This window comes from Diceros bicornis, chromosome 30 (assembly GCF_020826845.1).
Source record: "Diceros bicornis minor isolate mBicDic1 chromosome 30, mDicBic1.mat.cur, whole genome shotgun sequence".
Classification (NCBI taxonomy): domain Eukaryota; kingdom Metazoa; phylum Chordata; class Mammalia; order Perissodactyla; family Rhinocerotidae; genus Diceros; species Diceros bicornis.
Genome location: NC_080769.1, coordinates 14,988,104 through 15,059,609, shown reverse-complemented (window position 1 = coordinate 15,059,609; position 71,506 = coordinate 14,988,104). Strand labels below are relative to the sequence as shown.

General features: G+C 47.3%; 1 pseudogene; it reads right to left on the bottom strand.

Moving 5' to 3' along the window:
- Positions 1–13,087: 13,087 nt before the first annotated feature.
- LOC131394241 (tubby-related protein 4-like) lies at positions 13,088–36,675 on the bottom strand (annotated as a pseudogene).
- Positions 36,676–71,506: the final 34,831 nt, after the last annotated feature.

Below are 71,506 nucleotides of genomic sequence, written 5' to 3'. Positions count from 1 at the left end.
CTTTGCTGCAAAAATTCTTCTTATAAAGAGGTTAGCATGAAGGGGACAATGTCAAACAACAGAGAACACGCACGGGCAGAGGTGGAGAGGATCATGTTTATCCAGCAGCGGGACACGGGCAGGCTGAATTACTGAAATGAGAGTACCAAGAAGTCAGAGCTCTGATAAAGTAGACATTTACATTTCCTACTTACCACGCCTTCTACTGAGAGACTTGCAGGTACGGCGACTGGATCGGTAGGGAATTAGATGCTCTGTGAATTTCTGAGAACATGCTGGCTTCAATATTCATTTGCTGCTAAGCTCTCTCAAAGTTGCTACACCACCTTCCCACCCTCCCCACGGTGGGACTCAGAATCCATTTTCCTCTTCAGGATGGTATTACTATTTAGAGGTGGGAGAATTCTTATTTAAACATTTCCAAAGCAAGCAACCTGGTAACTAACGGCACAGCCCTGTGACAGGGTGAGCAAGATTTCCCTGAATTAATCACTATTAGTGAAGAGAAGCATCGTTCCAACTCTGCCCTGGAAAATTTGAAGCTTTTGAGAACTCACCATGAGCACTGCAGGGACTGTTTCCGTGTTCCTTGGGGGCAAACTAAGGCGATAAAATGAAAATGAGGTTTGTGATAAAATGTTATTGTACCTAGAATATGATCTACAGAGTATTTCGTAACTATCTTTCTCACGTTACTTCTAGCGGCTCCTACAATGTTTTTCCCTTACAATTGTTTCTGCATGGGCCCACGGTTCAGCACACCTTCCTATTTTTGCAAGGTCTAATTAGACACTGGGGCAAGATGCATGTTGTCTGGAGGGCATTTATAACTTCTTGTGTATTTAAGAGTATAATTATGCAATTGTAAGATATTCTTATTAATGTCAATTAATCTATTGTTCATTGGGGTTCATTCTTATGATGATAAAATTCAGGAAAACTGGAAATTTGCTTATTTAAACTGAGCGATTGCATATACAAATGGACAGTGGCCAGACCATATATGAAAACTCTGACCTACAATCTACAGTAACCATCCCAGGAAGCCAGACTGCCATCTCTGGCAACAATCCAGGAAGCCAAATAATGACCTCTGTAACAGTTGCCCCCAAATGGCGAGGACATGGTCAATGACTGACAGCTTCCCTCGTTTTTGTCCCTGCTTCCAACTTAGGACCAACCAGAGAAAGCAAAACATGCACCCCTAAGCGATCACACGGATGCCCTGCTTCTAGTTAGCTGCCTCCTGCATCTCCGTGCCCACAGCCTCCATCAGCACACGCCTGAAGCCGTCCCTCTTCTCCACTATGAAGCCTTCCCACTCTTCTCTCTGCCTTGAGTCTCTGCCGAACACAAGTGACGGTGGCTGACTCCCTTAGCAAGCTCTGAATAAACAGCCTTTGCTTATCCTCATTTGGCTGGTCTTTATTTTTCCACAAAAGTAAAAGAAAAAATCCCTCCAGATCATCTTGAGGCAACCCTGAACCCTAGGCTGTCTCCCCAGAACCAATGGGCACAATTCAGCATCTTTCTAGTGGCGCCTTCAGGGCCCTCAGCACCCGGCCTCTCCCAGGGACGTCGTCACCAGGGGCTTGGGGACCTCCCGGGAACACACCGTGAGGCCCCGTCCCCCTTGCCTTTAGGCAGTCCCCAGGTGGACACCAGCTGTTCCCCTTCCCTTTAGGCAGTCCCGAGGTGGCTGCCAGCCTGTAGGGGCTCCCAGGGGACATTATTTGCTGACTTTCAGGTCCGATGAATATTCTCAGTCCTTGGCTCTTTACTTTTGGCAAGTGAAATAACAGAAAGACTTTTGCAAGAGTTCAGAAGAGACACTCACTTTTGTAAATCACCTACCCAGCCAGCTGGAGTTCTATTTATGACCCCATTTCTGGATATGAACTCCCAGCCCCTGGAGAGCACGGACCTCAGCATGACACCCGGTTTAATCCACTGGCTTCGACCCAGATGAATGCTTGGTTGACCCTAAGTGGTTCTCTTCTCTAAACTGAGTGAAAGATGATATCCAGGGCCCTCAATTAAGTGGGAGGCAGAAGTCTCAAAGTATTAATTAGGAACAGAAGATGACCTAGGTCAGAATGAGTCTGGTGTCCTCGATCTCAGTTGTCTTAGGAAAGACAGTATTTGCATGAGTTAGAATTGCAAATGGAACAAGCTAAATATTTGCATCTTGGTAGGTTGTAACGGACAAGAGCTCATTTCTGCTTCAATCAGCTCGGCTTTGTGAGAAAGTACACTGTAGGAGCAAAACAACTTCACAGCTCGGCAAACTAATTCACACTCCAGCAAAGGTCTCTTGCCTGTTTGAGCGGAAGCAAAGTAGATCTTTTATTCTAGCAGAAGAGGGAGGAAAGAAACCTGCTTTAGGTTTTCAATAAAATGCAGAGAAGCACAGAATTAGAGCATCCAGTCCTATTTCCCAAAGCCTATTTATGCCTTGGGTCACTGGTCCTACAAGACGCTCCTTTAAAGTAGGATTCTGAGGGCAAAAAAGTTTGGGTAACACTCTACCGAGTTTCTTCCCCTTGGTGGTCACCATGCACAACAAATTAGCATATTGAAGTTTCTGGAAAATTCTACGTAAAAGAAGCCTGTTTTACTCTAATCAGTGTGCACAATTACTGAGGAAGCATGGAATATGCCTTGGGAAATACTGATTTAGGCCAATCTCATCATTTTTTAGTTGAGCAAAATGAAGCCCAGGGTTGAGTGGCCTACCAGTTACAGTTTTGGTGAGAGATCCAGGATACGCTCCCTGCCCTTCTGGCTTTCAGAGTAGCACCCTTCATACTGCACCAGGCTGCCTCTCCATGATCCCCTGGCCAGTGACTTGCCCAACCAGGTATTCTCACTGATCTAGAGTCCTCTCCACACAGTTACTGGTTTTGTCATTACTCGTGGAAAGAGAATGCCTGTGACCCACCCAGCCTCCCAATGGTTTTCCATTCAGTCTGGTCTCAATTATAACTCTGTCTTCCAATGGTGCACATAGGTAGATTAAGTGTGTATAGCATTATGCTTCTCAAGGAGACACATACTTCAGAGGTTTTTTATAAAATCTACACTGCTTCCAAGAAAAACGCCTGGTATGAATGCCCAAATCCTGCTGATTTGCCCCCATCCCTTACCTGTGACCTTGGAGCTCCAAAGATGCACAGCACAAGCGCCTCCCGTGGGGACGGCCAGGCACACGGCAGATGGAGGCCGAAGCATTTAGGAGCCCAGGCCCCTGGCAGAGCACTTGAGTGCTTCTGTGAGAAGAGGGGAGGGAGTCTGGAACATTTCACAGCATAACGCAGCCTAAAGGAGAGCTCTGTGCAGGCAAGTTTGGGTCAGGCCTCAGTCTCTTCTGTCTCATGCAGCTCTTTGCGCATGTGGGAGGCTTGAAGACCCACTCTTTCCTTCCCTGAGGAGGGTGGCTGGTGTGGAAAATTCTGGGGATACTGTCCTCTCCAGTTCTTCTCTTTGACCAGAGCCCTTTTCAACCACTCTGTCTGATCTCCCTGCGCCATCTCCTCGGCCCCCTTGTCCAGGCAGGTCTTTCTTGTGGGCAGCTCAGGCTCTCAGATAAAAAGTCAGCTGCCCTGGAGAGTGGCCTCTCTTCTCTTAATTCTTGACTCACTGAGTTTCTTTTCACTTCTGAGATGTCCAGGTCAGGGGTCTGGATGAGATGAACTCGTGTCTTTGCAGCCGCATGTCCCTCACAGGAGGCTGAAAGCCAACGTCCAGGACAGCTTGTGGCCTTACCCTGGGCTCTGGTCTGGGCAGGGCAGGTTTCCACTCACCAGGGACTCGCTGCTTGTTCTGTCATTTAGGAAGCTTCCAGGAGCCCTTGTCAAAGAGGAGCTGTGGTTGGGCTGCTCCGAGATTTGTTCCAGCACTTCCTGGCTTTGAGCAAACCCCTGAAAATTTTCTACATTAGATTTTCCCTTCTCTAAACTGGGACCAATCCTGCCCACAGAGGGTTTGTGAAGAGGGATTTATGACAGCACGAGGGCATACCTTCCCACTGGGGTTTGCAGAACTTGCTGTTATTATGGGGCTGGGTTGTTGGTGTCGTTTCCACCTTTGCTTTATTTTGAACACTGCACACAAGCCATACATTCTTGTGTCGTGCCATTTAGAGGGGACAAGACCTTAGCGAATTAAATTATTTTTAGCTATGTCTCTGTGGTGTACTGAGGGGGAAAAAGGCACCAGTCTCCATATAAGAGTCTCTGGTACAGATGCACTCATATCTGGCTGGTTTTTGAAAATGTTATGTTTTCGAATACAAGTGTACCAGTTCTTTATTGCAGAAAGAGAAATCAGGTTTTTCAAGCACAATCTCGAGAGACGCACATCATGAAAACACAACATTAAGAAGCGAGACAGGCTGGGTTAGCAGAGCCAGCGCCCTGTGCCGCTGTCAGAATCTGCGTGGAGGGCAGAGCTGCCACAGGGATCTCACCGGGAACAGAGGAGGAGGTCCACCTTCACTGCATCTGGCTCCCAGTGGGCGGAACCCACCCAGTGAGTTACACGCCAGGAACCGAGTAGGTCTTTGGAACGTGACATTCTCCAGAGGCTGGTATGGTCTAGTCTGAGGGTTTCCTGGGGACATCGCTCTTTCTGGGAGCTGTTTGTGGAGAAACTGGCTGATCCCCTCAAAAGTTTGTCACACCCACTCTCAGCCTCCCAGGAGTTCAGCACCTGCCAGGAAGTGTGGGTGCTGGAAAAGAGAATGTTGATCAGCTGACCCCATGGGAGGGAGGCCCTGGAAGTGAAGGTGAGACCCACTGGTGTGTAGCCAATGGGAACAGAAAGGCTGGAGAGGGAGGCTAACTCCACCTGGCCAAGAAGGGACAGAGATCCTGAGAGTTCAGTAGATGGAATGCTCTGCGCCTTTTAGAGCAACTTCCCATCCCAACTGGCCTGGGATCCAGGGTCATCAGATGAACTGACTGGTGCTGAAGAGACTTCCTTCCACTGCTGGACACGAAGCCTCGGCTGGGGCAGGTATTCCAACGGAATGAATCGAGACAGCCTCTTCCTGTCAGAGGAATGTCTCTTCTCAGGATTTAAAACAAAGGAGTCAGACTGGAGCCCTGGTGAGAAACCGTAACCCCAGGACATAAGGGCCTCCTGCAGTCAGCACAGGTACTGAGGACAGCAGGAAGCGGGCCGCAGAGGATCCGTGGGGCTCAAGCACAGAAAGAAGGGAATTACTGGAGGACGATCCTTCTCCTTACAGCAGGAGTCCACTACATGTTTGCTTCTCAAGTACTGTGGGGTCTGGGCTGCTCGCCTTTTTCCAGGGAGAGAAAGAAAATGTAACACTGGCAAAGCCCAGGTTTCCATGACACCAGACATCAGAAGAACAGGGATTTAAGGATTCAAGGATTCCTCCCTTTAGTAACAGGGATTGCACCCAGCACTGCGTGAAAGTGCAGCATTTTGATAGGTAGATCAGAGAAGGCCCACAAGGCCACACCTGGGGAGTTCGTTCATGAGAAATGAGAAACCACAGACTATTTGCATGAGCTGCAGGCCAAACGGAAAAGAGACTTCTCCTGTACACCCGGGGAACGGTGTCAGGGCTGGCCATTTTTTCCACTTTGAAGAGTGGGAAGAGTAAGCTCGGGTTCTCCAGACCCTGCAGCTGACGATGGGAGACCGGCTGTTGTGACTGAGAAGGCAACCGGATCAGCAGTTTGAGACACTGCCACGTGGCCAGCCTCTATCCGCCAAGCTCGCCATCTTTGGGGAGGGCGTGAGGGAGCCATGACTGTGGATGCAGTGCAAATGCTGCCTCATCACTGGGCTCAGAAAGTGTCTGGAAGAGGGCAAGCGCTCCACGGCAAACTGGAGCTCTGGATTTCTGATGACACCAACTTGGGAAAAGGACAGACGTTTCAACCGGCAGAGAGGAAAATGCTTTGCAAGGTATTTGGACAGTGCTGAGAGGTGGCCGAAGTGTCATAAATCCCTCAGACCAATTTCTCCTTAAGATAAACTCATAATTTCACTCCTATAGTTTTATAGTTTCCCAAAGAACGTTTACTTTGCCTCAATACAAGGTCTCAAGGATCAAGTCTTGAAACTGCATTGAAGGCTTCCATCCCCATTCGAGAGAAGCGTCAAGAGAGGTGGCTTTAACGTCATCTGAAGCACAGGGACCCATTCCCTGTAGAGAGAGGTGACATGTAGAGCAAAAGGAGAGCAGAAGGGATGAGGTATGACAATTTTGCACACCTGACACCCAGCTTCCCACTGGGGGCCATGCTGGTGCACCTTCTGTTATCTGGAGCTATCATTCTAACAAGAACTTGAAGCAGATTGAAGAAATGAGCCTGTGCTTCAGATGGATGGCTTCACATCCTTTGGCGCACGGAGCAACTGTTTCTAAGATGCGCAGAGACACGAGTCCACACCACACCTGCTCCTTGTGGCGCCCGGTGAGCAGTGTAGCCTGTGAGCCACACGTGCCGTCTTCCGACAAGTCGAGAAGGAGCACTCCCCCTCAGCTGCCTCGGGTGAGCTCACCTGCTGCCCGCCCGGGGGGCCCTCCTGTAACGCCTCTTTTTTCGAGAGATGACTAAGTGTAAGTAGCTCAGAGCTCACTGCAGGCAAACCATTACAAAGCAGCAGAGTGAGAGGCTGGGGATAAACGAGGTCTATTCATTAATGGGACCCAGAAATCTTGGGTTCTATTTCAGCATCGGTGTCTGCTGTGGAATCCAGAAATCACTTCAACCTCTCAGTGCTTCAATTTTCTTCTGAAAGGAAAGGCAAAAGGTATCCACTTGATAATGAGGTTTGCAGGTTCAGCTGTGCATTCCTGGAGCATGGTAACGCAATCTCCATGGGGCAGTCATTTCTCTTCTACAATGAGTTTTGGGGCTAACGTATGAGAGCTAAACGGATTCCAGATTCTCTTACCACCACCAGGAAAAGAATACTCAACGCTAGAATAAAAATAGAAAGCTTCCTTTTCAAAATAAGTTTGTAGAAGGAAAGGGATTTGCTAAGTTTTCTTAGCAGGGCTTTAAAAATAAATCACTTCTGGGCCGGCCCCGTGGCTTAGCGTTTGGGTGTGCGCTCCGCTACTGACGGCCCAGGTTCGGATCTCAGGCGCGCACCGACGCACCGCTTCTCCAGCCATGCTGAGGCCGCGTCCCACATACAGCAACTAGAAGGATGTGCAACTATGACATACAACTATCTATTGGGGCTTTGGGGAAGGAAAAAAGGAGGAGGCTTGGCAATAGATGTTAGCTCACAGCTGGTCTTCCCCAGCAAAAAGAGGAGGATTAGCACAGATGTTAGCTCAGGGCTGATCTTCCTCACAAAATAATAAATAAATAAATAAATAAATAAATAAATAAATGAATAAATAACTCACTTCTGGAGACGCCAGCTCACACCGAAAGGCCCCGAATCTGACTGTGGGGCTGGTGGGGACGGCAATCCTACACACTCTTCCGCGGCACAGACCCAGGTACGGCCTGGCTGCTCCGGTTGGGGTCTCTTGTATTTTTGAGGGGGGGGAGAGAAGGCATTTTTGTTCGACCACGTCTCCTTGCTACCTGGTTTAAGTGATGAAGATACAATGAATGTTAACTTGAAGTTCACAAACTTTCATAACAAAATAAGACATATTTTGATTCTTATACAAAATTCAGGTCAGTTAGCTTTGTATGGCTACTACTACTTAAAGCACAGATTTATAGTCCTATGATTATTTTAAAACAATGCATAATTAGAATTTGTTAGAGCCAACAGTGGTTTTTGGTTCTTCTGTCTCTAAAGCCTGAGTGATCACATGTTTATTTTTATCTCGGAAAAAACCAAAAGGGCAGTTCTGCACATGTGCATGTGAACTACCGTGTTTACAGATGAGCCTCCTATGACCCCTGTCCCTGCCCCCTCCCATGGTCAGAGGGAACTCTAGGGCAGGGAAAGGAGGTGCCCTAAGACTCGTTAGTAATAACAACAGTGAACAGTTCTATTAGCACTTATAGTGGAATTGCTCAAAACCTGGTTTTATTAACTTTCCTACAAAGTAACAAAGAAGGTGTCAATGTATTTAGCACCTCTGGTCTTGTAGGTACTGTGATAGATGCATCCCGAATGGGCCCCCTTTAATAAAACATGAAAAAACAAACACAAACTCAAACCAACTTGTCAAGACAACAGCACAGCCTCTGACCTCTCGAAAAGAGCAATGATGATAAGGATCTCAGGGTGTCCAGTAACCGTCAGCAGTAACTCACGGAGCTGGCAGTAACCCAGGGATTGGAGGGGCAAGTGGAGGATGGGCCATGCCAAAAGAGCGAGGTCATTTCTTCTCACAGGACTCAAGATCCACATCTGAATTTTGCACACCAGTAATTGATTTTTTTTGATTTGCAAAATTTTATTAAGCAATAGCTGGACAACTCTTACAACTTCAAATCATCAAGAAAAAAAAACATAAGGAGATTAATCCATCTCAATAATAAAGACAAAATAATTTGGACAAACCACACCATTTTGAATGCAAACCATTGATGCCTTCTAGAATACCTCCTGCACAATCTGATACACCAAATACATAAGAGAGGCAAACGAGGGTGAGCTCGTTAGAATGCAACGGGGAATCTCAACAGATCTTGCTTGGAAAGCAAAACAAAGCAGGATGGTGGAATTGAAAACAAACAAACCAACGGTGGAGGAACTGAGGCGCCCACAGCAGCGTGCGCCATCCCCGAAGTTTGGACGAGAACATGCTGGTGGTCTGGTTTGGTCTGGGACCTGTGCACCTGCATCGCGCACTTACAGTTTAAAAAAAAAAAAAGGGAAAAGAAAATGCCAGTAGTAATAAACTCAGAAATTATGTCCAAATTTACAGTACCAAAATAATGCATTTATAAACAAATGCGAAAACAATACCCCTTTGGTAAATAATACAGTGCCTTTTTCATCAAACGCATAACCCATGCTTTTCTACAACATGAAAAGAAATTTTTTGATCTACAGTAAACGAGATCTTAGAACCCTATCCCTCCCCTTTAAAAGAACTTGTAAACAGAAAATATAGGTACAAGTAAAGTTACAAGAAAATTGCACTAAGCCAAAGAAACGAAAACAAAGTAAGCCACAACCCTTCAGAGTTTTATCAGCTGGGGAGAAGGAAATAAAAGAATGGTGAAGAGTTTTGAGTTCTGTGCTATTACAAAATCCCAGGATCTTAAACAACATTTTTGACACATTTTGTCTCAACTAACTTGGTTCACAACCATTGACTTGGCCAAGTGATGGACGGCCCACACAGGGACACAATGGGCTCCTTTTTAAGAAACTTTTGAACCTGAAGATAGCGCAACACTGCAGAGGACACTCGAATTCAAGCCAGCCGGGGCATACACTCCTTTGCTCTTTTTTCAACCCACTCTCTGGTCTTTGGGGCAAGCGATGACTTCTTTTAGGGCTGTTCTCAAGGGCGTCCACCAAGCAGGGCACACTCATGGGGAGGCTCCTCTGTCTCAGCTCGAATTGGTGTTTTTGTGTAATTTTTGAAAACAATTGCAATTCCAAATGCATTTGTTTCTAGAGGTGAGCCCGCTCGAGACAGTATTTTAAATGCACTGGTTTACATCAGTAGATAGCTCACTAATACAGGAGAAATCTCTACAAAAAGGCAATGTTTGGGAACACAGCTTCCGAGTTTGTACAGCGGAAGGATGAGGCGCCATGTTTTGCGCCTTTGGGCTGTTAGAGTGGAGGGGAGTTCAGAACACGGTCCCGGTCGTCCTTTCATTTTACAGATGGACAAATGGAGGCCCACGGTCACCCTCCAACTTTCGGCACAGAGACCCTGGGGTCTCCTGACGTTCTGCTATGCTAACAAGAGGAACGTGCACGTTCCTGCGTGTCCTTGTGGGACACTCGACAAGGGAGCAGTGGCCATGGATGAAAAACACTAACCTACAAAATCCTGACTTATGCTGCCATGAGAGCTTTGACATTTTCCTGCTCCTTGGTGCCAATTTTTCTTGGGATATACATTCAATGGGTACACCGTACACACATCTGTGCCTTTGGTTTGATGAGGTTAGAGTTAAAACTAATTTAAAATTGGTTTTTATGTTTGTTAATTTATCGCTTCCCTCAAAAAGGCATGGATTCTTTATGTAGTTGACTATTGACTGGGCTAATGTTTTTAAATTTAGGGATCCAATGAGGTATTTTAACAGTCATAAACTGCTATTAACAAACATGAAGGATGTACAATTCTGCTGTTTAAAGTACTGACTTTAGTAGTATTTAATAAATTGGGACTGACGGAATGAAAACAATTTTTAAAACAAGGAAAAGAATCACCATGAACTTAAAAGACACCACACAGCAGCTGCTGCAGACACCTGGGCCATCTGCCCTGGCCTTCCAGAGTCTCTGCTCCTTTGGCCGGAGCAAGGGGAGCTGGGCAGTTGCTCATCCACAGGCGGACGCGCATGTACGCAAAACATCCCAGCCCGAGGTCTCTGTCTGTACCGGGGGAAAAGGCCTTTTGGGGAGCGATCTAAGAATTTAGTAAGTTTAGTTAATTATTTGCTACACATACTCACTTGCTCTTCAAACATGTATTTGTAGTTTTTATTCCAAGGATTTCCCCCATATTTGCTCTGATGAAGAAAAGTTCTAAAATGTACCCTTTCGTGGTCTTTACATCTTAAAGACCAGGCAGAACTTTAAAAACGGAAACTTATTCCTAATAATTCCTTCCTCTGCTACTCTCTTCCTAATGTCTCCTCTCATTTCATATCACCTTTTATTTTTAATTAAAAATAAAATTTCCAAGAGAAGGGGAAATATTATTTTAGGCTATGTTATCTCAAAGAAGTCTTCTCCTTTGTATATGATCAATACCACAAAATGCAAAAAAAGAGTTACTTTTAAAGGATTAATAGGATTTTTTTCCCAATTAGAAAAAGTTATAAATTGTCCAGCAAAAAAACCTTCTACCATATCCTCTTTATTTCTTGCAGCAAAATATACTGCTACCAAATAAGTCATTACAAACATACTATTTTTCTAAATAAATAATAAAATGGGCATAACTCACCAGTACATAGTAACAAAATAATTCCTAAGAACACTATTAAAGCAAGATAAATAATTATTTTTTGGACAATAAAACAGGGGAATTGCATTTAAATTATTTTAGAAATAGGCTATAACCATTATTGCACAACTAATAATAAGCAATGAAACATCGTAACAAGCTACAGAAACTCATAAAATAATTATATAATTCTGAATACACTGCTAAATTCTTTCTGGCAGAATTTACCCACCAAAGAATCAGGTTCAATATTTTAAAATATAAAATGGGAAACTCTGGTATTAGCTGGAAGATGGTCTTCACCGTATTTAAAACCTCATCTGTTTCTTCGCAGTCTGGAGAGAACGGTGAGCGATACCATCTTGCTCTGGGAAAGGAACGGGCCAGTGTCTTTTAATCCCAAACAGGGAATTAAAAAAAATATATTTTGAAAATACTTTTCTGCAGTATCTTCCACTTGTCTGTTTCCAAACAAAATCCAAATTTAGGACCCTAAGCTAGTAGACTGTTCTTGTGCTCCTGCCCTACCTAAACAACATTACAGATGTGAATAACTGAAAAAGAGGAACTGGGGCTTGTTCTCAGAGCTGAATGCCGCCCAAGGCGTCCCCCGAGGAGGGGGAGGTGGCAGAAGATCATCTCAGTGGACTTTTTTTTTTGGCGCAATTAACAAAGAGTAGTCAATCAACTACCTAAAGTCCCATAATTTAACCACGTTCTCCCAGTAGTTTATTTCCTCAGTAAACAGTCTGTACAGTTACTAAACAACTTTTTTTTTTCCCTAGAGAAGATTGTGAGACTTTTGTCAAAGAGCTGACTATAACTCTCCCTTAATACCCTGGCAAATGCTTAAAATTTTTTTGTTACATTTCTAATCTAGTGGAAACCATTTCTAGTCAATTGCATTTCAATGTAGCCAAGAAGAGGAAAGGAGGGCTTTCAATTGGTATCGTCAGCCTTTTTAGAAAGGGTAGAACGGTGTCATCTCACGGGAGAGAAAATGTCCACTGCTGCATTTTCCAGATTAAACAATAAAAGGGGTGGGGGAATAAAGGCTGCTTCTCAGCTGGTGGGCATCCAGTGACTAGCCACCGCGGTAGCTGAGAAAATCGTTACCCCACCGCACGCCGGAATCTCTCCACTTCTGTCTCCTACCTTCTCCCGAAGTCAATCATACTGAGTCACTGAGCCTACGGAATTGTGACATATTATAAAACTAGTGGAGTCTTCAATGTAAACATCCTCCGAAGAGGAGCGCAGCCCTTGTACGATTTCAAGTCACGCTGCGTGAACCGCCCGTGCGTACATGTGCAGGAGTTTCCTCCTCACCTGCCGTCCCTTCCCCTACATCCTCATGAGCGACGCCTATTTATACCGGGTAATAGCACCCCCATACAAAGCCTACTTTTATTAGTCAAACACAGTGCATTTGCCAAAACACCCTTCATTAATCAAGTCACCTCTGGGGGAGTAACAGAATATGTGTGAACTAAATGTTGTTCCCCCAAGAGAACCTGTACCTTCAGGATTTTCGCTTGTGTCTTTTAAAAAAGTTTTTCGTTTTTACACTAGTGGTGATGTTGGAGGAGTAATAAAAGCTAGACATTGTGGAGAATGAAAAGCACGCATACTCCTTAGTCTAAAAGAATAGCAGGCCAGAAGGCAGTCCATGTTTCTGCTGAAGGGCCCCTCGTCCCGCAGCTCACACAGGCACACCAGGAGGACATTCCCACAGCAACCACGTTTCCTGAAAGAACACCAGGTGCCTCGCACCCTTTGCTTCCAAATACCACTCTCCTGTGTTTTGTTTTTGTTTAAAAAGCAAGAAGAAAGAAAGACAATAAAGGAGAATAAAAGCCCAAACAAACGACAGCAACTGAAGGTCAGCGCCTGCCCCGGGCCCGACAGACGTTTCCAGTTCTGCTCCTGTCTTCTGGTCCCCAGCCCCTGGGGCCCGGGCGGGCTCCTCGAGCATCTCCATCAGGCCCCTCTGGAAAGGCTCCTCTCCCTCTCCTCCTCCGCACAGCAGTCTCTTCATTTCAGGCGCTGAGTCACGTTGGCCAGGGTGACGGCGAAGGCCTGCACAGCGGAGAAGGGGTACTGGAAGTCCAGGATGTACGCATTGCCGTCGATCCTTCCAAACTGCGTCACCTGGGGGGCGAGGGAGGGAAGCAAAGACATTAAAGCACAAACAAGGTGGGACACAGGGCAGCCGGGTCTGGGCAGCACCTGTTGGACGCAGATAGCACGGCCTGCGAGATGCCAACAAAAGTGACTCTGATCAAGCTTCTCGATCTAACTACGAGTTTGGTGGAAATAAAGGAGCGGAGGAACATGTTAAACAACGCAGTGGGGAGACAATGAGCAGACTTCAGGGCATGGAAAGCTCCACAGGTCAAATGAAGGGGCTTCCTCATCCAGGAAACAGAAAAAGGAAGAACAAGTAGGAAAAAGAATCTACAGGCTAAAAGGGGCTGACGAGAAATATCAACTGCAACTGTCAATGTCACTACTCAGAGAGGGACAGAATGCCACCGCCTCTTTCCCAAGCCTGCTTGCCCTTGTCATTTCAGTACTCATGGGGACCACGTGACACTGTATTATTATACAACATGTACACTTATTTATTGTCTTTCTTCCATTTTTGTAAACTCCATCAGGATAGGGATTTTCTGTTTTCCTCATCGATCTAATTTCAGCACTTAGAGTAAGGGCTGGCAAACTCTCTGTAAAGGGCCAATAATATTTTAGCCTTTGTAGGTCATACGGTCTTTGTCACAACTGCTTAACTCTGCTGCTGCAGGGCGAAAGCAGCTGTAAACTATACTTAAGTGGACGGGCGTGGCTGTGTCCCAATAAAACTTTATTTATAAAAAGCAGCAGCAGCCGGACTGGCCTGTGGGCCATACTCCTGGCTCAGAGGATTGCCAGGCACACAGCAGGTGCTCAATCAACATTTGTTGAGTGAATTAATGAAAATGAGATTTAAATAGGAGAAGTGAAGGGAATTCCAGGATGGTGGAGGAGGGTAGTTCCAGAACAGTAGCTACACAGCAGGGCTGGGGCAACCGTTCCAGGTTGGAGCAGGAAGAACCGACAAATTACCCAATGTGTTTGCACCAAGAGGGGACTTGCATTCTGCCAGGGAATCCGCGAATGACTTAATAATAAATACACAGAGAAATTAGCAAATAAGCAAGCAAACAAAAACTGGGTAATTATGATGTCTGGGGGACAAAAACCACTCTCCAATAAAAAAAGAAATGTGATTAAACCATATCACATGGCTCAGCTCTGAACGGTACTTACTGGCATAAGGAGGTGACCAGTGACTACTGATTCAACTGGGAAGGGGGGTAGGGAGAGTTCACGTGTGTGTAGTCAGAGGGTGGGGGGTGAAGAAAACAAACCCTCACGTTCCTCAGGAAGAAGTCAATACACGATGCTGAAAACTGAAAAATCACCAAATAGTAGACACCCTGCTCTTTACAAATATGGTGGCAAATACCAGAAAAAAGCCAACAGAGGTGGAAGCACGTCCTCTGGGGGAGGCTGAGGTTTGGGAGCGCGCAGGGGCCTGTTAGTGGTCCTCTCGGGTCTTGTAGAAGGCTTTGACTTTAAAAAATCAGTGCATGTGTTACTCTGATGAGAAATAAAGACAAGACAGCAAGGGGTACACTGAAAATCACAACTCCACTTGGCCCTGAGAGACACCAGCTGTTTTCCACATTTCCCCTGTGGCCTTTTGAGAAACGCCCCCCGAAGGCCAAGGCACTGATACCCGCCCCCCCTTGGAAGGCCCCCAGAGGCCCCTCAGGATGAGACAGCCGCGCCGTGGCCCCGGGCCAGGCTCTCACCTGCCGCCCCTCCAACTCCATCTGGAAGTTCTTGGCTGACTCCTGGGTCACCCGCCCCCCGAAGTCCAGCTGGCGCCCCTGCGTGGCCTCGTCCACAGCGGCTGCTTGTTGGCCATGACGTGCACGAAGCCCTGGCTGCGCGGCCGGCCGTCCTCCCGCTCGCTGGCCCTACGGCCCTTGGCCTCCTCCGGCTCGCCGGCCGCGCGCAGGCTGCGCTTGCCCTTCCAGCCCGTCTGGCCGCCCTGGCTCCGGGTCACCAGCTCGTCCCCGCTGACGCACAGCCCGGGCTCGCTCTCCCAGCTGTCCTGGAACCCGTTCGTCTTATTCAACTTCTTCCACTTCAGCTGGTGTTTCTGACTCTTCTCTTTCTTCTTCTCCCTCCCCAGGCGGGGGCTGGAGATCAGGGAATTCAAGTCGCTCCGCGTCCCAGCCTCCTTCTTCATCTCGCCCTCTGTGGTGGCCTGAATGTTTCCCTCCTCGCTCAGCTGTCCAGGCGCTTCAGGCTCTTCTTCCCGAATGTCTCCGTCCGCTGGGGGACTGGACTTTCCGTCAGGGAGAGGACTTCCTGGAAGTTGTCAGCGGTCTCTACCATCACCTCTGTGCCCAGGTGGCTCTGGAGGTCGGCGGGCGGTGGGGACACGAGGGGCTTCTCCACCACCAAGCGTGCCTTGGGGGGGAGCGTGCCCTGGGGGTTCTGCACCGGCGGGCACGCGCTGTAGGAACTCCAGGGGTGCAAGGCGATAGGTGGCGGCTGTAAACTCGAGCACGTGAGCTTCCTGGATACATGGGGGGCAGGGGGCAGTAGGAGAGGGGGGGCGGGTAGGCGGGCTGCAGGATCAGAGCGGGCTCCTGTTGTGCAAACTGTGTCTGGGACAGGGTGTCTTTCGGGGAGCAGGGAGCCTGCACTCCCGGCAAATGGGGGGGTGTTATAGCTTCCTGGGTAGGGCACTCCCATCCCATAGCCCGTCTGGAAAGTGGCAGTCGGGCTGGCGGGCGACTTGGGGGAGACGAAGGGCACTGGGGACACGTCCAGGTGCTGGCTCTGACCTGCCATCAGAGGGGACAGTTTCAGGGGGTTGGGCACTGCAGTCGGTGCTGTCCTGTCCTGGGGAACCCAGATGTCCTCCCCCAGCACAGGGTCCCACTGGTAAGGGGGCGGCCGCTTCCCGGCCACCGCAGCCTCGGGCAGCGCGGGGTGCCGCAGGGGCTTCTCGACCGGGCAGTGCTGGCCCAGCGCCTCGTCCTCGGGGAAGGCCGAGTGGACATAGTGGGCGCGCTCGCGGGTGCCGTCGGGCGGGCTCAGGGGGCTGTAGGAGGACTGCGAGGACAGCGGGGACGTGCCGGCCGCATGCGCCCCCGCCCCCGCGCCCTGCTCGGCGCGCCCGGCCGCGCCCCCGCTGCACTGGCTGCAGGTGTAGAGGGCGGGTGGCGGCCGCGCGGGGAAAGGCGCCGCGCCCTTGGGCTTGGCCGGCGGCTGCGGCGGGGCGCGCGGGGGCTCGGCCAGCTGCGCCGCCCGCAGCGCCGCCTCGCGGTTGTTCCTGCGCAGCGCGGCGTGGATGAGGCTGCTGTCCGGCCTCTGCGCCGCGGCCGGGCCGGGCCCAGCGTCCCGGCGAGGGCGGGATACGGGGGCGGGTCCCCCGGTGGAATGGAGGTGGAATGGAGTAGCGCGGCACCGTCAGGCGGTTCAGGGTCGCGCTGGTGCAGGGCTGGGGGACCTTCTTCTCGGTGGCCGTGAGCCTCAGGGTGGCCGAGCTGCCTGGGCCGGGGAGGGTGTAGGTGTTCCGGGCGCAGAGCATCCGCGTCCGGGCTGGCACACCTCCTCCACGCTGCCGCTGCTGTCGAAGGCGGTGATCCTCTCGTAGCCCAGGGGCGGCTGATGGTGCGCGCCGTGGGGTACAGCGAGAAGTCGCCCTTCTTCAAGCACACGTTCACCGGGGGCTGTGGGGGCGGCAGCGGGGGCGGCGGCGCTGCCGTGGTGGGGGCGGCAGGGATGGTTCCTGGGTAGGGCGGTGGGGGGTTCATCTTCGTCACCTGGACCTCCTGGAGGGCACTGAACACCACGGCGTCCCCCTCGGCGGCCAGCTGCGGCACTGGCCGCAGGGCCTTGGCTGGCTTCTGCAGTTGCTCGTGGTCTTGGTCTCCGTGGTCCACCACCGACAGCTGGATGGCCCCCTGTGCTGGCGGCGGCAGGGACAGCTGAGGGGGCTTTGGAATGATGCGGCCCATCTCCACACCTCCGAAGATCACCTGTCCGGGGTTGGAGTAGCGGTTGGAGATTGCGTATGGGTTGGCACTGTCACTTGCGTGCTCAGCTGCCCCCACGGCCGTGGTCTGATTGGTCAGGATGTCCAGCTGCACGTTCTGATTGGCCAGCAGGGACTGCACCAGTCCTATGCTCTGCGTGGGGGACATAGCTTGAGCTGAGCTGTGGATGGGCGCGATGGGGATGTTCACGGTACACGGTGGGTTGTTCTCAGGCACGCCAGATGCTCCCGTGACTGGAAGATTAGAAAAACCAACTGCTTACAAAACAGTGCCATGAAACTGGGTCAGAATAAGCAACTCATCTAGGCCTTTTACGTATAAACTGTAATTCCTACAGACAGATGCCTTTGCATGGGGAAAGCTGGACCCTTCCTTCAAGTTACACAAAGCTTCTCTGATGTTTCTGGAAGGACACTGGCAATCGGTGGGCTCTGGAGCTAAGGGCATTGTCAGAGCATTTCAATGAATACTTCTGAACCTTCTGAGTGTGGTGCCACGTGTCTGAATGGTACTATGGCAAATAAATGTTTAAGGACACTTTTTACTCATGATGGTCATAAAACGGCCCATTCTTATGCAAGAGGAGGGCAGTGGTACAGTATGAAACTCCACTGAGGACTCAATGCCTAGGCTTCTGAGTAGGTTTATCCAGGGTTTTGGATTGGTTAGTGTGGGAAGTGTCGTGGGGCAGATGTGTAGCTGAAATTTGTACGTAAATTAATTTTCTGTAAATAGAACCATGTCAAATGCAGTAGAGAAACCAATGATAAGAATCCTTCGGCAGATCTGCATATGAGGGGAAGGATCATTTCCTAACTTTACTGCTTTTTAGCATTTCAAACAGTATATAAGTTAGAGCCACACTGATTAAAACCCTGTAAATCCACCCTATTTGCACACAGGAGGAGTTTAATGGAGTGTGCGTTTGAGCAATCATCTGCAGACCACACGCAGGGCCTCAGCGCCACTGTTCAGTACTGCCCTTTCTAAAGAGCCCACAGAGCACTGGAGGTCTGCTCATCTGGACCTAAGTGCCACGTGACTATGAGCACGTGCGCAGGAAACAGGCATTAACAGGAAATTGCACAGGCTGGCTGACCTTTCACCAGAACTACAGAGGGAAGCCAGTAGTCCATCAAAAGCTAAGCCCACCCTTCGTGCCTGTGACAGACTCATCCCCCTTCCCTGGGGTCCTCCACTGAGACGTGACTGTCCCCTGGCTGCAAGAATCTAGGTCCTGTCTCAAGTTTTCTATGATTCCTGTTCAGATCCCTCTTCCAGATGCTCTCTCCTCCGTATGGAGTACTGAGGGCAGGCATCTTCCCCGCCGAAGGAGAGTCTCTCTGTTGCGTCACCAGCAGTATGTGTAAGCCCTGAGACAAATCATTCCTCCTTTCTCTGGGAAGCACAGACAGTGACGACAACAGCAGCAACAGCTGAGCACGAGAGAGCTAGATTAGCCACATTCCGGGAGAACGGAGGGCGCTAAGGGGAAAGTGTGAAAGCCACTTCTAAATCCAAGGTTCTGAAATAGCAGGAGAGCTGCTATAAAGCTCATGTGTGAGATTTCACCAAACTGCAGGTTTATGGGGTTGCAAAACCTCGCCCATTAGTCCAGAACATCTGCTCCACCCATAAGGAGAAAGTATACCTATCAGAGAATCAAAGACGGCTACTGTCAGAAAGTACAGTAGAATAATTTTACACTCAGAAATCTGGCTGAAGGAAGGTCAACAACGCCCCCAAGTTCAGAGCCCGAGTTGGGACGCGTGTCCCTCCCCATCCCACGGTGAGGTCCAGAGCCCCTCGTTTGAGAATGACAAGATACAGGAGGAGTCAGTGGCCGTGTACGGTTCCTCTGGCTCAGAAGCTAGAGGCTTTCAGAACCTTGCTTGGTTCTAAGTAGAGGAGCCTCTATATTTATAAAATTGCAGGTGGACTTTTTTGAGAATAGTTATATATAAATAATTGGTGGACTACTTAGAAATCATTCTAATAATCAAAATAGGATTCCCCCGGTAGAAAAGACTTAAATTAAGATGCTATGGATCTGAACGTTTGTAAGTTGAGATTTTAAAAACTTATACCAGCTTTGACCTTGAACTCAGACCTGGCCTCTATGCACTGAGACACGCTCTGCACATTAGGAGAGAGACGTTCCGCCCCGGAGGTGGGGCAGGTTTGAGAAACTGGGCTCTGTGGCACCACAGGGAGATGCCATTCTCTAAGCAGGGATTGAGAGGATGAGGGCTAGCCTGGGGTCAGTGAGACTGGGTTTCAGTCCTGACTTGACTGAGTCCTGATGAGTCCTGTTAACTTCCCTATCTGGGCATATGACTAAGAGGACTACCGAGAGGATAAAGTGAGATGGTAGAAGTGCTCTATGACCATGAGCCATCATGGCCACCTCATCGTCCTTGCTCTGGTAGCTCCCCTCCTCCCCAAACCAGTGACAGTAGGTGACCTTTCTCCAGTGACACGCCACCACACCCACCAACCTTACTGAGGAAGTTGTACCTTTTCCAAACCGAGGCAGCAGGCACGGACTGACATGTTGGCATTCTTGACTACTTACCACTCTGTCCCCGTCGCGACCCACTAACAGAGGGCTCGTGACAAACCAGTTGATGTGTGAACACACCTGGTAAATCATCCTCATCTTCACTGACAACATTCGGGTTGAAGACAGGTAAATTAACATACTCCATGGAAATCTTCCGGACCTCTGGGAGATAGATGGTCATCTGCCGCGGCTGGAGATGCAGGAGGCTGGTTTTATAGATTACTGGTGGGAGGAGGAAAGCACGGTTAATAGAGACAAGCCAGAGGAGAGCCAAGGCATCAACAGTCACGGGAAGAGACGTGGGGTGACCTGTGTGGGCAAGGCCGGAGACTCTGAGAGCAGCTCTCCACCTCCCCTGGCGCACGACTGGCCACCCCGGCCACGGACTGGATTCGGGAACAACAAATTCTCAGTCTAGCCCAGAATTAAAAACCTATCTTAGACAAATTCTTTTTTAGAATGAGCTGGGTTATGACAAATGTATTTTTTAAAAATCCCATTTGCAATCACCAGGATAACTTGGTGGAAACAGTTGTGATAACCAGAGAGCCAAGCTCAGGGGGCAGTCAAGCAGCTACTGGAGGGCAGCTACGCGGGGAGCAGCAATGACACTCGGGCTGTATTCGGGACTGGATTCTGGGCTTCCTGACTTCCAGTTTCATGCTCAGGATAGAGAATCACGGAGAACTTCCACACAGTTTCTTTAAATGCTAAGATTTAATTTCATTAACAGGGACATTTAAGAGAAGGCCTAGACTGCAACTAAAATATTTAGAGAAGACAAAACAAGTTAAAAAATAATGAATCTGAATTTAAGTTTCACAATAGGCTAAAATCAGGATGAAACTGTCCCGTCAACTTTCTCTTATGTTTAATACTCTTTGCTGTGAGATATGTAGAGGTTCTTTAATTATTCCTATTCTTATTTTTTATTAAGATGAGCCAAGTTCTACCTGCGAGGCTGTCACCTCACAGCCTGGTGGCTGACTGGCCAGCACTCCCACAGCTCCAGGCCTTCTGCTCTGAAGCACCGTCGTAAGGCTGCTCCTTGGGCTTGAGTGGGCTGAGACGCCTTTTCCACGCCAGGGGTCGTTACAGGTCTTATTCATGTTTTCCTCTCTCTTGCCCACAAAAGAGAGTTTGAATTTTGTCTCAAAAATTCTGGATGGTTCCATATAGCTTAAGAATTAATGCATTAAAGTGCTATTCTTTGTCGTTCAGATTGACAAAAGGATGTAAAATTAAAAATCTCAGGAGGGATTTAAAAAATAATATCAGTTGCCTCCAGGGAAAAAAACTAGGTGGTTGGGGGTGAGGATAAGAAAGATTTTTACTGTATATTCTTTTAAATCTTTTGAATTTTGAATTTATTCCACATTTTTAAAATTAAGAAATGCAAAAAATTAAAAACACAAAAATTTCATGAGCCTGATCATTCTAATTGAAGGAAACAAATTATTCAATGTAATTATCCAATTGTTCAATATAAAATATCCAACAGCACTCACTTTTTGAATCTAACAGAGTGTCAAAGATTATTTAATAGGGCGCCATATGTAACAAACCCTCTAGAATCCAAGAGTTAATTTCTTCTCTCTAGTAGAATCACCTGGAAAATTCTTTTAGTTGACAAATGAAAACGCTCTTTTTAAAAAGGTCAGCGATTAGGACAATGATTTCACCGCGGTCACACACCAAGCTTTTGTCTTGGGCACTGAGATTCCTAATACAGGCCCTCCCATCTTAAGGTCCTCCTTGACTTCTTTATGGATCTACTCAACATCCAAGAACTAAGGGCAGAATGAGAAGACCCGTTGAGCATAGGTGCACGTCCATTCCTTTTTTCAACATTTGCTGTAGGCAGATGGCTAAATTCTCAGATTACAGGTGTGGGGTAACCATGCCTCTCACACAGTGGTTATTAGAATCACCATACATATCATGAGGGTGCTGCTGAATTACTGAAGGGCAGGCTTTTGTGGTCATGAGAGGGTTTCCCGGCTGTTGAAAACATGAGAGATTTCTTTCCATTACGTGAATGGATTGTCTATTGTTATTTCCTAAGTCAGTTTTATATTTTACTTTTATTCTTTTTTTCCTTTGAGCTGAGAAACCTCAAAATGAAAAATCCAAATGCAGCACCATTTAATGTCTCTGAAGATGCATACACAGCAACAGGTCTTTTTAACATCTGCTTTACAAGAAGTATTTGTTTTAAAGGATCTAACTGTGTCTGAAACAACTCTAATGGGCAGATCCAGAATTTTTCAAAAACTATTTTTAGTAGGTTACATAGACCACATTCAAGATGGGGCCACCAGCCATCGGTGAACCCCACTGGCTAAGCTGGCCTTCTAGAGAGACGTGTGCGTGTTAGATGATCAGGCAACGTAGCAAGGTGGGGGACAACACAGGCCCTTAGCCCACACAGGGATGTGGCCATTAGGATGAAGCTGCTTTGAAAAGGACCTTCTGTCATTTTACTCCTTCACGGTCCCCTAGTAAATATGACACGTCAGTCATTCAAGCAGATACAGAAGAGAAGGCAAATTCTGGGTTCTGCCCAGCCTGGTTCTCCCTGGGTTCCATTTTCCTCGATGTCTCAAACTTCTCATGGAGAGGATATTTATCTGGTACTTAGAAATGAAATCCAAAAAGATTTACCACTAAGAACTGTACAGTCAGCCAACTTCTTCTTAAGGTCTTGAACACTTTCTTCTTGACTCAAACTTCTCATGGAGGGGATATTTATCTGGTACTTAGAAATGAAATCAAAAAAGATTTACCACTAAGGCTGTACAGTCAGCCAACTTCTTCTTAAGGTCTTGAACACTTTCTTCTTGACTTTCTTCAGGAGTTTCTTCTGACTCAAGAACCTAAAGACACTGGTACCAAAATCTGTCCACAGTAAAAGGCCACAAATCAAAGTAACCAGAAGCCTATAAGAGCTTTGATAGAGATTTCGGCTATTTTGTCATTTTTGTAAGTCAGGGCTTGTATTAAAAAACGAAAACACCACTGGCAAAAAAACAATTTGAGTGATAATTCTAATTTTTGTGAAATCAGAGTGGCTAGAGTCAAACTTTGGAGGTCAAATACATGCTCATCTTTTGGTGTCATAAGAGCTCATTTTCTACATTAGGCCACCAAAGGTTGAAATTGCTTATTCAGCCTGAGTTCCAACCGGGACAGTGGGCAGAGAACAGGACGCAGTTTTTACCTGCACCGAGGTTGGTTGGCAGGAAAGCAGCCAAGCCCACAATCTTAAATTTGGTTCCCCAGATATTAGACGTGACCTGAGCAAGATAGTTGTGCTGTGAGAAAAAAAAGGAAAAAATCACAATCTATTTCCATATTTTCTATTGATCACTCAAGAAGTAAGGATGTTAACACTTTTTGCTTAAAAAGCCACACGTGGGCACTGCCAGAAATATTCGCTCTCTGTCATTCCACTGTTTTTAAGACCAGTAGCTGCCTACAGCATGTCAGGCGCCCATTTGCAAGTGGTGGCTCAGCGAGCTGTCATTCTCAGGTTGGGAGTGGGGGCGGGTGTGTCCCGGTGTGTCCACATGTGTGTAGGTTAAAAAGGCACAAAAGTGATTTGGGCGCTTTTTTCTTTACCTCTCCTTCCTCCCAGTCACTGAACCAGAGAGAGCACCTGGCTCTGAACCCATTTTCATCCTTGATATTTCTCCTGGAAACATCAGCTGCACTGATACCAGTATATCCCAAAACTACCCAATTATCTGTTTCTTATTCAATCAAATTTTTAAAAATTTAAGAAGTTATCACTATGCCCAAACCATGCATGAGTGTGTGTGTGTGTGCAAGGGCAATAATAAAGATGAATAAAATACAGCTCCTCAAGGAGCTTAGAACCTAATGGAGGAGAGAAGGCCTGTAATTATTTATATACAAGGAAGTGACTGAGAAATGTCCTGAGGGAGTTACAAACAAGATGCTCTGGGATTACTGTAGCTGAGCCAGGGGAGGAAGGCTTCACGACAGAGGGGAAGTTCTATCTGGAAGCACGTGGGCAGAAAGGAGGGTGAGGAGATGGAGCGGGTTACCCAGGCAGGGCAAAGGCACAAAGGCGGGAAGAGGTGAGTCAACAGTGTGGCTCTGGCACCTGGAGAGGAGGGGGCGTCGAGGAGGACAGGAGGGAAAGACAGGCCAGGCCAGGCAGTGGGGCTGTGACCAGGGATTGGCTCCTGCCGACACTGGAGTCACTGAAGGGTCAGAAGCGGCTTGAGGGAGCAGAGGTGAGAAGTGTGGCTGTGTCTCAACCAGAGCTACCTGTGAGGAGATTCCTGTGGCAACAGGGGGATGCCCGAGGTGGGAAGGAGGTCCCTCAGGATGTGGAGGTGATGGGGCATGGAGGAGGGCAGACAGGCTCTGGTTCTCTACGCCCGTGTCTGCAACTGCAGTGACAGGCACGGAGAGGGGGGACCGAGGGTTCAGCGGCCATCAAGCACACACTGAGGAGGGGAGCGGAGCGTTGGATTGGGGGACCACCCGAAAGCCGACACTACCTGAGTGATGTCTTCAAAGGGAAACTCTCTTCACGTCAGGCTGGGCGAGCCAATGGAGGGCTTGCACATCGGCAACCGTGGAGACCTGGAGATCTCCTGCACCGCCCAGGACAGCTTGGGGGACTTCTGAGCCTCAATGTTGATCCTGCGGAGGCAAGGCCCCGAGGGTCAGGCGCCCCAGTGGGGACGGCGCCTGCACTCCTGGCACTCCCTTCACTGTCCACCAGTCACCGTGGATGTGCCACTCCCAGGGGCCAGGTCCCTTAATTTACCCAGGCCCCGCCCACCTGCTTCTGCCTTATGAACACGAGGAAAGAAGGACAGAACTGCATATCGAATAATATATATTCAACAATATAGTGAGGTTCAATCGAGCGATTCATTTGTAAAGAACCTCAGAGAATTAACTTTCTACTGAAGACTTTCTACTGACTAATAGTAAGTTTGGAATCGTCCACATGTCTTCTGCCAGGGGTCTGCAAAATTCGTCCTGAGGAAAGTGGCGGGTGGAAGAGGTGTTTCTCACCTAAGTCCACAATGGCTTTATAGTTCCTAACACAGTGCTGGGATTTCAACAGACTTACCTAGCATATCCCCCCTGCAATATTGACATCAAATCAGTGGATCTAAGTTTTTCTGCTGCCTTTTGATCCTATGTTGTATCTCTGGTCCTCAGTTCCTTTGTTTATAACATGGGGACACATGTGTTTAACGGCAGTCTACCCCAAAGAGAGCGTTATAAAAGTGAATATGGTAAGGTTGATGACATTCCATGAAAGAAAAGCATTAAGCCTCACAGATACTGCTTGAGAGCTTGATAAGACACCTAGGGCTCCCGAAGTGTGGGAGGACAGGGGGACCGAGCTGGTTAAAGCTCTGAGCGAGGACAACTGGCCTGGCTGCTGCGTAGGGGCACTCAACACTGAGAAAGACGGAAGGAAAGAGGACCAGCTCCAGAGACCGCAACATCCGGGAGCTTTCCAGGGACATTTACAGGTGAAAGATTTGGTTGCTTATGTATTAAATGTCCTCTTCTCTTTACGCAATGGGAAAAGCCAAAACACTGTAAAAGTGTAGAAAAGTTCATAATTTTATTTGCAATTTTAACAAGCCTAGAATAAAGATGAAAAAAATAAATCAAACAGATTGCTGGATATCTGGATATCTATATGGGAAAAAAATGAATGTTTACCCCTAACTCAGACTATACACAAAAATTAATCTGAGGTGTAAAATTAATCCGAGATTTAAGTGTGAAGGCTAAAACTATAAAGCTTGTAGAAGAGAACAGAAGAATGTCTCATGATCTTAGGGTAGACAAAACAGGACAAAAGCATTTCCTAAACAGCACACGAAAAGTGCTAATCATAAAAGAAGAAATTCACGTTAGACTATACAGCAATCCATATATCTGCTAAAGGACTCATAGCCAGAATACATGAAAACTCCTACAACTCTAAATAAGAGAAAAACAACTCAATAAAAAATGGGCAAGGGGCTGGCCCAGTGGTGTAGTGGTTAAGTTCACGTGCTCCGCTTTGGTGGCCCGGGGTTCAAAGGTTTGGATCCCAGGTGTGGACCGACGCATTGCTTATCAAGCCATGCTGTGGCGGTGTCCCACATGAAGTAGAGGAAGATGAGCATGGATGTTAGCCCAGGCCCAATCTTCCTCAGCAAAAAGAGGAAGATTGGCATCGGATGTTAGCTCAGGGCTGGTCTTCCTCACAAAAAAAAAAAGGTGCAAAAGACTTGAACAGACACTTCACAAAAGAAGATATCCAAATGGCCAATAAACATAAAAAGCTGCTTAGCATCACCAATCATTGAAGATATTAGGATTAAACTACCATGAGATACCACTATACACCTACCAGAACGGATAAAATTATTTTTAAAAGATGACAATACTCTGTAGGTGAGGATGGAAGCAGCTAGAACTCTCATATACTGCTGGTGGGAATTTAAAATGGTACAACAGGCACCTTGGAACACTGTTTGGCAGTTTCCAATAAAGTTAAACATACGTCTACCCCGTGGCCCTACAACGCACTCCTAAGCATATACCTGAGATAAACGAGTGCATACGTCCATAGAAAGTCTTGTAGAAGAATGTCTACAATGGTTTTATTCATGATAGCCCCAAACTGGAAACTACCAAACATTCAATTGGTAAACAGAATAAACAAATTGTAGTATATTCATTACAATGGAATTCCACAGAGCAAAAAAGAAAAACTGTTGATACATGCAACAACATGAATGAGTCTCACAATCATTATGTTGATTAAAAAAAGCCAAATAAGAAAATAGGACATGTGGTTTGACACCATTTATATGTAGCTCAAGAGGAAGCAAAACTAATCTATGCTGACAGAAGTTAGAACAGTGATTACTCTAGGGAGTGGGTGTCGAATGGGAAAAAGTACAAGGGAACTTTCCGGGATGATGGAAATATTCTTTATCTTCAACTGGGTGGTGAATACACTGGTTTACCAACTGCATGATGCGTTATGTGTTTACAATCTGGGCAGGTACGTATCTGCACGTACATTAGACCTTCATTTCACACAGCATCAAGAATTTTAGAGCTAGAAGGATCTTAGTGAAGATCTGCTCCACCCTTTAACTTCACAGACAAGGAAACTGGTCTCCAGGTCATGGATCAACGTTACATTCTGAGGTTACAGAGCCCTCGGTGGCAGGGTCAGGACGAGCAAGGCAGGGTTTTTTATCTATGACACTGCAGGCCCTTCCATCTGCTTTTAGCTTTTTGCCACTCTTTAGGACAAACCCTTAGGATAGAAATTTTTTGTGTTTGTGAAGAAGATCAGCCCTGAGCTAACATCTGATGCCAATCCTCTTCTTTATTTTTTTGATGAGGAAGATACCCTGGGCTAACATCTGTGCCCATCTTCCTCTACTTTATATGGGACGCCACCACAGCATGGCTTGACAAGCGGCACATTGGTCTGCGCCCGGGATCCGAACCTGTGAACCCCGAGCTGCCAAAGCAGAGCACATGAACTTAACCGCTATGCCACTGGGCTGGCCCCCCAAACTTATTATTAGAATACTATTTTTTCCAATTACAGCATCAAAGGCATTTAATTCGGCATTCCTTTCAACACATTACATACACTGTAAAACCTCTGTCTTACCGTTCTCAGACCAGAAATAAAAACAAGTAAGCCAGAAAGCTACGGCCGCCCCTGCCACCCACCACCAGTGCTGACCCCTAGAAGTTCTGAGGGTTCAGCAAACTTCTTCCTGGGGATCTTTTGCTGTCCTGAAGGGAAGAGTAAAGGAAAGCTATAATTATCACAGGCAGATCTTCCAGACGACAGACTTGGATTGCCTCTTGCTATGCTCCTCTGGTGTGGGTTAATGGGATCCTGCTGCAGACACAACACAGACACACCTCCAGAGGCTCAAAAAGGGAGCACGCCCCTACAGACCAAGATTACCTTGGGAGTTTGGGTGATTTGCTAGCTCGGGAGATTTTGGGAGATTTCTTGGCAGCCCAGTCATCACTCAGTTCGATGTCACTGGAGTCTGAGCAGTTGCAGCTGTCGATCATGGTAGAAATCAAGCTGTTTCCATAGATTTCATCGGGTAAGATACCAAGCAGTAGATTTTAGGGAAGTGACATCAGTTAGACCCTCACAACGATCATTACTAGGAACTAAGTACAGCCTGACCCTAGAGGCCACCGTTTGAAGTCTAAAGGTTGAAACAGAAAGGAGCAGAGCATTGTCTTCCTTTTACATTTTTATGCCATTATATTGTCTAAGCAAAAGTAGTCCATTACTTCTACGGTTAGCAAATGGGGGTGGAATTTTAATGCCTCTGGAATGTACAACAGTCTGGCACTGTTTACTGTGCCAAACCTGGCAACAAAACGGCCGCGCTATTGTGCCTCACCACACACCAGGCTCCATCTGGGTTCACACGGGCAGCCTGGGAACCCAGGCTGGGCAAGGGGCTTGCTGACTCACTGACTCCCCCAGAACCTGCTTCTGCCCTGGGACCGGGGAAGGCCCTTGTTGGTTCTGGGCCTGCTCTAGACTCAAGACCTGACAGAGTCGGGTCCATTTCAGGGACTCCGAGAAGTTTATGTCTGGCATGTCAGAACCGTCTCCTGGAACCGCCAGAAGGATGCTTGTAGGGGGAGAGGGGGTGGCTATCCCACCTGCTAGAGGTGCCTGCCTGCTTCGAGCAACGGCTGGAAGAAGACCTGTGTGGCAGGACTTTCAGTGGGAGCTTTGGGTTCTCCTGAGGGTGCCTGCGTGGAAGCCACTCAAAACAACCTTGTCAATTGGCCATTAGGTAGAAGATTAGAGGCCCCAAGGCAGAAGACGACAGATGCAGCAACGGGGCCATCACAAAACTGCAGAGTAGATGAAGTCCATGTTTAACATCCTCCTCAAAACCCCTTCTCCTTTGCTGCCTTCCTCACACGGCCTCACATCCCCTCACATCCCTTCACCACCCAAACCCTGCTCTGCCCCACCCCAGGTCTGCCCTCACTGGAAGTACCTCATTCTTCAAAATCACTTTGTTTTGCTGACAAAAGCCTCATTCCCTCAAGGCTCCAAGAGCCTTGCCAGGCAATAAAAAAGCTGCATCATTCAATCACAATGAAATAATTTATAGACTGTGAGCGATTTTACCATTCAAAAGGGCTGTTTACATCTGAAAGAATGAGTTTGTAATCCAAACTAATCTCTGTTTCTGAACACGTGGAGGTGACATCTGTGTGGAGGTGACATCTGTGAACAGGGCCTCTCTGAGGGCCCTGGAGGCAGAGCAGAACAACTTGGCGTGCTACTTGGAAGGAGACTAGCTGACGCCCGATCAGTGTTACTACATCAGCCTCTTCTTCAACTACTTCCTGAATCAGAAGGCACGACTCATGAATCCAGCAAGCTGGAGTGGTGTGCATCTGAGTTCCAGCAAATAAAAAGGCTTAATTCACACGGCCCAAGCAGTGCTTTACATTATTTAACTTAGGAGCCCTAGATCAAAGGAAGCTTGGCCACCATTCCAAAATGCATGTAAGCCCACAGAACGCTTCCCCTGTGTTCACGAGCACAGAGCCAGTTCACCGACCTGAGGAAATTCAGTAATGTATTGTCCACTCAACACCTGATCGACTTGCTGATGCCGGGGTTTTGTAATTGCTGGATGTCATACCCTTTGCTTTTTTCCTTTACTCACGTCTTAGTCTGTGTGGGCTGCTATACCAAAATACCACAGACTGGATGGCTTATAAACAATAGAAATTTACGTCTCACAGTGGGGAGGCTGGAATTCCGGGATCAGGGTGCCCGCATGGTGGGGTTCTGGTCACGGCCCTCTTTGGGGTTGCAGACGGCTGACTTCTTGCTGTGTCCTCACATGGCAGAAGGGGCTACTTTCTGGAGCCACTTTTATAAGGCAATAATCTCATGATTATAAAGGCTCCGTCCTCATAACCTAATCACCTCCAAAGGCCCCACCTCCTAATTCCATCACACTGGGCATCAGGATTACAACATACGAATTTAGGGGGGCATAAGCATTCATAACCACTTTTATTCTATTGTCTGTCTCCCCAACTAGTGGAAGGAGAGTTGCCTGTCTCGCCTCCTGCTGTAACTCTAGAGACCAGAACAACGCAGAGACTGGATAAATACTTCCTGAAAGAAAAACGAGGTCTCTCCCTGCCACCTGGCTGCACCCCAGACTAACTGCAGCAGGATCCTGGGGGTGGACGCGGGCACTGTCGATTTTTAAGGCTCCCCGGTGATTCCCATGAGCAGCCAGGGCTGAGAACCACTTGCCCAGGAGCAGAAGGACTTCCCCATAGAACAGACTTAAAGGGGGCGGCGTGAGAAGAAGGGAGTTGCTTTCTGAGACAAGCCCCAAGTCCTGCTTGTTCAGTGTTACAGTTACACACTTGGAGGCTCATCACTCTGCTCCCTGTCATCAACAACTAGAAATTCAGTGCAGCACATCAGAGTAAGACCCAGGGAGCCTGGGGGTGATGGACATCTGTACCTCTTATTTCTAGAGATTCTGTGTCATTAATTTATCATGAAAATTCTGGAAGAAACATACAAGTTGTAGAAAAACGTAAGTTGGGATTCCTCTTTGAGAACTGAAGGCTGAACTGTACTGTTTGGGGCTTCACATCCCAGTTTTGTCAGTTTGCAAGAATATGCTTATTTCATCTGGGTTGAGGCCTTTTCAAAACACACAACCCAAATCAGGTATCTTTTTAGAATTTTAAAAAAATCTTTAAGCACAGTTTCAAAGCTTTTAAATAAAAGTTCTGTCTTAGTCTGCTTGGGCTACCATAACAAAATACCACAGACCAGGTGGATTAAACAAGAGAAATTTATTTCTCACAGTTTGGGAGGCTGGAAGTCTGAGATCAGGGTGCCAGCATGCCAGATTCTGGTGAGGGCTGTCCTCCTGGCCTGCAGACGGCCACCCTCTCACTGTGTCCTCACGTGGGCTTTCCTCAGGGTGTGTGTGTGTGTGTGTGTGTGTGTGTGTGTGTGTGTGTGTGTGTAGGGAGATCTCTCTTCCTCCTCTTACAAAGCCACCAATCCTACTGGATTAGGATCCCACCCTTACAGCTTCATTTAACCATAATCACCCCCTAAAAGCCCTGTCTCCAAATACAGTCACATGGGGGTTAGAGCTTCACCATATGAACTTGTGGGATGGACACAATTCAGTCCATACATTCCGCCCCTGGTTGCCCCCTCAGTCATATCCTTCTCCCATGAAAAATACATTCATTCCATCCCAACACTCCCAAAAGTCTTAACTCACTCCAGCATTAACACTAATGTCTAAAATCCAGAGTCTCATCTAAATATCACCTGAATCAGAAATGGGTGAGAGCCAAGATACGACTCACACTGAGGCAAAACTCCCTTCCAGCCGTGAACCTGTGAAACTAGACAAGTTACGTGCTTCCAAAACACACAAGACGGCAGCAGGCCAGGCACAGGGTGACATTCTCATCCCAAAGGGAGACACAGGAGAGAAGGAAGGGCCCCAGGCAAGTCCAAAGCCTAGTAAGGCGAATTTCTAGACCTTAAGGCTTGAGAATAACCCTCTTTGGTTCAATACTCTGCCCTCCAGGCCCACTGGAGTGGCAGTGTCACCCCACAGCTCGAAGTGAGGGTCCCCACGGCTCTGCGGGGCTGGGGTCTTGTCCTGAAGGCTCCGGGTGGAGGCTGTCTGGCCTGCTAAAATTGAGGCAGTGGCCCTGATGACCTCTGAATCGCTTTTGGGGTCATTTTTCCCTCTTGAAGAATAGTGCATGTTCCTAGCCGACCAGCTCCATCATCCCGTCCTGTCAAATCCAGGAAGTCAACAGCCTTCCATCGTCTCAGCCCGTATGGACAGGCTGAGAACTTTCCAAATCTCCAAGTTCTGGTTCCTTTTTGCTTAACAATTCCTTCTTCAGTGTGTCTCTCTCCTCTCTCATTTTACTATAAGCAGTTAGGAGGAACCAAGCCAATGCTCCAAAACTACTTAGAAATCTCTCAAATATCCAATTTCATTTGCTTGCAAGTTTTATCTTCCACAAAACACTAGAACACAGTTCAGCCAAGTTCTGTGCCACTTTACGACAAGGATCGCCTTCCTCCAGTTTCCAATAACATGTTCCTCATTTCTGTCTGAGACCTCACCAGACATGGTCCTAATATCCATAGTTCTAATGTGTACCTCAAAACCCTTCCAGCCTCAACCCATGACGCAGTTTCAAAGCTGCTTCCACATTATAGGTATTTGTTACAGCAGTTCCCCACTTCTTAGTACTAAAATCTGTGTTAGTCAGGGTTCTCCAGAGAAACAGAACCAATAGGAGGCAAATACATATACACACACATACAGAAAAAGAGAGAGAGAGCATAAGGAGTTGGCTCACGTGATAATAGAGGCTGACTGACAGGCCCCAAGGTCAGAGTGCCAGCCTGGCTGGGGTCTCGGCTTGTGGATGCACACCTTGCTGTGTGCTCACGTGGCCTTTCCTCAGTGTATGCGTGTGTGTCGAGAGAGGGCTCTCCCTCTTCCTTTTCTTATAAGGCCATCAATCCTATCCAATTGGGACCCCACCTTCCTTAAAAGCTCTATCTCCAAATACAGTCACATTGCGGATTGGCGTTTTAACATGTGAATTTTGGGGGGGACACAATTCAGTCCATAGCAAGCTGTGACTAAAGATTTCCTTTGGAAAATTTGTGAACTTTTGCTAAACAAAAATTATTGGGATTCATGCTATCTATTATAAAAACACATACTGGTAATTCTGAGAAATACATTTGTTAAGTTACTTGGGGGACATTTACAACAGGGGATCAAAAACTTCAGAGCATAGCAATCCCCTGGGGCCCCCACTAAGTTGCAGATTTCTAGGCGTCGCCCCCAACATGCTGAACCAATCTAAGGGGCAGGCCTAGGAACCTGTATTCAAGTAATTATCCCAGGCGATCTGCGGGAAGGTGGCCCGTGGACCACATCTGAGAAACGACATGGAGGACTAAGAGAGTTCATCAGCTTCTCACGACGAGCAAGTCCTGGCTTCTCAAAGTCAGGAACCCTCTCTTCTCTGAACCAGGTTACATCTACCACTCGGTTGGCAATTAGTCACGTTCTGCCTTGTGACACATCGTCTATTTTTGTCTCGAGGTATTTAAATCTTGACTTTTTTATTGAACTTTTCAAGTGTTAAGTTGTCTTTCACCCAAAAGGGATCATGAACTCCCTGAAAGCAGAGATGCCCCGGCACTGCTTCACAACCACCTCGAGGAGACTCGAGGACCGTACAAGGCAGGCACTCAATACGTCCCACCTATCTGCTTTGCTTTACAACCTTTTCATTATAAAAACACAACACCTCCTTCCCCACAGGCCTGTTAGCAACCGGGCCAGCCTGTGTTGGGAGGAGCTGACAAATGTGACCACTACGGAGAAGCAGGCTGGGACGCTCAGGTCAGGTCCACGCAAGCAAGGTCTTAGGAGGCTGCAGCCTTGTCCCTACAGCACAGCCCCCGCTGCTTCTGTCCTGTTCTTCAGTGGGAAATGGACGCACAGGAGCGGGGGAACAGAAGCAAGCTCTTCACATAACTTCCCGTCAACACGGAATCCGAGCATAGGTTTTATAAAACTGCATACACGGGAGGAACCTTAGAGACAACGACCCCGCTGAGAACCGGTGATGCGCCCTCAGGTTCAGGACCTTTCCCAAGTCCCCCCATGAGTCATCTCTAACCGCCATGGCTCCTGTCTTCTCTCTTCCCCTGAAACTGCAACTTCCTTCTAAGTTCACATGCACTGCTCTCTGGCTTCTCTCACTTTGCCTTCCTTCCTTCTGAATCTTCCCTCTCCCTCCTTTCCACCTGCCTCCCTACCAGCCTCCAATTCTTCTCGCTCTCCCTGCTCTTGGTACTAGGTCATCACATGACTCAAAAGACGAAATAACTGACTAATATCCAATTTTTAAAGTATAGTTTCACTGCTTTCAATTTTACACGGTAACACTGACAGCAGAATGTTGCTACAGATGCAGAGCATTCCAATAAAGAAAAGCAGACAGCAAGTGGACCGACTGTAAAATACTGAGGTGGGCAAGTGAGGCCAAGGTTGAAAAAGCCCATTGCACGTGACACTCGGCTAACTGGTGATGCTACACGGCGCAGCGGCTTCAGGGACAGAATGGGGGAGAGGCCAGTCTAACGGGCGGGAGAGGGAACAGGAGATGGGAAGTGGAGAGAACAAGTATGAACTAATGAAAACAAATCTAATTCAACCCACGTTGTCCCACGGTCAGGCGCTTGCCAGGCACTGGGGGTACAAAGATGACTCAGTTCCCTCCCTCCGGGCCCTCAGGATTCAGGGACTGTGTGCCCCGAGGGATACCAGCAGCTCAACTGACTGAGGGGCGATGGGCACAGAGGGGACAGCTGCTCACTCTGCTCTAGGTGACCGGCAAGATTTCACAGGGAGGCGGGGGAACGTTTGAGCCGGCAGGTACTGCTGGCAGAGGCCACAGGCCTCGACTGTGACTACAAACAAAAAGAGCAAAGTCCCTTCCCTGGAGGCTCACACTCTAGGGTCCCAGAGAGAGGTGCGCAGTGAGCCCCCTGAATACGGCAACGGAGTCATGAAGATTGGCATAGGAGAGTCTTTAGAAGGAGGGAGTGACTGTCATGCGAAATCTTTACGGGCCAGCAAGAAAGTCTCCTTGGTCATCAGCTAAAAAGCAGCTAAGGGTGGCTTAGCGAGAGCAGAAGCAGGATCCCAGCAGGAGGCTGAGGAGCAGGCTGAAGGTCTGAAGCGTTTAATCCTGTCACTCGCTCTGGGGGGCAGCGACGGCACCTCACTACTGTTTTGACGGTCTCAACAGCACATTCAGGCCCTCAGTGGATACCTGACAAATAACTGAAAGAGGAGGCTGCCATTCCCAAAAGGCCCGCGCCAGCCTCCCCTTGATGACAGCCGATGTCTCCTCCCCCCACAGCCCCAGCCACACGGAGCCTCAGGAGCGCTCTTAAAAACCCGTGGGAAAGTCCACTTAGGGAATCGGTAACTTCAGCAGGATTTTGGAAACGGAGTAGCTTCAGGGATGTTCCACGCTAGCCAAACGTTCACAGATAGGCGTTACCTGTGCGTGGGCAGTCAGGAATACCAGTCCGCACCCCCCGAGAGGGGTCTGCAGTCCCTGGCGAGGCGCCCCCCTGCGTTGCTGTCTGAGCGCGGGTCCGTGATGACGAGCTCCGGCGCAGCTGGCTGACGCGCCGCCCCTCGAGGACGCGCACGAGCCCGCCCGGGTGCTCCAGGCAGAGCGCGTGGCACGGGCCGCCCACCTCCGGGCCGCGCTCTGTGCGCTTCACGGTGCGGCGCAGACGCCCGTTGCCGGCCGAGGGGCAGCTGACAAAGTCGCGCGTGTTGTCGGGGTCCGGAATCGGGGGCTGGAGGCAGGACGTGGAGAGAAAAGAGCGTGCACATCACTGATTACCCTGGCGGAGCACTGGCTGGCGGCTCGGGGAGGGTTAACTCTGCGGTGCGGGACAATGACTCCCAACTCTGGGCGCACGTCACAACCTCCTGGCAGCTTTCAGAGACCTCAGCCCGGATCCCACCACAGACGATGGAACTGGAATCTTGTGGGGGTGAGCCTGGGCACGTGTGTGTTCTAAAAACTCCCCAGGCGATTTTAACGAGCAGCCAGGGTCCAGAATCACTGGTGTGGAACCAAGAGTGTAAAGCAACTTGAAGAAAATATCACAACAGATTCTAAAACTCGGATGTTTTAGGAAAAAATTAACCAAGAAGTCAATCTGATACTTAGAAGCAGAGACAGAAAACAAAAAAGAGAACACAGGAAGCAACCTACATGCGGAGGGCCAGAGGGAACGGGGAACCCACACTGGAACAGCCACAGGCAGGTCCAGTCCACATACCACCATAGCGACAGACCAGTTCTCAAGCTCCAGTCAGCATAGAGGACGCTGACAGCGAGGGCTGGGTGAGGGCCGCCCCTCCGCACAGTGATGAGGAGAGCAGGCCCCAAGATTGACAGGGTCCCATCCTGACCGTTCCCCTAACGAGCCACAGAGCAAGTCCCTCACTTCTAAGAACGCGTTTCCTGCTTTCTCAAGAGGGGATAACGGCAGCATCTGCCAGGGAGTCAGGACTGAACAAGGCAGACTGATCATCAGGACGACAACGGCAGCCACGCTCGGGATACTGCCTCTGCCATGAGAAAGCTAATGCCTATCACACAAGGTGACTCTCTTGTGGACACTAAGGGTGATGCTAGGGACAGACTGCGCGCGTGGGAGACCGAGGTGGGACTTTGCGGAGCCGCACACCTTCATCTTGCAGAGGAGCAGACGTGACTTCTGTGCTCCTGCTCTGGGACTCTCGCCTGTGTTCCTTGTCTCGGCCCTCCTCTTGGCGAGCCTTCGGGAACAGGCAGCCAGCACGAGTGAGGAAGGAGGAGAAGGTGAGTGGAAGGGCTTCACCTTGATGGTGGGGATGAAGGCAGTGGGGAGGTGGGAGCAGAGGCGGGGGGGCGGGGTCAGCTTGCTGACATCCTTGTCCTCTCGCAGGGCGCTGGCAATGGCCTGCTGGCACAGCAGCTGCAGGCCGGACACGCGGTGCTCCACACGGACCACGTACAGGGCTGGTCCTGATGCCATCAGCAGCCACGAGTCCCGGTGTCCCCAGCAGATGGAGATGATGGGGCGCTGCCAAGAAGTGAAGGGAGACTACGCTTAAGCTGTCGCTCTTGTAAGCAAAGATCATGCACGCTTGTGTCAAGCCAATTCAAGTGACCTGATAGTTCATGAGGATATTGGTTTTAAAAAGCACAAGAGAGGATGTTAAATACCATATTACAAAAATTCAGTATTTCCATTGAAAAGCAGTTAGATCCCCAGGCCACAGCACAAAGCACTGGAAAAGTTTTACAAAGTTCTTTTACACGTATTATCTCATTTAATTTGGTGCCATAAAACCTAACTTAGCTCTTATGACGTTTCTCCCAGGAGATGCAATCAGCCTGGGGGACTGTACTGCATATTCCTTACTGAAGCTCTGCTATCTGGAACCCCAAGTAACTGGTGGTAGGTATTCCCATGGCTTGGGGAGGTGGGGAGGAGGCAGACCAGACGGCTCTTCCCTTTTGTCCCGACAGGGAGCATTTTAGAGTCAAACCATCACTGGATTTGGGGTCATGAGCTATGTGACCTGGGAACTATGATGTAACCCTTGGAAGTCTCCTACTTTCTCATGAGCAAAATGGGAGCTGTGAGGACTAAAGGAGATGAAAGACGTCAAGTGCTCTGGGACCTATCACCAGTTATAACCCATAGATATTAAGTCACTGTTATTCTCAGCCATCCTCGAGCTGATGGGGCAGAAAGAAAGTAGAAAGCTATCTGGAAAGGGGAGAGAGGGGAACACAGCCCCTGTGGCAGCTGCTCGAGGGGTCTGTGGCCATCATTTGCTTTGAAAAGGCAGGCTGAAATCCAAATGTGCAAGTTAGAAACTAGTTGTACTGAAAAAAATCCAAAGCTTTAGGGGTGCCATCTATGTAAGATGAGCCAAGGAAGAAAGAGGGAGGTGGAGGGAGTGATGGAGAAGCAGCGAGGGAATTTCTTCACTCCGATCTGGACAGATGGAGTTCTAATTTAATGAGGTCTTGAGGGGTTTCAATGATCAGAAGTGGGGCTATCAGATCTTTTATATGAATGACAGATAGGAACAGAGTTTTCCCAACACTTTAGTGACAAACATTAAGATAAAAGGAACACATGAAGACGCTTGCTTAAAATCGCCTCCAGGGTCGGCTAATCCTGGTTTGAACTTCAAAACACAATGCGGGGCTGAAGATAATTCATCTTCCATTTCCATCACAGTGAGGCCAGGCAGTCACAGCCTCGTGGACGAGGACCACGGAGCCTAGAACTCAAGTCTGGGGGCTTCCGGCGTACTTCCAAGATGGGCCTCCTTCTAAGAGGATCCCACGCGGAGGGTGGACCCCAGAGAGACGCCTGTTAATTTAGAGCAAGGCAGAATCTCTGCTGAAGACAGGGCAGACAGCACATTAAAAATACACACCAAATGTATTTGGTATCATCAACCCCCTTACGTGCAGGTTAGGACTAAAGTTCTATTCCTACCAAAGTCATGCTTAATCTTAAAGATACACGCCACCCGCCACCCCTGAGCCTCCTAAGATAATATGTACAACTTAGAGCTCAAGTCATGAAGGACAGTTTTCACTTAGCACAATCGGACTGGTTGGAACTGGCTGCAGAAATCTCAGACACTGCTTTCTCCCAATTTCCCATTACTTTTGAGCCCATTTATCTGACATGCCAAGGGTTATGATGTACGAATCACATATATATATATTTTTATCCTCCTGTGTCCTCCCTCCTTCTGGTTCTGTTTTTCATAGTAACTATCTCTATGTAACAGTTGATTACAATTTTGGGGAGGATCTTACATACTTATCATAATGACAGTTTTATATATCTCTTACGTCTTTGTACAAAAGAACTTAAACCACTTAGAGTTTCAAACTGGATAAAAATCCTCTCTGTTACATTTACATGTACAATCACTAAGCATCATAACAAAAATAACAATTATGTCTTAAAAACTTACCTACGTTCCAATAGCACATTGAGTTATCTTGATAAGCACATATATTATCTCATTTAATCTTAACTCTACCACGTAGGCATCACTATTCCTATTTAACATATGAGGAAACTGAGCTAAGAGAAGCTAAGTAACTTGGTTACAGCCAATAAACAGGAGAGCTGCAATTCTCACCCGTTTCCCTCTCAACCCCACAGCTTATGCTCATCTTACTACAAGGTGCCACCACTCTTTTTTTTTTTTTTTTTTGTGAGGGCGATCAGCCCTGAGCTAACATCCATGCTAATCCTCCTCTTTTTGCTGAGGAAGACCCGCTCTGAGCTAACATCTATTGCCAATCCTCCTCCTTTTTGTTTTCTTCCCCAAAGCCCCAGTAGATACTTGTATGTCATAGTTGCACAGCCTTCTAGTTGCTGTATGTGGGACGCGGCCTCAGCATGGCCGGAGAAGCAGTGAGTTGGTGCGCGCCTGGATCCGAACCCCGGGCCGCCAGTAGCGGAGCGCGCGCACTTAACCGCTAAGCCACGGGGCCGGCCCAGTGCCGCCTCTCTTAAGTGTCAGTATAGCGATACAACCACCTGAGAACGCGTAATGGCCCACTACCAAACTTAACTATCTGCCCATCACAGATAATAACGAGCCCAAATTCTCCCCTCTGGTCTCCTCTTAGTTCATTTGCTCAAGGCCATTTTACCCAGAAACAAACCGAACCACATGTCTGTAGAAGAGACACACAGACAAGAGGAGAAACAAGCCGCATAAACAGCCAGCCAAGGGACAAGGACCGGAATGATTCCTCACGGCAGAAAAGGATCCAGAGGTCACGTGGGCCCACAAGCAGGGATAAAGTAGCCAAGGAGTCCTGGTAGAGGAGCACGAAGCAGCAGTGGGACAGCCTGTCTCCGAGGTGAGGAAGGGCCGTGCTACTTCATGCTGGGCCTTGCATCAACGAGAAAACACAACTGCTTGTTGTGTTTGTACTTGTGATGCAGACAGACCCTAATGAAGTAAATTGTTTACTGATTTTGTTTTTATTGTTTTTGTGTCAATAGATTGTCCGAGGATTAAAAAGTAAGCAGCATTGTTTGTTGGAGAGCCCTACAGGAAGTGGGAAAAGCTTAGTCTTACTTTGTGCTGCTTTAGCGTGGCGACAGTCTCTTCTTCGTGTAAGTATGTGGTTGATATATTCAGCTTGATTATTGGGACTTGAAAAAAATATAATAAAGTACTTTTTATCCAGAATGATTCATTTAAGGAAATAGCAGTAACTAAGAATATACTTTTGGTCTTTCTTTTAATCCTCCCTGCTTGATATTTTAATGAATCTCAATATAAACGAATACTCAAGTGGTTGTGCCTTTATTACATTATTAATCTTTGACTATTATCTTTTTGTAAGTTATGTAAGTTGATGATAATTTCTCTATAAATGTCTCTGACAGCATAAGTGTTTCTCTCCTGTCCTAATTTGATGCTACAGATAGGGTGACCAACTTGTCCAGATTTGCCAGGTACTTTCCCAGGTTTAGCCCTGAAAATCTTACAGCCTGGGGGACCTCCCAATCCTGGGCAAATTCGAGTGGTTGCTCACTCTAGCTGCAGAGGATGATGAATGTTTGTTTAATTAGAAATATTATGAATAGAGGTTCTTTCACTTTGAGGGAAGCCAGCGGATGAAAGCTTAAGCGAAAAAGCTGAAGTGCCATTGTCACGTCGTCGTACGTGCCGCTCAAAGAGTGTTACAAACGATGGCGAGGACTGAGGAGCTTCACGTCATTTCAACAGTCCAAGTACACCACCTTCTGAAAGAAATGGCACTTCATCAACTTGTCAAGGTAGGTTATATTTTTGCCTGGGTCTGTTGGTATGTGTAATAGGAACCTTCATTACTGTTGTTATGAGACCTAATTTGATAAATTTGATGAGCATAATTCATTAGGTACCTCCATGTAATTTCTCTGGAATTATTTTTAGATAACACAAGAGTGGTCAGAAATCCTTGGACTACTTTATTCTTGGCTTGGCTTTTAATTGATTTGGACATTTTGCTAGCTTAAATCATTTTTTGAAGCAGGCAAGGCAAAATAAATGATATTCAGAAATTGATGTTATTTGTAGGCAGGATTGTTAATTATAAGTTAGAATTTTAGAAAACATTGATTTGTATTGTAAGACAAAATCTAGTTAGCCTCATTCATTCTTGATAAGTTTGCATGAACTTCTGAAGCCAGTATCCTGCATGAGGATGAGATATGTTTTAGGTATGATCCTTGAATAGTTCTAATTAGATTTATTTAAGTGAAATATATTAAGAATAACATAAGACTCTTAATTTTTAAAAAATATTTCTCTGGCTTTGACTATATGGAAAAGATTGGTCGTTATTTGCCTAAGACCTAGGAGACATCCTGTACACGTTGCTCTACCTTATTTCTCCGTGCAAATCTCTATCTCCATTGACAACTCCCTGGTCCAAACTACCATCTCTTGTTTAGAGCATGCAATAACTTCTTTTCCTGCTTTCACTCATGCCATTCTTTAACTAATCACTGGCAGGGAGAAAAGAGGTGGCCATGACTGACTTAAGTCTCAACGTATCCACTTCCTAAAATCAAGAATGGAGTCGTCTTCCTCTAAAGCACATGACTATGTGTGGAGGAGGGTGGCTGCTGGAACCCGAGTGTGATTCTGTTAGGAGTGAGGAAGAGGAGATGGAATAGTTACTGGAGAGGTGACCAATAGTGTTGTCTACACTGTTTTGACCCTTAGCCCTTTTGACTTTCTTTCCATTCCTTCAAAGGGTCATGCTGGGACCTCAGCTGCCTCCCTGTCTCCTGCAGGAGACTGTGCAGGGGATGGCTCTCCCTGCACAGAGGCTGGGCCCTCAGCTGCCTCCTGTTCTCCTGCAGGAGCCTGTGCAGGGGATGGCTCTCCCTGCACAGAGGCTGGGCCCTCAGCTGCCTCCTGTTCTCCTGCTGGAGGCTGTGCAGGGGATGGCTCTCCCTGCACAGAGGCTGGGGCCTCAGCTGCCTCCCTGTCTCCTGCAGGAGACTGTGCAAGGGATGGCTCTCCCTGCACGGAGGCTGGGCCCTCTGCTGACTCTCGTTCTCCTGCAGGAGCCTGTGCAGGGCATGGCTCTCCCTGCACAGAGGCTGGGGCCTCAGCTGCCTCCTGTTCTCCTGCAGGAGCCAGTGCAGGGGATGGCTCTCCCTGCTTGGAGGCTGAGGCCTCAGCTGCCTCTTGGTTTGTCTTTCCAGCTTTCTACCCTTTCTTGTTTTTGTTTAGGCCGCAGGAAGAGCAACGTGTTTCGTGTGTGGCTTCTGGCTCTGGTGTCCCACTTAGAACAGCAGTCTGTACCCCAAGATTATGCACATATTTACCGAAAGGGCTTTCTTTGATACATCAAATCTAGACTCCATCTGGGATTTTCCTATCAAATTAGAGAAATTCTATTTCAAATAAAAACAGAAAAGGAAAACCTATCAGGCCGTGCGAAAATAAATGGGCAGAAAACACATGGCCACCTATGGCATGATTTCACTTATAGGAAACATCCTGAACAGATTTAAAAAAAAAAAGGAACAGTGACAGAAAACAGATTAGGGGTTGCCAGGGCCTGAGGGAGAAAGTGGGAGTGAGTGCTTTTATAACAGGGTGTTCTTTTGGAGAATGAAATATTGTAAACGCATACAGCGGTGATGGCTGCACAGCATTGTGAATGTACTTAATGCTCAGGAACTGTACAATTTAAAATGTAAAACAGTAAAGTGTTCAAAGATGAAAGTGAAATTTATTTTAAATAATCAAGATATAAACAATAAAATAAAGCAATGAAAGGAACCATGAAATAGAGAAACACAATTAGGAGGATGGGGAAGGAAATTTGTGGTAAGGGAGCAGGTGGAACAGGTGGGACTGGAGGTGCTAATGAGGGAGGTTCCCGAGCCAGCTCTCCCAGGCCTCAGAATTTGGCCTCAGCTGCCTCTCTGTCTCATGCAGGTGCCTGTGCAGGGCTTGACTCTCCCTGCACAGAGGCTGGGCCCTCAGCTGCCTCCTGATCTCCTGCAGGAGCCTGTGCAGGGGATGGCTCTCCCTGCACAGAGGCTGGGCCCTCAGCTGCCTCCTGATCTCCTGCAGGAGCCTGTGCAGGGGATGGCTCTCCCTGCACAGAGGCTGTAGCCTCAGCTGCCTCCCTGTCTCCTGCAGGAGCCAGTGCAGGGGATGGCTCTCCCTGCTTGGAGGCTGAGGCCTCAGCTGCCTCTTGGTTTGTCTTTCCAGCTTTCTACCCTTTCTTGTTTTTGTTTAGGCCGCAGGAAGAGCAACGCGTTTCGTGTGTGGCTTCTGGCTCTGGTGTCCCACTTAGAACAGCAGTCTGTACCCCAAGATTATGCACATATTTACCGAAAGGGCTTTCTTTGATACATCAAATCTAGACTCCATCTGGGATTTTCCTATCAAATTAGAGAAATTCTATTTCAAATAAAAACAGAAAAGGAAAACCTATCAGGCCGTGCGAAAAGAAATGGGCAGAAAACACATGGCCACCTATGGCATGATTTCACTTATAGGAAACATCCTGAACTGATTTTAAAAAAAAAGGAAACAGTGACAGAAAACAGATTAGGGGTTGCCAGGGCCTGAGGGAGAAAGTGGGAGTGAGTGCTTTTAGAACACGGTGTTCTTTTGGAGAATGAAATATTCTAAACACATACAGCGGTGATGGCTGCACAGCATTGTGCATGTACTTAATGCTCATGAAGTGTACAATTTAAAATGAAAAACAGTAAAGTGTTCAAAGATGAAAGTGAAATTTATTTTAAATAATCAAGATATAAACAATAAAAAAAAATCAATGAAAGAAACCAAGAAATAGAGAAACACAATTAGGAGGATGGGGAGGGAAATTTGTGGTAAGGGAGTAGGTGGAACAGGTGGGACTGGAGGTGCTAATGAGGGAGGGTCCTGAGCCAGCTCTCCCAGGCCGCAGAAATTAGCCTCAGCTGCCTCCCTGTCTCCTTCAGGCGCCTGTGCAAGGGATGGCTCTCCCTGCACAGAGGCTGGGCCCTCAGCTGCCTCCTGTTCTCCTGCTGGAGGCTGTGCAGGGGATGGCTCTCCCTGCACAGAGGCTGGGCCCTCAGCTGCCTCCTGTTCTCCTGCTGGAGGCTGTGCAGGGGATGGCTCTCCCTGCACAGAGGCTGGGCCCTCAGCTGCCTCCCTGTCTCCTGCAGGAGACTGTGCAGGGGATGGCTCTCCCTGCACGGAGGCTGGGCCCTCAGCTGCCTCCTGTTCTCCTGCAGGAGACTGTGCAGGGGATGGCTCTCCCTGCACAGAGGCTGGGACCTCAGCTGCCTCCTGTTCTCCTGCAGGAGGCTGTGCAGGGGATGGCTCTCCCTGCACAGAGGCTGGGCCCTCAGCTGCCTCCTGTTCTCCTGCTGGAGGCTGTGCAGGGGATGGATCTCCCTGCACAGAGGCTGGGCCCTCAGCTGCCTCCTGTTCTCCTGCAGGAGACTGTGCAGGGGATGGCTCTCCCTGCACGGAGGCTGGGCCCTCAGCTGCCTCCTGTTCTCCTGCTGGAGGCTGTGCAGGGGATGGCTCTCCCTGCACAGAGGCTGGGGCCTCAGCTGCCTCCCTGTCTCCTGCAGGAGACTGTGCAGGGGATGGCTCTCCCTGCACAGAGGCTGGGGCCTCAGCTGCCTCCTGGTCTCCTGCCGGAGACAGTGCAGGGGATGGCTCTCCCTGCACGGAGGCTGGGCCCTCAGCTGCCTCCTGTTCTCCTACAGGAGCCTGTGCAGGGGATGGCTCTCCCTGCACAGAGGCTGGGGCCTCAGCTGCCTCCTGTTCTCCTGCTGGAGGCTGTGCAGGGGATGGCTCTCCCTGCACAGAGGCTGGGGCCTCAGCTGCCTCCCTGTCTCCTGCAGGAGACTGTGCAGGGGATGGCTCTCCCTGTACAGAGGCTGGGCCCTCAGCTGCCTCCTGTTCTCCTGCTGGAGAGAGTGCAGGGGATGGCTCTCCCTGCACGGAGGCTGGGCCCTCAGCTGCCTCCTGATCTCCTGCAGGAGCCTGTGCAGGGGATGGCTCTCCCTGCACAGAGGCTGGGCCCTCAGCTGCCTCCTGTTCTCCTGCTGGAGGCTGTGCAGGGGATGGCTCTCCCTGCACAGAGGCTGGGGCCTCAGCTGCCTCCCTGTCTCCTGCAGGAGACTGTGCAGGGGATGGCTCTCCCTGCACAGAGGCTGGGGCCTCAGCTGCCTCCTGTTCTCCTGCAGGAGACTGTGCAGGGGATGGCTCTCCCTGCACAGAGGCTGAGGCCTCAGCTGCCTCTTGGAGTCCTGCGGGAGTCTGTGCAGGAGATGTCTGTCCCAGCACGGAGGCAGGGATCTCAGCTGCCTCCTCGTCTCCTGCAGGAGGCTGTGCAGGGGATGGCCCTCCCTGCACAGAGGTTTGGGCCTCTTCTGCCTCCTGGTCTCCTACAGGAGACTGTGCAGGGCATGGCGCTCCCTGCACGGAGGCTGGGGCCTCAGCTGCCTCCTGTGCTGCTGCAGGACATGGTGGGTATGATGGTTCTCCCGGGATTGAAGCTGGGTCTTCTGGTGGCTCTGAGGGTTTTATCACTGTCACTGCAGACCGTCTCCCGTTAGCTGCTGGTCCAGGCCTGTGGGACACCGGCGCCTCCATCGGGGAGATGGATGGAATATCCCCTTCCGCCAGCTCCACGCTGATCTTCTTCGTGGAGCTCTGCAAAGACAGTGACTGGCTCCGTCCCAGAGGCATCAGAGCCCTGCCCAGCTGTCCTTGCTGCTGCTTCTGCCCTCTGGTCCTAATTCTCCCAGATCAGGCACACACCTGTGCCTGCACATTATTCCACCCCTGAGGAAAGACCTACACCTCAGGGGCTTGGGATAAACCTCAGGCAGAAGGGCACCACCCCGCACTCCACATCCCACCCAGCCGGCCTTGACCTGGGCTTTGAACCTGACCGACCCCCCAAGGCTTCTAACACCTCACCGACTGCTCCTGCTCATGGTGGTCTACCCACATGAACCCGCCCTTCCAGGCACACATGGGGAGGGGATGTGGGGCTGCCCAGATGGGACCACAGTGGTAGCCTGGTTTGGAATGGCCTTCCCTGGGCCTCCCGGTGTTACCTTTCCGTCCCTCCGGGTAAACGACCAGAGCCGTCGGCCGTGAGAGGGGCACCAGCATCTGCATCGGTCTTTGGGGGCTTTCCTGGGGCTCCGGCCCCTGGTCATTGGGAAGCAGCAACTGAACATATTGCTCCTTCTAGACAAGTGCTAGAGAAGTGAGCTCGCTTGGGGGCTGTGTTTAGGATGTGGGTGCCTAGTTACCAGGGTTCCAAGTTCTATTGGGCTCTGTGAGGTCACTTCCTGGGATCTCCTTACCTAAGCTTCCTCCTCACACAAGACCTTCCTAAGGGCCCCCCGGGCTGCTGACTGCTCACTCTCCATCTCCATACCCTGTCCAGACACAGTCACACCGACACAGTCCACCCCACAGCCTCTGGGGAGGTCTGGACGCAACCAGGGCCCCAGCTTTGAGGACACAGAGTTGAATTCAGTCCCGCTCCTGCTTCTTGCCAGTGATGTCACCCTGGACAACCCTGCACCTCTCAGGGCCTCCCCTCTCAGGGTCTCTCCTGTGTTCATGTCCCTCTCTGTAGTGGGGGTCATTCTAGCATCTACTTCCTAGGGATGTCATCAGGTGTATAGACCTAGAGATCCCTTCAGAGTCTGTGAATCCCGTGGGCTGCTCCCACACGTAGCTCCTGCACAGACTTGGCAGTGCAAGGATTACAGAAAGGGCTGGCTGTGGCAGAGAATACAACGCAAAGAGGCTTGGGTCTGCTGGGCGTCTGGGAGAGGCACTTCCCCTCTTGCCTGTTTCCCAGTGTTCCTAGGGAGGGTTGAAATGAAATGACGTTCAGACATCATCTCCTTCTGGCTCGCAACCCTCCAGGGCCTCCTGTTATGTTTAGACTCAGGTCCAAGTGCCTGAGTGGTGGTCATCTCAGCCTATGTGGTGGGCAGCCCCCACAACGGCTCCCAGCGTTCCCACTTCCTAGGCACACATCCTATGTAATCCCCGCTCCTCTATGAGAATGGACTTTGCGGCTGGCTTCTAACCAATAGAATAGGGCTGAGTGATGGGATGTCACTTCCACGGTCAGCTTAATGAAAAGTCTGTGACTTCTGTGTGGTTCTGTCTCTCCTGTGTTCATTCTATCTCTCTGTCTCTGTCTCTCTCTCTCTGTCTTTGTCTCTCTCTGTCTCTGTGTCTCTGGCTGTCTGTATCTCTCTTGGTCTCTCCCTGTCTCTCTGTCTCTCTCTTTGTCTCCCTGTCTCTGTCTGTGTCTACTCTCTTTGTCTCTCGTCCCCATCTTTCTATCTCTGTGTGTCACTGTCTCTCTTTCTCTCCCTCTTTCTGTCTCTCTGATCCACTATTCAGGAGAAGCCATATCAGATATTATGAGCTTCCTTCCCTATGACACCCCCTAGTGCAAAGAACTGGCAGAGGGTCCCGGCCCACAGACAGAAAAGGCCTGAAACCCCCCCATCCAAACTGAATCCTACCACTGCCCCGATACTTGCGAATGATCTCCGAGATGGCTCCTGCCTCTATCGAGCTTCAGTTGAGAACACAGCCCCAGCCTCCTGCTAGACCTTGACGGGGAGCCTCCCAGCTGACCTGAGCCTGGACCCTGGTAGAGACACTGTCAGATGCTCAATGATAGGTCTCGTAAGTGCTAAGTGAGGCTAATGCTGTCACCCAGCATAGACAGCTAGTACCTCCTTCCAGGCCTGGGTCTGGCCCTGCCATCCTCTCTCCCTCACTTCTCTCCCCCCCAGCTCACTCTAGCCACACTGGCTCTTTTCTCACCTCCTCTGTCGTCAAATCCTCTTCTGCCTCCAAGTCTCTGTGCCTTTGAGCTTCCCCCCAGCACGCTGTTTGCAGACAGATGCAGGGCTGGCTCCTCTTGTCCTTCTGCTCAGGGCACAAATGTCCCCAGGGAGGCCCCAACACCCACCTAGGGGCTCCAGGCCCTCCCTCCTCCAGCACCCTGCTTCGTTGCTCTGTAGCACCTTCTCTTCTTTTTCACATGGATTTGTTCATGATTTTGTCCTTTCCACCTCCAGGCTGTGAGCTCCTGGAGGACAGAGACCATGTGGGTGCTTTCAGCACTGCCCTCAGGACTAACATGGGCCCTGCTCAGGGTGAGTGCTGGGGCCACAGTAGCTGAAAGAATCATGAAAGGATCTCAGGGTCCCCTCCCGCCTCTGAGCAGCTCCCATTGTGGACGTGGATGCCAGTAATCAAAGGTGCCTGTTGCTTTGGACAGGGGAACACCCAGAACGAGCCCTGGGCGTCCCTTCCCTGCTCCACTTGCTGCATTGAGCATGAGTGGACACAGGACACCCCTGGTGGTCAGCCCCAGCCTTGCAGCCCCAGGCAGGAAAGCAGAAAGCAAAACACACACCTTTCTTTGTTTGGGGTCCTCAAGGCAGTGGTTCCACCAGGGCCGAGGAAGCAAAGGAGCAGGACCTGTGGGCTCCAGGAGGGACGTGAGGGACCTCAGAAGCCTCTCTTGCTCCTCGCTTTCCCTCCACTGGCCGTGGCGTGTCCCGTTGACTCACAAGGCCTCCTCGCCCCAGCCAGGGCAATGACTCCACCTCACTTCCAAAGGAGGCCCCCGAGGCTCCGACAAGGATGGCCTTGTCCCTGGTCCCCAGACAAGTCGACCAGTGCTCTGCCATGTTCTGCACTGCCCGGGGCCCCAGTCCCCAAGCTCTCAGGCTGCCTTCTGCTCAGCAAGACCTCGAGGGAATGGAATGCATTTTACAAGGACTCAGAGAACAGTGGGTCATGGATGGAGAACGAAGGTCAATAGACTCTTCTACAAGCCTGTGGGACCCTTAGAGTCACCCCATTTATGCACCCCAATTTACAGAGGCGTAAGATCTAGCCTTCTCTGCTGTATCCCCTCCCCCCTAGGGGGTCACATCCTAGTTCCCGGTGCCCAGAGTGGTGGCCACAGGACGCCAGACCTGGTTCTCTACAGGCTGCTCTAGGGATGGCCCCAACCCCTGCATCCCCCTGTGTACCTTGGGGACCCCCTGCCCACCAGTCTGGCATCTCTCCCCTTCATGCTATGGGCCTGGGCATGTTGTTAGGGGACCGGATGCCCATGCCCCATGGCAGAGCTGCCTCCAACCTCTTTCTTCCTTCCTCCTGTCACCTCCCCAGTGAGCACTTCCCTTCTGAGACCGGGCTGGGCATTCAGAGTGTGTGTGTATGCTTGTGTGTGTGAGTGTGTCCACGTGGGGATGCGTATAGCAAAGGGCCCTACATGGGAGGGCGTTGGCAGGGGTCCCCCAGGGTATTAGGGGCTCTCATTCCCAAAGCAAACCCCTTGGAAGTGCTGAGGCTGGCCTAAGAGCTTGGAATGCTCTCTTCCCCTCTGGACTCTGCCCACCTTGTGACCCCAGGGCCTGTCCCTGCTTCTCCTGGCCTCAGTTTCCCAACTGTCCTGTGAGGGTTGGACACGGAGCAACATCAGCCCCGATGAGCATGGACATGGCCTGTGATCTCCGCCCACATGAGTGTGGCAGGGATACCCTCACGGTCTCACAGGCCTCTCTCCTGTGCGGCAACCAGGCCTCCTGTCCGTGGTCAGGCACACAGAGGGGCCCTGCAGACAGCACTTCTGGGTGACACAGCTCGCAGCACACACGTGTAACACAACGGTCCCTTGACATGGCTGCTTTCGTCTGTCCCCTCCCCAGCCAACTGCTCGGTGACCCTCACATCCCCTACGTCGCAGGAACACGCCACAGAAGCCAGGTGGGCCACACGGTGCACAGTTGGGTAGGTTGGACATCTGGGGACATGAGGGTCACTGAATATACACCGACCTCACTGTCCTGGTCCACAGACTCCATCCCAGGGTCCAGCTCCATGCATGGCTGGTCCTGCGGACATGAAGACAGTGGTGGACACAGACCCTGGGCAGGGAGAAGGCCAGGCTGCCCTTTTCCCTCCTCCTCTACACCCCCTCCCTACCACATGAGGTCCAGCCAGTCCCTGCCTGCAGCCCTGGTGGGTGTAGGAGGAGCTGAAGGGAGCCCAGCTGGGCAACTATTGGAGGGAGTTGCTGTTATTAGGGAGCCCACTGGGTGCTGAGTGATTGCACCCCATTTTACAGATGACCAGTGGTCCCAGCATTCAAGGTCACTCTGCTCTAAGTGACCAAGTCCAGACGTGAACAGGGGACTAGAAATCCTTGATTTTCACCAGTGTTGAGCCCAGCATTGACCATCGAGGCCTTGTCCTGCATTGGGGCTCCCCCAGCCAGGCGACCTCCTGAGTCCAAGCACTTTGGGCAGCTTCGTCTCCCTGCTTGAATCCCAACACACTCTCCTGAGGTCAGAGTCACTGACCCCATTTTTCATGGAGGAAACTGAGGCTCCGAGAAGACACCACATGACCTTGCCTGTCACAGGGCTGTGAGGTGACCCAGCTATGGGTTTGACCCCAGGTCAATCTGACCCTAAAGGCTCTGCTAGCACAGGAGCCTGAGGAGGTGGCCTGTGAGCCCAGCACAGAGGTGAGTCCATCCTGGATGGGGGCTCGGGGGAGGGGCACTGCAGGCTAGGAGCTCTGAAGGGGGCAGGGGCTTGGCAGGGTCCTTGGGGAGGAAGGCTTTAGGGAGGGTGGGGTGCGGTGAGGGGTGCACTCTGGGGACGGTGTCTGGACCAGATCACACAGGGCCGTGACTCAGGCAAGGAGTCGGGCTTCACTACAGGTTGGTTGGACTTGAACGAGCAGTCTCATCAGAGCCTCAGGCGGTTAGATCCTAGATTTGGAGGGAGCTCGGTGGACATCTTATCCACCTCCACTCAAGCCCAGATCCCCAAGAACCAACAGGATGAGAAGGCTGCCTCCATTTCCTCCCATGTACAGTGGGCACTGTGGCGGTCGCCTACTCCCTGCCTGGGCTGGGCATGCTGCCTGGAGGGCCCAGAGAGGGCTTCTTGTCAAAGTAGCCATTCAGGACAGGTCTGTGCTCAGAGAGCTCTGAGTGATGGGACCAAGGGCACGTCCCACCAGTGGGCTAAACAAGACGCTCCTGTCCACGTTGCTGTTGTTTACTCCAGGTGGACAGGGATGATGCAGCATCGCCCACCGTGTGGATGGAGAGGGCCAGCGAGGAGCTGTGGTTGAAGAGCCTGAGACACGACGCTTGTGTGTGACCAAAGCTGCCATGGGTGTGGTGGAGGCTGATGAGGAAGAAGTGCTGCTGGAGGCCAAGATGAAACCAGAGACCATCGGGGCCCAGGGGGCGGTTGATTTCCATAACTGTGGGGGTGGCATGATCAGCAGAGTCTCTGGACTCGGCAGGACACCCCAGGCCGGCATCCAGCTCCTGGGGTTCTTGGCCCCTTTGTAGGTGTCGCTGGGGAACACTGGTCCCGGGCAAGAAGGGACTGGGAGTGGGCTGTCAGGGAGAATGGGGAGGGCAGCCACCTTCTTTTCCTTGCCATCAGGGGACTCTGGGTCAAAACTCATGTTGCTCTCCTCCACCTTGGAGCTGGAGGAACCAGCCAAGTGCTCGCTGAGCATTGGACAATGTCCCTGCCACTGAGGTCCTGGCCCCACCTGAGGTGTCCCAGCACTTGGAGTGGGAGCCGTGCCTGGTCCTGAAGCCTGTGTTGGGGCCTGTTGGCTTGGAGGCTGGATGGAAGGGCTGCATTTGCAGAGGTCATGCCCCCTGGGTGAGTGGAGACTCTGGGACACCTGAAGTCACAGATGCAAGTGACCCGCACCTGGGAAGGTGTGAGGGAGGTGCACAGAGGGCAGTGCCTCAGTGGCAGGCAGGGCTTCATGCCCATGGGCAGCACTCCTTGGCAAAGGTCAGCTAGTCCTTTGGACCCTAGAGGGCAGAAGGCACCTAAGGCTCCCAGTGGTCCACGGGAGGCCAGGACAGCCTGCTGACTGGCAGGCATCAGGCCTGCAGCACGAGAGGTTCAGGGTGAAACTGCTCCTGGGTAGCCTGGGCCAGCTGGTTGGACAGAAAAGATGGCCACCTGGTTTTTGTCACTCTAGTCTGTACGTGCTCATCTCCCCAGCTAGCCAGACCCTGGGGAGGGTGGCCCTGTGGCTAAACAACACTAGGGACTGAGGAGAAGGTGCCCTTGGCAATATCGAGTCCCTCTTCTTCATGTGAAGCAGGGTTGAGCTGGCTCCATGCCTGACTTCACCCCCTTGGTGACGGCGGGCTTCCTCAGGTCAAAGTCATACTAGGCATCGGGTTCATGGCACTGAACACATTGGCATCCTCAGGGGTCTTCAGCATGGGGGGGAGGGGCCAAAGGAGGGTTGGCTGTGCTCAGGACAGCCACACCAGGGACAGGGAAATGCACAGAGACAGGAAGCAGATCAGTGCTTGTCAGGGGGTGGGGGAGTGGATATGGGGGCATGGCTGCTTCATGGGTACAGGGGTTCTGGTGGGCTGAAGCAATGATCTGGAACTAGATAACGGTGACGGTACACAGCATAGAGGATGTAGTTAATGGCCGGCCCTGAACTGTACAACTTGAAGTGATGAAAACATTAAACTTTATTGAATCTAAATTGGAACACATAAAACATAAGAAATCATAAAACATAGAAAAGGGAAAGACATCTCTGGGTGGGGGCTGGTCCGGCCAGGCCTTAGTTGCTGGCGATGTGGGTGGTGCTGCAGCTGCCCTAGTGCCGGAGCCACTGCTGTGGCTGATGCTGGAGATCCCCCCAGCTCTGGCTGTGCAACTGGCTCAGGAGCTGGACCTGAGCTGGGGCTAGAGCTGGGTCTGTCTCAGGCGGTGGTGCCTGACCTGCTTCTAGAATTGGCTCCGGTCCTGAGACTGACTCTAGCTCTGCCTTATTGACAGATGTGGTGCGGGAGCGAGTGATGGGAATGGCTGCGGCTCTGGAGCTGGTCGAGTGTGGGAGCTGGGGGAGCTCTAGTTCTGGAGCTGGCTGCACCTGAGCTCTGGAGCTGCTGCCAGAGCTCTCACTAGTCCACAGCTGGAGCAGGATCTGCTTCTATGTGGCTCTAACTTTGTAGGTCGAGGTAACTCTGGCTCTGCTGCTGGTGACCGAGCCTTCTCTAGCTCCACAGCTGGTAAACAACGTATCCTGACCTTTAGATGGTGTCAGTGACATCACCAACCCATCACGAGCTGTCCATCAGATGGTGGGAGCACTCCAGCAAATAGCATCTATTACGTTAGTGTTATTTCATCTCAGTTCCAGTTACATATTTATTTTAAATATACTTAGAAGGAGAATAGGATAACAGAAACCATTTACTCTTTGCTGAGATTTAACAGAGCACACCTTATTGATGTCGTTTTTTAAGAACTATTACACAGTGGAAGACACCATTCTCCTTCCTCTCTCTTTCCTCCCCAAAGGTAACTACTGTCTTGAAGTTAATATATGTATTCCATACACATTTTCTCTTGCAAAAAACAGTTGTCCCCAATTTGCTGAGATTTTTTTATGTGTCTATCAAAGATATGCTTCTGAGCAGATGCTGTTAAAAACTCTGTCCTTTCAAAGTAAAGATGACAAGTCAACCATTAGTTGAGAAACTGCCTGCTTTTTAGACATCATTTTTAAAAGAGAGGTTTGAAAATATCTCCATCATGTTACCATTGATCCTCCCTATTTGGAAGAGTTACATTCTATTAATTTTTAGCAAACACTGCATGAGCCAGACTGAACCAGTGCTCCTAGGGGAAGGACAAGGTTAGGTTTCTGCAGTCTTTGGTCGTGACATGTTTGGGAACCTGTCAACGCATAGCCTTGTTTTACGTTTGTCTCTTTTGAAAAGACCTTATTTAGTATAGACTGTAGACACATTATTTGAACTCCCAGCCAATATCACTATCCATAACCCATGCCTGGAGGAAGCTCATCTAACGCAAGTGTTTTCTACATATGGCCCATCACAGGCTTCCTGTGCTTAGGAACACTACACAGCACTTCAGCACTATGTTTGCGGATCATTACAAAGAGGAAAAACAGCAGCAAGAAGCAAAAAAGGTGAAAAACGTACCATTTAATAGACCAGGAAAAGGACACTTGTTGACCTGAGAGCTGAAACAAGAGCGTCACCTTGTTCTACCTCAGCTGGGAACGTGCGCCTCAGGCAACTCCCACTTTCTGCCACTCTGCACCCGTCCAGGAATTACCAGGGAAAACACAGTGTGTGTTGGGGTTGGATTCACCTGTAAATGTTAGTGACTAGGTGAATTCACGAATATCAAATTACTGAATAAGGAGGATTGACTCTGTTCTGTTGCCAAAAACAATGAGTGTGTGAAACTCATACTTCAGAACTTCAACATGGAAGGCTTTCTCATCTGCTTTAAAATCTACATGAAGAGTTTCATGGTTTTGAACCATTTGTTAAAAATGTCAAAAACATCTTCTGATTGGTTTAAAAGAACAACTGATTGACCTCAGGAATGGCTGTGTGTACTCACCATCTCTGATTTCTCTCATTCTCTCTTGAACCCATTCCAATGAACCCCCACCACCCCACTACAACTCTTTTTTCCATGGTCACAAGTGACCACCACATTGCTAAGTCCTACAGTCGTTTGTCAGTCTGTGATTTACTTGATCTACCAGCACTTGACATAACTATTCACTATGTATGTTCATAAAGTCTGGTAATAGCCAATACATTATTTTGGGACAATCAGATATTCATTTGACAAAATATTAATAAATATTCTATTTGGTCTCACACCACTCCTTAAAAATCAACTCCAAATCTGAATATAATAAACAATAAAAGTTGAATGAATATTAAAAGTATTAGATTGTTTTAAAAAGATTATAGAACATCTTTATATCTTGGATAATAGACAGTCTTGCTAAACGAGACTCAGAAAGCAGAACTCTAGTCGACAAGATTCATAAAACTAACTACAGCAAAATACAACTTTGTAAGACCAAAGGCACCGTAAATTAAGTAAAAAAACAGAAGAAAACACTCCAACACGTAATCAAGGGTTTCTCTGCAGACTATATGAAGAACTCCTGTAAACTAATGAGAGACAAACCATCCAGTGGAAGTGTGGCAAAGGACACGAACAGCCAAACAATTCTCAGTGGAGGAAATATGAAATGCCAGTAACCAAGAAGTGTTCAACCTGCCCAGAGATGACAGAAATACAAAATAAATCAACAAAGAGACATGCCTTAGATATCAGATTGACAAACATTTACAAAGTTTGTTTCAGGTGTTGGTTACATGGAAAAATGAATCCACTCATACGGTACTGAAGCACAACTTTTGGAGAACAAATTGAAAATACCTGTTGAATTTCTCAAATGAGCATTTTCTATGACTCAGCAGTTCTGTTTATTAGTATCTGCCCAGGAGAGACCTTCACACAGATGCAAAAAGAAACATGTATAAGAATATTCTTCATAATATTGTAATAGCAAAAAATGGGGACAACCCAAACGTGCACCAAAAGAAGAATGGTTCAACAAGACGTAGTTTATTCGTAGTAACATGTCAGAGTGACAAAGAATGGAGTAGATCCAAGCAAATTGTTACAGAAGTATCTCCCATACAGTTTTGGGTGAAAAGAGGAGGCTGCAGAATGAGGTGCATATTATACCATTTTCTTTAAACACACAAAACAAAAAGAAAAGAATATTTTTTCTACAGCGACAGATATATGTGGGGCTGTGGTTAAAGGAGCCTTTAGCTTGATCCATATATAACTTTTAATTAATTAATGTTTTACAAAGGTACTGCTTCATATATTATTTGTATAATGAAAAATTAAAATACATAAGACTAATTAAGTTCATTCTTTCCTACTAGAGAATTTCAGCTACCCCAAAGTAACTAAGAAATCAGAACATCCACAGGAAAATGTCAGCATAGGTGGGGGACAATTGAGCTTGGCTAACATGAGCAGACATTTTTCATACATTAGGGGAGCTGATATTTTGCTGTAGGACCATCTTTGCCATGCAAACCTTGGGACAAAAGTGCAAGTATTTGCCAGGATACAGCCAAGATATAAAACCAACCAGGTCTTGAAAATAAAACGGAAAAGCCCAGTTGTCACTCTAAATCTACCTCTTCATTGGCCAAAACCAGCTTTGAAGCTGTTTTAGCCTGTTTCTCCACGAACAAGAGCCACAAAATTGACGGGCCAGCATCACCACCTCATGGCTCTGCTTCTCATCGCAGGGTCCATCACCATACCCTTTGGCCCCCAAATCTCAAACCAAGAGTTCTGTCTTTTGGATATCCCTTCAAAGTTAAATGTTTTAGAAATACAAGAGACCCAAGTAGGGTTATGGATTTTTTAATTTTGACAAGTCAAGATTTTTTAAGAGACTACTGTCTATCATCATTGCCAGTTTGCAAAAGAACAGCTATTTAAAACCAAGAAATCAGAAAGGCCATAAACTCATATCAGAAGACAGTCCTGCTTATCAAAGAACAGTTGCAAGTGGTATACACATTTCATAAATACGTAAATATCCCATAACTATATTAATAATTGTGATCATTAGTTAGGCTGTTAAATAGGTCAACTTGACCAGGTCATGAGGTGCCCAGATCGCTGGCTAAACGTTATTTCTGAGGGTGTCTGTAAAAGTGTTTCTGGAAGAGATTAGCAGTTGAACTAGCGGGCTGAGTAAAGCAGATTGCCCTCCCTGTTGTGTGTGGGCCTCATCCAACCCACTGAGGGCCTGAATAGAACAAAAATGCCGAGGAAAGTTGAATTCTCTGTCTCTCTCTCTCTCTCTCTGCCTGAAGGTTTGAGCTGGGACATCAGTCTTCTCCCGCCCTTGAACTGGAACTTATACCATTGTTGTTCCTGATTCTCAGGCCTGTGGACTCAGGCTGGAACTACACCGCCAGCCTTCCTGAGTCTCCAGCTTGCAGACGGAAGATCATGGCACTCCTATGTCTCCTAGTGGTTCTATTTCTCTGGAGAACGCTGATTAACACAATCATATTTATATACTTCTCCTTTATCAATCTGTGTCTCAGCTTTACCAATAAAGGCAGAGCTGGAGACAAGGTCTTGTACATAGATACTTAATTTGGGAGGTACCAGGAGTGAGAGAGCAGGGAGAGGTCATGAGTAATACTGTCCTTCTCATGGAGAGACAGCCTTCCTTTGATCCTCGTTGATCAGACTGGCCAGACGGCTCTGTCAGGTTCCAGGCACCCCCAGGAAACCACTGCTTGTCTGTCCTCACTCCTCCTTGTGCATGGCCTGAAAATTGGCTCAGAGAACTTATGCAATTCACCAGAGATAGACTCAAGTTGGCCTGGCAGAAGAGGCATTGAAAAACAGGCTGACACATGTTCTGGTTCCTTTCACATCAGATTTTATTCTTCCCTTTACTCACTTATTCTTTCAATAAAAAATGTATCAATATCTACCATGCCTTAATAATGATAGCAACATTTATTGAGCGCTTACTATATGCCTGGTACTGTTACTGCTTTATAGGTATTATTTCATTTAATCCTCACAACAGTGTTATGAGGTAAGTGCTTTTAGTATCTCCCATTTTACAGATGAAGAACAAAACACAGAGAAGTTAAATAATGTGCTTGAGGCCACACAGTCAAGAAATGGTGGCGCTCAAATATGACTCGGGAGTTTGGGCTCCTTCCTAACTGCCAGATGTCAACTGTGTTTCAGCTGCTCTGCTTCCAGGTTTGAGGCTCGTGATGGGGCATAGAGAGAAAGAGAATGCACACCGGGAGACAGGTGGGTGCCATCCCAACCCAACACAGTAAGTCGGATGGAAGTGGGCACCCAGGTGCCATCGGAGCATGGAGGGGTACTCTCACCCCAGAAGTTGGGGCCACTGAGCTGACTCTTGAATGACAGAAAGTGGAGATGGGGCGATGTAAGTTGGGGAGGAGTCCAGGCAGCAGAAATAACAGAAGAATACCACTGGGAACACCACAGAAGTGTAATGGTTTCAAATTTCAGTGCACACGCTCAGGTGGCAAACCATGCCATTGCCTTTTTCCTTTGGGACCTTAAAGTCCATTAGGACCCCCCATTCTCTAGGTGTCAGAAATAATCTCCTTCAATTCAGAGGCTGAGTCCACCCTGGCCCTGGGACCGTGTCCTCAACTGGGGGCTTCTGTGGAGCCATGGTATGTATCTGCATGGAGGACAAAGGTGGAGAAACCATCGTTACTCATCATCAGTCCACATGTTTCTGCTGACACTGCCCACAAGGGGTCCTTGACACAGAATACCGACTTGCTTAGTAAGCCTGTCTTATCTCCTGCTTCCTTGACCTTCTGGCTTCCTTCAGTGATGGCTCTCTCTCTGCTCTCCTTCACTGACAAGCTTCTCCAAAGACTCTCATCACCATGTCTACACTTCTTCCCCTCCCAGTCTTCATTCACTATTCAACACACAGTGATGTGTATTCGGTTCCTACAACACACCCAAAATCTTCTGCTAAGATCGCCACTGGGCTCCACGTTGCTAAATCCAATAGATGCTCTTCTCTTCATCTTAGCTGATTTCCTGGCTATATTCAACTTTCATGACCCGACACTTTCCTACTTTTCTTTCTACAACGTTGACCACCTCCAAAAGTCATCCCTGATTTTTCTCTCATCTCCTTGATTTTACCTCTCCCCAAACATTTAATCTATCACCAAGTTCTATCAATTGTATGGTCAAAAATTACACATCAAGTCTATCCACTTCTCTGCAGTTCCGCTGCTAACACAGTGGCATATGCTACAATTCTCTCTCCCCTGGATGAGTGAAACAGCCTCTTCACTCATCTCTCTGCTTCCACACTTGCCTCCAACAATCCAGTCTCTGCACAGTAGACGTGGCATCCTCAGTTCTGTGCAACATCTCATCATGTCTGGCTCCAGGAAAATTCAGTTCTGTTTTTCTTATGAAAATCTTTGGTTTTGTAAGATATCCTTGATGTTTTCTGGCATATAGTTTTATTTATCTTCATTTTTACTGTCAAAAGACACATATAATCACACACACACACAGAAACTCTCATTAAGGGCCTATTACTTGTAAATCATTAGCTTGATATAGTGAGACATAAAAAGTAACCTCATTCTTTTAAAAAGTAACTTGATAACAGGGACTCTGGCTTAAGGAGCTCATGAATTGGTTGGAGAAAAAAATAAAACAATGAAAATCTAAGCAAAGAGAAAAAGGTGTAAACAACAGTCCACCATAAAATATCATCACAAGATGGCACAAGATTAGTTGCCAAATTAAATATGAACAAATTATTTGCTACAGAAATTCACAGGAAGGAAAATACTGGAAGCTGGACTGGAAAGAAAAAACTTCAGGGAAGACAGAAAATAAATTTGAATTGGCCCCTGAAGAATGAGGAGGATTTATAAAAGCACAAAGAATTAAAAAGTCATAAAAGCTCAAGTAAACTAGTTTTGCTAAAGAAGAAAGTATGGTTTACTGAGTCATCAGAAAGAAGGCTCACAAGAGAATGAGGTCAGCTCAGCGAGGACCACGAATGCCGGGGTGAGAAGTCTGACTGATTTTATAGGCAATGAGAGCCACTTAAGCATTCGATGTAGGGCTTCCCATGATCAATGTGGTGCTTTAGGAAGATTATTCTGGCATGGTGTGAGACTGAAGGATGAGAGGAAGCTGTCGCTAATCCACTCAGCCTCCCTATAGGGAGCTCTCATTTTTTTTTACATAAGCTTTGTGAACGGTTATCGTCCAACAACAGTTTCTGGATGAGCATCTCCAGGATGGTCATGGCTGCACATATCTTGTTTAATTGGAAGAGACCACAGATAACTAAATCACAGGCTGACACATTTATGATGAGACTGAAGAAGACAAGTCTTTACTCAGCCTGTGTCCACTGGGAAAGCAGGAGGTGCCCTCCACTCTGCTCCCTCCTCCCTTACATCCAGACAAAACACCAGCATCTCCAGGCCACCTCCCTTTGTTCCAGTCAGGTTCATCTGATGCTGTTCCTTACCTTCTCCTTATATCTGACGTCACTGCTCATGCTATTAGGTCCTAAGACTTTGGGACTTCAGCTCCTTTGGCCTTGCCTTTCTTTGGCTATGACAGCAATGGTCATCTCTTTACAGCTGAGACAAAGACCAATTATTTGCATCTTGGTCTCTCCTCTTTACCTTTTAGGGCTTCATCCTCTGGGGCAGATGCTACAGAAAGAAGAATGCCAAAATGCTTTTGCTATGTGATGACAATAAGTTATTTCTACTCTTCAAAGCCCTGTAGATCTATGGGCAGGTCTGTGCATTCCGTAGAACAATATCTTGAGAATGAAGCTCAAAATGCACTCACTCCCATTCTGTGCCAGGCATAAAATATACCCGCCAGCAGAAAACTAGGGGATTGCAACTCCAACACTTCAGTCTCAGACTTACCTTTAGTTTATTAAACACTTTAAAGGATAGAACAGTTAATGATGTATCTTCCTGCTCAAATATTATCAATATCTCCTAATATTTCCAAATAAAATCTTTTGGGAGGAAAGAAACTAATACTTTGGGGGATGTCTTAAGTACCAGGCCCTCTTCTAAGCAGTTTTCATACATTATTTATTTCATCTTCTAAACAACACTTTTAGGTGGGTACTATCCCCGTTTTACTGAGGAGGAAACTAATGTTGAAGAAGGTTAAGTAATTTGGCCAAGGTAACACAGAATGCAAGGAGTGGATTCAACCTAGCCCCATCTTCACTGTACCACCCGGCCCACTCTGCCTTCACATGGCATTCAGGCTCCGAAGAGTGTGGCCCCAAACTGCCTCTCCAATCTAGCACACATTTTCCCATCTTTTATTTTGTTATATATAAATCACAGTTGTTTGTCCAATCTAATTTCATGATTTCAAAAACATAACATCATAGAAAACCAACCAGCAGCAGTTGCTAAGCTGAAATACACATACTTGACAACCTAGCAATTCTACTCCTAGGTAAATACCAAGAGAAACATGCACATATGTTCATCAAAGACAGGTACAGTACTCAGAGCAGCACTACTCACACGAGTCAAAAACAAAAACATGGGCATAACCCAAATATCTATCTACAACAGAAGGGACAGATATTTCTACAAGGAAAATATAAATAGCAATGAGAACAAACCGTAGCCATACACACGTATGAATCTCACAAACATAATGCTGTGTGAAAGAAGCCGGGCACGAAAAAGTATATGCTCTATGATTTCATTTATATGAAGTTCAGAAATAGGCAAAACTTATCTGTCCCACTGGAAGCTGGGACAGAGGTCATCTGCCCCCAGGTGGAGGGGAGCAGATATGACTGAAGAGAGATGACGCCTCAGCACAAATCAAGGTGGTTGCACCAAACTATATTAGAGTCATCGTAGTCTTCACAGGCATGACCTTACGCTGGGGAAAAAAAAAAAAAAGCCAGTTTTACTAAAAAACATTCTTTTTTTGTTGTGAGGAAGATCAGCCCCGGGCTAACATCCGTGCCCATCTTCCTCTACTTTATATGGGATGCTGCCACAGCATGGCTCGACAAGCAGTGCGTCGGTGCGTGCCAGGATCCAAACTGGCGAACCCCGGGCCGCCGCAGCGGAGCGCGCTCACTTAACCGCTTGTGCCCGGGGCCGGCCCCTAAACAACGTTCTTGATGGAGCAGTAATATTATTTTTTTTTAAATTTTATTTATTTTTCCCCCAAAGCCCCAGTAGATAGTTGTATGTCATAGTTGCACATCCTTCTAGTTGCTGTATGTGGGACGCGGCCTCAGCATGGCCGGAGAAGCGGTGCCTCAGTGCGCGCCCGGGATCTGAACCCGGGTCGCCAGCAGCGGAGCGCGCGCACTTAACCGCTATGCTACGGGGCCGGCCCGTATGTTATTAACTTTATTAAATCTTGACCTTGAATATACCTCTTTTTAATATTTTGATATAATACGTAGTATGTGATGAAATGGGAAGTAGGCGGGAAGCACTTCTGTTACGCACTGAAGGACAATGGCTGTCTTGAGGAGAAGCACTTGTGTGACAATCTGAGCTGACCTAGCCACTCTTGATAGAACGTCATTTTTACTTAAAAGAACGACTGACAAACTGAGCTTATTCAGTTTTGGGTATTTGGCACACATTTTCTCAAAAATTACCTCCAAGAGCCCATCAGTTCAAGGAAAACAACTGACAGTATTTGTTGACAACAACAAAATTCAAGCTCTCAGCCAAAATTATGGAAAACTTACACTTGATACAAAGAGCTTGACAGCTTTCCACTATGTAAGACTTTTCTGATAGGTCGGGGGTAGTGTTAAGCACTGTATGGTATTTTGTTTTGTTTTGTTTTCGTATAATGAAATGTGTCAACACTTGGAAGATCTGCAGAACTCAATGAGCAGAGGTCTAGAATAGTAAATCCTTAGAGAGGGAACAGTGGTTGCTTGGGGCTGGGTCAAGTGATGGAGCAGGAATGGGGAGAGATGCTAATGTGCTCGGGATTTCATTTTGCGGCGTTGAAAATGTTCTAAAATTAGACTGTAGTGATGGTTATAAAACTGTAAATATACTAAAAACTACTGCACTGTGTACTTTAAGTGGGTGAATCGTATGGTATGTGACAGATATCTCAAAAAAGTTATAAAATAAAAACTCTACTACCGTAATAACATTGTAACATTTGGAGTTTATTTTTAAAAAAACAGGTTGTCAACCCAAAGGCCATGGTTTGCTGACCCCTGTTTTATTGTACAATGTACCATCATCTTTGAGTTTATCATTCTAGAACATCTCTGGTGTCCAGTATTTCAAAGTCTATCTTTAATCTACTATTTTTTTATTCTCCCAACATGCCCTCCTTTTATCTGTGCATCAAAAAAATGTTCTTTAAAGTGAGAATTGCCTCTATTAGTAAAACAAGCTTACTTCTAACCAACACTCCACAATCAACACACACAACAACAACAATAAAAGATATCAGCTGAGGCTACAGTCATCTGAAGACTTGATTGAGGCTGAAGGATCTGCTTCTAAAATCACTCATGTGGCTGTTGGCACGAGGCCTCGGTTCTTCACCTCAAGGATTTCTCCATCTGTTGCCTGAGTTTCCTCATGACATGTCAGCTGACTTCTTCCTGAGCAAGAAATCCAAGAGAGAGCAAGGAAGACACCTCAGTGCTTTTTCTGACCCAGTTTCTGAAATGTACAACATCACTTGTACTTTCTTCTATTTGTTAGGAGTGAGTAGTCAAGTTTTGCCCACACTCAAGGAGAGGGGAATTAGGCTCCACCTTTTGAAGGGAAGAATATCAAAGAATTTGTGGACATATCTTAAAACCACCATAGCCACCTTGGCAGTATACAAACAGGCTCTCATCTCCTCTGTGGGAAGGCAGAGAAACTGGGGACCAGGCCCAAGACTCAATGGTCAGAACAGCCAAACTCCAAAGAAGGATAAATTCCCAACAAAGGTAGGTCTGCTGTACCAAGGTCAGGGCCCGGTTGGGAAAAAGATGGATGGAGTTATCTAGATTGATGTCCCTGAAGATCCTGAATCCCCAGATTCCCCTGAACCCTCTGAGCCTCCAAAGGTAGCCCACTCCTTTCCATTATGCACTAACCTCCTGTCTCCCACTTGCTTGGAGATGATGCAGAGGCTGCTTCCCCACAAGACAATGTTCACCCACCCACCTCCATCTCAGTGGGGTGTGGATATTCAGGATCTGCCCTTCCTGGCCACCAGGACTTTAATCCCTACAACTGTGATTTAATCTCAAAATTAGGATTAAGTCACAACATAACCCAGCTGCTGACACATTGAGGCTGACAAGGGAGCAAAGGGACTATGCCCCAGGGAGCTACAAAACCTACCCAGCATGGACCAGCATAAGTCAGGAGAGCGTGTGTGAGACTGGAGTCTAGGGTGCTTGATCAAGAGGACTGGAACATAAGTTGAATAAGGGAGAGTCGATCTATTTGCAAGCTCTTTCCTAGGATCCAGGATTCAACACTTACTCATCAAGAAAATGAATAGGCAAGCTACAGATTGGGGAAAATATTCTCAACACATGTATCTGACAAAAGACTTGTGTCATGAATATATAAAGAACTTCTACAACTCAATAATAAACAGACAATCCAACTTTTTTAAAAGGACAAAAAACTTGAGTAGACAGTGAACAAAGAAGAAATGGCCAGTGAACACATGAAAAAGTTCTCAACATCATAAGTCATCAGTAAAATGCAAATTAACCCCATGAGATACTTCCACACACCCATTAGGATGGTTAAAATGAAAAAGACCGACAACACCAAGTGTTGGTGAAGATGAGAAACAACTGGAACTCTCATATTTTGGTGTGTAAAATGGTACAATCACCTTAAAAAACTGTTAGGCAGTTTCTTAACTGAAACCCAGCAATTCCACTCCTAGGTATACATCCAAGAGCAACAAAAATTTAGGTCCACAAAAAGCCTTGTACAAGAATGCTTGTAGGAGTTTCATTCACAATAGTGCCAAAATTGAAAACAGCTCAGGCGTCCATCAATAAAAGAGATAAACTATGGTATGGTCATATAACAGAAAACTACTTTGCAATAAAATGGATTGAATTATTAATAATCATAATTTGCCTTTTTATTCATATATCACATAGTGATTAAATCTCAACCTCTTTGAATCCATTCCCTCATCCATAAAATGCAGCACCTTCCTTGCTCACTCTACAGGACTGTCATGAGGACCAAATTGGTTAAAGTTGGGTGAAAGCTCTTGAACTATGTGCTTCACCTTGGAAATATGGTACAGTGGTATAGTCCTAGTTCCAGAATGCTTTAGACTTGCTGTCAAGGAGTTGTTATTTGTGCACTTATCTTACAGTCACATGTCATCATGCCTTGAGGGCAGTAACTTTTACAATTGGCTTTCTTTCACTGGTATTTTGCCTTATTTAAAAAAATATCTTCCCAACAATTTATCACAAATGGTCAAGCAGATTGCACACTAAACACCCAAATACCCACCACCCACATTCTACAATTGCTAACATTTTGCTATATTGCTTTCATCACTTATTTATGCAGATATCCTTCCATCAATCACTGCATGATGGGTCAGTTTATTTTTTATGGTATTTCCTTCTCTTCTCCCTTCTTGACCACATCCTTGATTCTTACCTCTTTGAAGCGTTTCTTTGGCAACCCTGCCTGAAAGTAAGATTTCCAATCTCTGGGAAATATAGTCATTTTACACTGATTATGTCTGCCATGTATGGTTACTATTTCATGCACTTACATCTTATTTCTCCACATAAGTGGTTCTGAACCAGGGGTGATTTGTACCCGCCAGGGGACATTTGGTAATATCTGGTGATATTTTGGTTTGTCATGATGTCAGAGTGAGGTTCTGGCATCTGGATACCAGGTTTGCTGCTAATCATTTTATAATAGACAAGGCAGTCCCCACAACAATGAATGAACCAGCCCCAAATATCAGTATTGCCAAAGTCAAGAAACCATGCACTAGATAAGTTATAAGTCCTCCAGCTTAGCAGCTGAAGGACAAGTGCCCATTGAAATACAAACCTGGAAAATACCCAAAAAGAATGTTAAATATGTGGTTAGACTGAGAGTGACCAGTCGCAATCTTTCCACCCATGATTTCATTATTCTAGGACACAAGTTACTTTATTCAATAACACTCTGTGGAAACTTCATGACTCCTGGCCTGTGTAGGTTCTGAAAGGGTCTTATTTTCATTGTGGTCCATGAATTTTTTTTGCAGAGACAACCCATTTTGAAACACATTCATCCAAGCAGATGCCTTGTGAGGAAGAGTGACCGGTGTGGGCTTACCCATAAACTGTGTCTCTACCCTCCGTTTCTGCTCTGTGGTTTGTTTCTGAGCTGCACCGTATGCTGCTGATTGAACACCCTGAAGACGCAGAGTTAGCACCACAGCCGTTTCTTCTTTGTCTCCAGCAGTTCCATAGGCAGTAACGTTTGCGAGGAGATCAAAAGAATTAGCTATCCCCTGCCATAAAATATAGAAAATGTCACTAAGGAAAATGGAAAGAGATGCCTGAAACTGAATATTCTGTGCCCAAGACCTTTCTCTAGAGATTTGGAACTAAAGAAACACCTTCCTTGGGGATGCTTGTCTTCCTACATATCGAGATGATGGGTGCATTGCAACAGAATGCTTGGGAAATCAACGCAATTGTTCAAACCTAGTAGGAAGTAACTGTTCTCCTGTTATCGGGTCGCTTCTCGAAAAACTATGGATGAATACAGCTCTGCCTTCCTGTCCCACATTCTGTCCTTTCTGTCATTATTTTTCATGTATGTGTTGCTTTTCGTGTTCACGGTCTCCCTGTTCTGCTGTCTGCTATTCTCTTACCGTAAATATTCATTGTTAACCAATTGAGTAAAACAACAACTATATTAAAAACTAGTAAAATGAATAGAGTTAATCAATATGGTAAAAGAATCTGGTGAACTATCAGAGACTTCATGTATTGGGCCAGAAAAGAACATCTGTTTTCACCTGTTTACCTACTGAATTAAGCCAAATACATATACGTCTGTGGGCTTCTAGACTGAGGAACTTTTAGGGGGTGGGTGGAAGGAGAGAGAAGCATAGTATCCTCAGTGCAGACTCACAGGCCCTCTTTTGGAAATAGTTTTAACTATTAAAATCTCTCCGAACCTCCCGTTCTCCTAGTGATTTGGATACTTATTCTGTATGTGCTCCCTTTTCCTTCGAAAATGAACTAGGATTCCAGTGATCTGGCCTGCTAGCCAGATGATTGAGAGGAAACCCTGGGAGCCATTTGTGATGGTTCTCAACCACCCTTGTATATTAGAATCATTTGACAAGTTAAACTATATAGACAATAGGGCTCTAACCTCAGAGATTCTGATTCATCAGAGACCCAGGTATAAGCACATTTTGTACAGCCTTCCAAGTGTTTCTAATGTATGGTCAAGTTTGAGAATCACCAAGCATGAAAAGATATTAAAATATTAGAAAGGATTTCAAACCTTTAAAGAGAGTGTTGCATTCCCATTTCCACACCTGTTTGAGAGCCTCACTAAGTCAGAGCAAATCCATTTACTGTTATTCCGATAATTTGTGAAATTCAGCTAGTAAAACACACACTAGAATGGCGATTTGGACATTTTCTTTATACCACAGAGATCTGGGCTTCATAGAAATATGTGTATTTAACTTGGGCAGCCAAGACTTTGAGTGGCTGATAGTTCATGTGACCATGATGTTGACTTAAAGCTAATTATGCATTTATAGATGGTTAGTACAATTTGCCAGTAGTTTTCTCAGAACAAGTCAATATGTAAAAATCAAAATCAGTTATAAGAGATTTAGTATCTGAATTGACCACTTGAGGGATATTTTCTGGCATTCAACACATTTAGTATTAAAGAAAGGCATGCTCAACTGAGATTCAGAAAAAAAGGAAAATTTTTAATGCCATGACCTATGAGTTATTAAAAGATATAAAGCTGCATTAATTAAAAATGTTGTTCCTGTTAGGGAAATATGAAAATAGGTGAAACGAAGAGAGCAGAGAGTGTAAGAACTAAAGTCATGTGTGTGGGATGCCCAGCTCCAGGGCTGCAATAGGGCTAATGGTCAGTTCCCCACCCAATTCACAAAAAAATTGCAAAATAGTACACAGAATTTCTATACACACCGCACCATGTTTTAGTTATCACATTGCATTTTGAAAAGTAGCATTTTACATTAGCGGGTATCTAACGAATAAATAGAGCTGGTACATTTAGGTTCGTATTTGGAAAAATATCTACCACACAACATATTGAAAAATGTTGCGAGAGTCTTAAGTATATTCTATGTCTGCCCCTTCTCATGCCCAGTTCACAAGATGATGACGGTATGAAACTCACTTGGACTTCACAGTCTCTGGAAAATTTATTTTTGCCAAGTTGAGAAGAATTAGGGTTGATTTCTAAGAATGAAAAATAGAAGAGAAGCTGGAGAGAGTTACTTCCTCAAGGTCAGGAACTATTTGACCTTACAAGATGAAAAAACGTCTCCCCATTTTTCTTCTCAGATTCCTGTCGCATCAAGTATCTAAACGTGAGACAGGATCAAGTTTTCTAAAAAAAAAAAAAAAATGTTTTGGAGACCCAGGGAAACAGAGTAACATTAATGAAGAATGTTTACCTTCAAATGTTCCTGAATATTTCTCTCAAACTCCTTATACCATCTCTATAGACTATTCCCTATACTAGCCACGGTCCCTGTTTTATTATATAAAACAGTGTAACCTATCACCAGCATTGGTGGGCAAGAATTCTTGACATGATTTTTATGGCGTGTCCCCTGCCACCTTTTTTGACTACTGTTGTAGGTTGGGCTAAGGCAGTGCTTCTCAAACTCTGGTGTGCATCAGCACTGCCTGGAGGGCTTGTTCAAACACACTGCTGGGTCCCATCCCCACAGATTTCAATTCAGTAGGTCTGGGGTGGGGCCTGAAAATTTGCATTCCTGACAAATTCCCAAACATTCCACTCTCCTGGCTGACAGGGATGCTTCTGCTTCTGAAGCAAAGGCAACTCTTACCCAACTTCATTAGTCTCTTCTCCTACCTGAAAGTGAAAATATCCAGTTATCAACTTGCACTCATTTCCTGACAGGACCGTTTACAGAAGAAACCCTTGCTTCCTTAGCTTTCCTCAAAGCCACGTGGCATAAGGCCAGACACTTCAATAAGCCCCTTCTAGCATCTTCTTACTGAGACACTGAAGCTTCCCAATGGGAGGTTCACTTTGCTGCAGCACATTAATAAACCTAACACTTTGGACATCATATGCATTCCTGGTGGTCCGCAGGCACTGGGATTTATTAATACTTACCCGTGCATTCTTCCTCTTCACGTGTGAAGTTTGACTTTCCCTTACTTGGAGCCAAACCAGGTTGAGGGGTACGAAGGTAGCTTCCAATTGGATAGGTCCAATAATTTTGGGGTGGTCAGTCAGTGGCATTCATCCTCATCTGTGGAATGGAGCAAACAGTTCATAATCAAACCAGCTGAATGTATACGCTCCACCTATCCATTGGTAGTGGTGCCCAAGACGTTTCTGTGGACTCACAGCATCAGAAATATTTAGAGATAATTGTTGAAAATATAAATCCCAAAGTAAATCTCAGACCCAGTAAAATGAATTTCAGAGAAGTTGGGACTCAGAATCTGATGTTTTCAGAAAAACGCTGGGTGATTTCATTCAGCATACAGGTTTGGGAGCCACTGATAAGGACAGCTGGACTGAAGAGATAAGAGATTTTCCTAAGATATTAAGAGCTTAAAAATTATCCGAGTGTATGTTCTTTGGGAGAATTCTTAGCAGTAACAGCCTGCTGTGCACAGAGGCAATAATTCTCCAGTATCATAGAGAGAATCAAAATGGGAATAGAAGACTAACCTGTTCATACAATGTCCACATCTAGGACAGGGACTGGATAAATGGGAAAAGTCAACTGTTATGCTGTTACAATTCCCATTTGTTTCCTGGGTTTTAATTTGATAATGTGCACAGGCTTCTCTATCTGCTTAGTAACGTTTCCAACTATGGATGGCCTTGGGCTTTGATTGAAAACCCTGGTCTATTAGGCTGTTATTGCAGAATGAGTTAAGACTCTAAGGTGTGGACTACTTTCAACATTCACTGTTATTTTTTTAAAGCAACCAATAAAAGAGAAAAATCAATTGTAGGCCTGGTGTCACGTTTCGGTTCTATGACCTGTTTTCTTCCTGGCATCTTTGCTCACTTCGGTAGGTTTTCTCTAGAATTTCACGTCATATTCTAAGGAACTGGTTCAATTTTGCTGCAACTACCTCTGTTCTGATTTTCGAAGGCTGTTACTCTATTTGGACTTACCATTGCAATCTTCTGTGCCATTTGTAAAATTCTCCCTTCCAGGACATGATATAAATCCTGTGTCAGTGGTAGATCCATAACCCTTTGTGATGTTATTGCACGTTGCATTTGGGGGACAAGTAGTGGAGACATTTTCACAGGCACAACAACCGTTAGAGTGGAGGAGAGGATAGGAACTCTGTTTAGACCCTGGGCTGCCTCAAGTCAACTTGAGTCTTGGTTACTTGAATCCTTTTATGTGCTGAGTGTGACACTCGGCAAGTGGTACTCACTTTGTAAACATTTGTTCAATGGATGATCAATGAACATGATGGGTGTTGCCAGCTTATGTTATTAGAAAAAAAAATTTTTCTTTCCGCAAGGACTCAAACTCTTTTGGAAAACATTGGAGCAATCCTCTTGAACTGTCCTACTCAAGGTGTGGTCTCTGGACCAGCAGCATCAGCATCACCCGGGAGCTTGTTACAAATGCAAATTTCCTGGCTCCACCCCAGCCCTACTGAATCTAAGTCTGGGTCCTGGGCTAGGAATCTGTTTGAACAAGCTCCCCAGGGGATGACGATGATGCTCAGGCTTGAGAACCTCTGCATCTCAGCTGCTTCTAGAATAAAAGAGTTCTCTGATGAAAACCCTAAGAATTTTTAATAAGACTTGATTTAGAATATCTTGACCTTTATTTCATTCTTTTACATCAACTCAGTGAGGTGTCATGAGTCACCCTGTCACTATTTAAAGCTATAGTTTTCCATCAGCCAAAATTCCCAGGTTCATATTGGACTTCTTAAACCTCAGATTGTTTTCAACACCAGTTCTGTTTCTAGTTCTTCCTTCTTTATCACCTCACCAAACCTATGACTCATTTTCTCTCTCCTCATGAAGCTTTCTCTCTAATCCCCTCCATCTCCTCTCCTTTTCCCAAGATCCAAGTCCCTTTCATATCTTCTTATCCATTGTCCTATCTCACACCCTTTCTCCATCATCTCTGGAAGCAGATGGCTATGATTCAGGGGGCAGATTTATTTGTATAAGATTTAATTTTTAAATTACTTTTAATTTCATTAGTTGTGATATTGAAACTTTTGTATTTAATCCAAATGAGATAAAATTATAAAGAAAGAGATTCATCCTCTAACATATGATAAAGTAAATAAAAATTTTTAAAAATGTGTGCCAAAACATGCATCTAAATTGTTCACCTGGGAGATTATGCACTCATTTAAATAAAATCACTCCATATAATATCTTTTAATTCTTTTCTCTTCCTTTTATTTTACTTTTTATTTTTCTGGTCTTCTTCCTTTTTTCCTCCCTCTTCACACCTATACAATTTGTCCTTGGACTTTATTACTGAGAAAGACAAGAAAATTCACCTCATTTTCACTTTTTCTTCCAAATAGTATTTTTGAAAAGAAATAAAAGACATACCATCTTCAACTGAAGAAGAAACAACACTTTTAATACCATTTTGTATGATTTCTGACATTTCACTTTGACCAACCACCTGGGGAAAGGATGAAATGATCTGAATCCATTGAGCCCCTATGTAAGCCCTGAGTCCTGAACTCACTAATGCATTGCTTCTGCAGGCCTCTGAAGAAGTGTTCTTCATTGCTGGTGTGCAATAGAGAAGTCATCTTATTTCCAACATTATGATCAGTGTTTGAGTCGGAGGAAATAGAAACAACACTTATTGTGCACTTATTCTGGCGAGTACTGAAACAGGCAGTTTACTGGAGTTATCTTACTTAATCATTGAAGCAGGCCTCTTCATACAGTAACTCTTAAAGCCATTTTAGTGACCAGGAAAATGAGGTTCAAAGAAGTGAAGTCACTTGCCCCTGGTCTCCCAGCTGGTAGATTGCAGGACGGATAGAGTCTGGCATACTAGGGAAAAACCTTCATGGAGGCTATTACAGCACCATGTTTCAATGTGCACGCGCATGATTGTGGACACACAACAGCAGTTGTAATGGGGTCTCATTTTAGGTTTTCCCAGGAGAAACTACTGATGGATAATTC